This window comes from Felis catus, chromosome B2, assembly GCF_018350175.1.
Source record: "Felis catus isolate Fca126 chromosome B2, F.catus_Fca126_mat1.0, whole genome shotgun sequence".
Classification (NCBI taxonomy): Eukaryota; Metazoa; Chordata; class Mammalia; order Carnivora; family Felidae; genus Felis; species Felis catus.
In genome coordinates, this window is record NC_058372.1 from 125,620,946 (window position 1) to 125,693,034 (window position 72,089).

At 38.3% G+C, this 72,089-nt stretch overlaps 1 protein-coding gene across 1 annotated transcript; it reads left to right on the plus strand.

The window, feature by feature from the left end:
* The first annotated feature begins 20,861 nt into the window (after nucleotides 1-20,861).
* LOC123385753 lies at nucleotides 20,862-55,558 on the plus strand. Its single transcript, XM_045058664.1, has 4 exons — nucleotides 20,862-20,920; nucleotides 24,555-24,799; nucleotides 27,319-27,753; nucleotides 54,525-55,558. Exons 1-4 carry the CDS (start codon nucleotides 20,862-20,864, stop codon nucleotides 54,752-54,754), a joined length of 969 nt encoding a protein of 322 aa, XP_044914599.1. The 3' UTR covers nucleotides 54,755-55,558.
* The last annotated feature ends 16,531 nt before the right edge of the window (nucleotides 55,559-72,089 follow it).

Sequence of the window (72,089 nt, forward strand, 5' to 3'; positions counted from 1 at the left end):
TATACTGCTGAATAATAGTCCATTCTGAGGATGAATCATGCTTTATTTATCCATTCACCTATGAAGGACATCTGAGTCACTTCCAAATTTTGGCAATTGTGTGCCAAGGAGCACAATTGCTGGACTGTATGATAAGAGTATATTTAGTTTAGGTTTTTTTTTTAAATGTATATTTATTTTTGAGAGAGAGAGGGAGGAGCAGAGAGAGAAGAGAGAATTCCAAGCAGGTTCATCACTGTCACGGCAGAGCTGGATGTAGGGCTCGGACTTATGACCTGTGAGATCATGACCGGAGCTGAAATCAAGAGTTGGATATTTTCCCAACTGAGTCATGCAGGTGCCCCTAGAGTATTTCGTTTTGCGAGAAGCCACAAAACTGTCTTCCCAAGTGGCTGCATCATTTTGCATTCCTACTAATAATGAATGGAAGTTTCAGTTGCTTGGCATTTGGTATTAGTGTTCTGGATTTTGGCTATTCTAATAGGTGTGCAATGGAATCTCGTTGTTTTAATTTGCATTTCCTTGATGACACATGACATAGGGCATTTTTTTCACATGCTTAATTTGTCATCTGTGTATATTTTTTGGTGTGCTGTCTGTTCAGGTTGTAGGTCCATTTTTTAACTGGATTGTTTGTTTTCTTATTTTTGAGTTTTAAGTATTCTTTGTATATTTTGATAGCAGTCCTTCATTAGATACATTTTTCACAAATCTTTTTTTTTTTCCCACAGTGTGGTTTGTCTTTCTACTCTCTTGACAGGGTCTTTCTTTCACAGAACAGAAACTTGCAATTTTAATGAAATGCTTATCAATTCTTCCATGCATTATGTCTTTGGTATATTACCAAAACCAAGGTCATCTAGTTTTTCTCCAATGTTATCTTCTAAGACTTTCATAGTTTTGCATTTAAATTTAGGTCTGTGATCAATTTTTAGCTACTTTTTGTGAAAGATGTAAGGTCTATAGATAGATTCATTTTCTTTTTTCATGTAAATGTCTGGCTGTTCTAGAACCATTTGTTGTTGTTGTTGCTGTTTTAAATGTTTATTTATTCATTTTTGAGAGAGAGAGAGAGAGAGAGAGCACATGGGGAAGGGGACAAAGAGGGAGAGAGAGAATCCCAAGCAGGCTCCGCACTGTCAGCAGAGAGCCCAACGTGGGGCTCAAACTCACGAACTGTGAGATCATGACCTGAGCTGAAATTAAGTCAGAAGCTTAACCAACTGAGCCACCCAGGTATCCTTCTAGCACCAGTTGTTGAAAAGACTATCTTTTGTTTATTATGTTGCCTTTGCTCCTTTGTCAAAGATCAATTACTCTACTTAATGTGGATCTTTCTGGGTTCTCTATTTGGTTCCATCGACCTGTTCTTTCACCATTACCACACTGTTTTGATTACTGTAGCTTTATAGTAAGTCTTGAAGTTGGGTAGTGCTAGTCTTCCAACTTTGTTCTTCTCCTTTAGTACTGTGTCAGATATTCTGGATCTTTTTTTTCTCTATATGAACTTTGGAACCAGTTTGTTAATATCCACAAAATAACTTACTAGAAGTTTTACTGAAATTAAATGACTCTATAGATCAAGTTGGGAAGTAGTGACATCTTGAAGTTTTTTCCTACCTACTAATATGGAATATCTCTTCATTTATTTAGTTCTTTAATTTCTTTCATCAGAGTTCTGTAGTTTTCCTCATGTATATCTTATACATATTTTGCTAGATTTATACTCAAATAATTCATTTTGGGGGTGATAATATAAATGGAATTGTGTTTTAAATGTCAAGTTCCATTTGTTTGTTGCTAGTATAAAGAGAAGCAATTGCCTTTTGTATATTAATTGTGTATCCTCCACCTTGCTATAATTATTAGTTCAAGGAGTTGTTAATTTGTTTTTTGTCACTTCTTTTGGATTTTCTGCATAAATAATCATGTCACCTTTGGAAAAAAAAACATTTTTATTTCCTCTTCTTTTTGTCTTGCATTAGCTAAGGCTTCTAGTACAATATTGAAAATCAGTGACGAGGAGAAGCATCCTTGCCTTGTTTTCCTGCTCTTAGTGGAGAAGTTTCTCATTATTAAGTGTGATGCTAGTTGTAGGTTTTTGCTATACATTCTTTATCAAATTGAGGAGGTTCTTTCTTAATTCCTAGTTAATGAGAGTTTTTATCATGAGTGGGTGCTGGATTTTGTTAAATGCTTTTTCTGCATCTATTAATATGACTATGTGATTTTTATTCTTTAGTTGTTGATATGATAAATTATATTAGTTGATTTTCAAATGTTGAACTAGCCTAGTATATCTAGGATAAATTCTATGTAGTGATGACATATAATTCTTTATTTTTTAATATTATTTGATTTGATTTGCTAATATTTTCTTGAAGGTTTCACATCTATTTTTATCAGACATATTTGTCTGTGGTTTCCTTTTCTTGTAATGTCTTTGTCTGATTTTGGTATTAGGGTAATTCTGGCCTTATAGAATGAGTTGCCAAGTATCCCATCTGCTTCTATTTTCTGAAAGAGATTATAGACAATTGGTATAATTTCTTAAGTTTTTAGTAGAATTTACCAGTAAACTCATCCAAACCTGGTGTCTTTTGAAAGATTATTAACTACTGATTCAATTACTTTAATGGATATAATCCTATTTGGATAGTCTATTTCTTCTTGTGTGAATTTTAGCAGATTATGTCTTTCAAAGAATCAGTCCTTTTCATCTAGGTTATAAAATTTGTAAGCATAGAGTTGTTTATAGTATTTGTTTTTTATACTTTTAATATCCATGGGATCTGTGGTGATATCCCCTTTTAAATTTTTGGTATTGGTAATTTGTGTCCTCTCTCTTTCTTAGCCTGCCTAGAGCTTATCAATTTTATTAATCTTTTCAAAGAAACACCTATTGGCTTCATTGATTTTCTCTATTGATTTCCTCTTTTAGCATCAATGATCTCTGCTCTAATTTTTATTATTTCCTTTATTTTCCTTACTTTGGATTTGATATGTTCTTTCTTTTTCTAGTTTCCTAAGGTGGAAGCTTAGATGATTAATTTTAGATCTGTCTTCATTTCTAATATGTGCATTCAATGTTATAAATTTCCTTCTATGCACTGTTCTCACTGCACCCCCCTCCCCCAAATTTTGTTTTGGTTTTTATTTAGTTAAAAATATTTTTAAATGTCTCTTGAGATTTTTTCCTTTGACCCATGTGTTATTTAGAAGTGTTTTATTTACCTCCCAAATATTTTGGGGTTTTCTAGCTGTCTTTCTGTTATTGATTTCTAGTTTAATTTAATTATAGTCTGAGAGCATACATGTTATGATTTCTACTCTTTTAAATTTGTTTAGGTATGCTTTATGGTCTAGGATGTGGCCTATCTTAGTGTATATTCCAGATGAACCTGAGAAGAATGTGTATTTTGCTGTTTTAGGAAGTAGTCTATATATGTCCATTATATTTGGTTGATTGATGGTGTTGCTGAGTTCAACTATGTCCTTACTGGTTTTCTACCACCTTGTCCATTTTTGATACAAGTGAGTTAAAATCTCCAACTATAATAGTGGGTTCATCTATTTCTCCTTGCAGTTCTACCAATTTCTGCCTCACATATTGTGACACTCTTCTGTTAGATGCACACATGTTAAGGATTATTCTATCTTCTTGGAGAATTGACCCCTTTATCATTCTGTAATGCCCCTTTTTGTCCCTGGAGACTTTCTTTGCTGTGAAATTTGCTTTGTCTGAAATTAATGTAGCTACTTCTATTTATTTTTGATTAGTGTTAGAATGATATATCTTCCTCCACCCATTTACTTTTAATATGTATGTGTCTTTATATTTAAAATGGGTTGCTTGTAGGCAACAAATGGTTGGCTCTTGTTTTGTGATCCACTGTAACAATTTCTGTCTTTTAATTGGTGCACATAGATTGATGTTCAAAGTAATTATTGATATATTTGTGTTAATATCTACTGTATTTGTTACTGTTTTATATTTGTTGTCCTTGTTTTTTGTTCCTATTTTCTTCTTCCAATCTTTTGCTACTGTTTGTGGTTCTACATGAGCATCTTATATGATTCCATTTTCTCTCCTTTCTTAGCCTATCAGCTTTACTTGTTTTTTCTTATTTTTAGTGGTTGCCCTAGATTTTGCAAAACACATTTATAACTAATCCAAGTCCACTTTTAGATAACACTATACCACTTCCTGGGTAGGGCAAGTACCTTTGAATGACAATATAATCCTAATTCCTCTCTCCTGTTTCTTATATCTTTGCTGTAATTAATTTCACTTGTATATAAGCATATATATGCATTTATACATAAGCATACATAATTGAATACATTTCCTGGATCTGCAATTTGGTGTCTGACATTAATCTGGGGACATTATCAGTCATTATTATTTTGAATATATCTTCTGTTTCTTTATCTCTTTTTTCTTCTTTTGGTATTCCCAAAAGGTATTTTGTACAAAACATCTATCAAAAGGTATTTTGATTTTCTCCTGTTGGTATGCCTATGTCATGCCTTTAATAATTGTACCACAGTCCTTAGACATTCTATTCCGTCAGACTTTTTCCATTTTCTTTTCAGTTTTAGAAATTTCTATTGAGATATCTTCAAACTATGAGATTCTTTCCTCAGCCATGCCCAGTCTACTAATAAGCCCATCAAAGGCATTCTTCATTTCTGTTACAGTATTTTTAATCTCTAGAATTTTTGTCTTGCTTTGTTCTTAGAATCTCCATCTCTGTGTTTACATTGCCCATCTGTTCTTGCATGCTGCTTACTGTATCCATTAGAGCCCTTAACATATTAATCATAGTTGTTTTGAATTCCTGGTGTGATAAGTACAAAATCTCTGTCATATCTGAGTTCTGGTTTTGATGTTTCTGTACCTCTTCAAATTGTGCTTTTTGCCTTTTGTTATGCATTGTAGCTTTTTCTTGATAGCTAGGCATGGTATACTGGGTAAAAAGAATTGTTCTAAAGAAATATTCAGTAATATGGTGGTAAGGTGTTGCGGGGAAGGGAGGTGTTCCATAGTTTTCTGATTAGATTTTAGTCTTTTAGTGAGTCTATGCCTCTTGAGTATGAACTTCACAAGTGTTTCTCAGCAGGATGGCTGGAGTGGGCTGGAGTAGGGTTATTTCCCTTTCTTCATGTGGAAGACTAGAGACAGCTGAAGTTGGGTATTTGCCTTCTGCCAGAACATTACGCTCTGATAAAGCCTTAGTAGGTTAGGCTCTGGTTAAACAGTTTTTCCTGAGTATAGACCTTGTCAAGAACAGAATACTCTGGCATAATTCAAAATGTTTTCTTTTCTCCTCCCCCTAACGGAAGCTTGAGGGGATTTTCCTTCGATATTCCCTATGAGAATGTAGTAGAGCTCCAGGCAGTAAGAACTTGCAAGTGTGTCCCCCTTCTCTTCGATGACTGGGTTCTCCCTTACCCCCAATGACCAGTTCCCCCCCTAGAGCTTTTATCTGTCAGACTTGCTCACATTGACTTTCTAGCAATTTGTCAATTATAGTTTAGGTTTTCCTACTTGGGTACTGGTTTCCACAGAGATTGCACTTCCTTGGTTTCTGCTCAAGTAAGTTGTGATTCTATCTTCCTGTCAGTCTTTCCAATTTAGGGGGCAACAGCTTGCCCTGCAATGTCACTCCTCTAATGGAACTGAGACGACTTGTTGAGTTTTGTTTGTTCAACTTTCTTTTTACTTGTTGGTAAGATAGAGTGGTGACTTTTCAAGCTTCTTATATGTAGGACCAGAAACTGGAAGTCATCTTGGTATTTAAATTGATTAAAATTAAATAATATTTAAAATGCAATTCTACAGTAATATTAACTACATTTAAAGGACTCAAAATCCACATGTGACTAGTGGCTACTGTGTTGACAGTGTGAGTATAAAACATTTCCATCATCACTGAAATTCCTATTGTATTACCCTGCTCTCTAATATCCCATAACTTCTCTGTTTGGCATGGAAACAAGTGATGAGAATTGGGAGAAATAAAGGAAATACTAAAGCCAAAGTATTGCCTATATTCAGAGTATTATCCTGGCTTTTTGGAAGGCTAGGACTCTGGCAGCCAGACGCTGAACCATTAATCTGGCTTCCACTGTCATTATTTTATTAATAATGGAGATATTCATTTTTGTTCCCCATTTCACTTCCTGAGTTCTTTCCTGAAAATACTTTGCTTGTGGGCTCTGACTTATTTAATGGATGATTGTTAACATTCTTTGGCTTTTCGTTATGTTTTCCATCTGTGATATATTGTGGCTTATCAGCACACCAGGATATTCAGTCACAATTTTAGAGTGCTTTTCAACTACCATTCTGTTGCAATTTCTTTTCCCTTTTTCAAAATTGAGAAGAGGGTGCCTTTTTAGCTCAGTTGATTGTCAGTCTCCAGTTCAACTTGAGAAACACAATTGGGCAAGTACTTGAAACTTCAGCTTGAAAGGACCATGATTCCTGAGAATAGTGATTCCTTTGCAACTTTGTCAGGAGGTGGCTCTTTTCTTTACCACACCCCTGCATCAGGAGGACTCTGGAAGGTAGGATTGGTGCTTTTCTTGCTCCTCACTTCAACTTCCAAGCCATTATTTCTCCTTCTCCTCCCTAAAATGACACCTTTGAATCTTCAGTTGTTTGACTATACTCTCTGCTGCCCTTCTTAGTTGCCTCAGCCATAGAACCTGTTTACTTTCACATTTTCTCTGATGCTCCTCAATACGAGAGGTTTTAGCTCACTCCTATATTCTCTCGAGTGCTGCTGTCATCATAACTCCTTATGGCTTCTATACCACACAGATGATCCTTCAATTCCTGGTCTATCAGCTCCTTGTCCACTTCCAAATTGAGTAGTTGACTGCCATGGTCAGATTCTAGACCTTGTCATATTAATACCTTTAAGCCTTCCACAACTACCACTTCAAGCATCCTCTTCTCCAACGACTACCTCTTACCTTTCTTCTCATTTTCTCTAATGGTCATACTTCAACAGTACTGTAGGAACTATAATCCACCTTTTCCCACTGTCCATTTCTCCCTCATATTCTCACTTCTTACCTTTCATCAACTCCCTTTGCCTCCGTCTCTGTTCCTTATACTCTTATACCATGCTGCCATCCAACTCTCTTTTCAACTCTGTGAGGGTTCTAATACAGGTTTGAAAAAAGTACCCCATCTTCTCATTTTAAATTCAAGTCTAATAACTTAAGATGATCCTTCAGTTTTGCCAGGGAGTCAAGCTACATTTCCTTTATACAGCCATTGTCTCTCTCCTGGTGACTGTTTCATGCATTTCTTTTATCCTCAAGCTTTCACACTCATTTGTTGATTTTGCTGACTTTACCAAGACAAGAGCAGCAATCAGAAGAAAACTTCCATAAGCGCTGCCATTCCATTCTACCCATTTAGTATATTTGTGCCTTTTTCCTCATCCTTTTCTTCTGTTGCTATGGATGATCCATCTGTGCTCCAAAGGTCACTCCTTTTCTTTCTGTTCTCAATCAATCCCATCCCTCGTGCCCAGCCAAAGGCATTGCTCCAGCATCTCTCCTTTCTCCGTATCACATTGTCACTATTAAACAATCTATTGGATTATTCTAATGAGGATAAAAACATGCTATTGTTTCTTCCATCCTTAGAAAAAAAGATTTTTCTTCCCTTCCTATTTTTCCTCCTAGGCCAGCACGCTACTCCATTTCTTCCCTCCTTTTCATAGCCCAGTTACTCAAAATTATTCTCTACATTCACAATGCTATTTCCTCTCCTTTCATTCACTCTCGAATTCAGTTCAGTCAGGACTTTGACCCCACCATTGCAAAGAAATGGTGAAAGTCATTACTGATTGTCATGTTATGAAATCAAATGGTCAATTTTCAGTACCCATCTCATTTGACCTAGCGGCAATGTTTGACCCACCTGATCACTCACTCCTTGCAAAACTTGCTTCACTCAGTTACCAGTAGAATTCAGTGTTCTAAATTCACTTGGCTTCATGGGTCTCTCCTGAGTTTTGCTTGTTGGTTCCACCTCATCTCTCTGATATTTACATGTTGAACTGCTGCAAGCTTAAGATCTTGGATATTCCATTTTTCTTACCTATACTAACTTCTGTGGAGGTCTCATCAAGTCTAATGTTTTAAATACTTTTACATGCTAACCATTCCTCAATTTCTATTGAAATTATCTGGCATGGCCAGATAATTTTTTGTGGAACTAAAGACTTATATATCCATTATGCCTTCTCAGTGACAAACAATAAGCTCACATTTACATGTGCAAAATTCATGTCCTGATCATTTGACTCTCTTTACCCCCATTAGACCCCAGTTTCATCTTCACTTCTTTGAAGGAGCGTTTCTCCACATGAAGGAGATAAAAAAGAAATAACTGAGGAAATAATAAGTAGGTCTAGAGATCTTAAGGGACAGATATGATAGATTATATACAGGGCAAATCCTATTAAAGTAAACCAGGAATATTTACCTGAAATAGTCTATGTCCAGTTTTGAAGATGCCACTAATCTTTTCTAGTTGTGAAAATATCAAGCTTAAGAGTATAAGATTTAAGAGTCTATAGCACTGTGGTTAAACGTATGGGATTTGGAATCAGAATATTCAAACTTTCTTTGAGGGTCAGTTCTTTATCTTTTATTTATTTGTTTATTTATTTATTTATTTTAATTTTTTTTTCAACGTTTATTTATTTTTGGGACAGAGAGAGAGCATGAACGGGGGAGGGGCAGAGAGAGAGGGAGACACAGAATCGGAAACAGTCTCCAGGCTCCGAACCATCAGCCCAGAGCCCGACGGGGCTCCAACTCACGGACCGCGAGATCGTGACCTGGCTGAAGTCGGACGCTTAACCGACTGCGCCACCCAGGCGCCCCCAGTTCTTTATCTTTTAAATGGGAGACAATGACAGTATCTGACTCACAGGGCTTCTGTGAGGATTTGATAATATGGTATACATATTAGAGAGTAAAACCTTAATAAATGTTTAATATGTGATGAAAATGATGATGATGCCCTGCATTAGCTGTACATCAAGAAGAATATTCTGGAACACAGTGGCAGAAGGACCTAATGCTGCTTAGGGAAATTAAAAATTGCTTCACAGAGAAGGTAATGTTTCAGCTGGCCTTTAAGGATGAGCAGGGGTTGTCATGGAGAGAATGGAAGGAAGGTACAGAAGACTAAATGAGCATATTCAGAAAATATTCTAAGGAAAATGTGATTAGAGAGGGATGGGAAATTATCTGAAGTTAGGAATTAAAAAATATATGTTCCCTATGCTAATTTTAAAGTCCAAAATGTTGAATGAACACATTTCTTTAAATGCTTATAGCATCTGTTTAATCTTATTATAAAATATATTAATACATTTTAGGGAAAACCTGAAAAAATATGGAAAGCATATATATATATACACACACACACACACACAATACATATGCACATATAAACCCACATATGTGTATTTGTGTATATGTATAGTGTATATATGTATGATATATATGTATATACACACATACACATGTATATAATTTATAGGTGTCCTTTCTGGAGATCATCTCTATTTGATATTTTAATATTTCTTTCTAGTCTTTTTCTTATATCCACATGCATTTTTATATATACAGATTGTAATATGTAAATGGTTTTGAATTTCCTTTCCCTTTTAATATTTTGTAGTAATTGCTGAGTGTTTGCAATGTGTCCAGCTTTGTACTACTTGTTACGTGTATTATTTCAAAATGACTATGTCTTTGCAAGTTTCATGACAAATTAGAAAGTTGAGATTTTTCATAGAACCAAATAAAGTTTTAGAATCAGGATTCAAACTCCAATCTGTCTGACTTCAAAGTACATCCTTACAAGTTTAAAACCTTCATAATGGTATTTAATTGCTACATTATAATATTTCATTGTTATGAATATACTGTAATTTACTTTAATATTTCTCTATTATTGAATAATTTGGTTCTTTGTAACTTGTCACTATTTTATAAATAATGCCAGTAATGAACATCTTTGGAGTCTATGTTATTTCTTGTATTTAGAGCTAATGTATTACAACAGATTCCTAGAATTCATTATGGGGTCAAAAGGAATGAACTCTCAGCATTTGACATTTTGCTTTCCAGAAAAATCCATGGCATTTCCGGAATTCCATAAACAGTTTACTTTAATGAAAATATTTCCTGCTTTGATTAATGGGCTACAGATACAGTGCTTTATTGATCACCTTATAATGAATTCACTACCATAAATGACTCAAATGCAGTATATTCTTTATTCAACCTGAAATTCACAAAACAGTTACTGATCATAGTAAATAGAATTTTAAAAAATTGATCTGATTGCAAGTATAGGTAAAACCCCAGGTAAACAATATGGATTTGAAAAAAACCACAAAAACTCCAAATAACAAAAACTGTAATAATGACAATAATATCAACCCCAAGTCCCTCTTTCCAACCATCTGAATGTGTTTGGTTTCTGAATAAAGACTGTTATTTTCTAACAAAGCAGTTTGCCTTGTGCGTTTTGTGAGGGGTGAATGTTACTCGGAGGTGAGACTTTGATCACCCTTTCTATTTCTAGGACGTGCTTATTCATTGGCAGTAACTGAAATTTATCCAAATAGACTTTCAAAGCTCCCAAGTGTTCTAAATTTATCTCACTCAGTTTCTTTGGTTTAGAAACTAGTTTGGAAAGCTTACAAGGCCAACTTGTCTTCAGTAATTTCTAGTGCTTCTTGTTTGGGACAGGCTAGAAAAAGCTCTGAAAAGCTGCTAAATTTGGTGCTTGGCAGAAACCATAATACACGGGGAGAAATACATGAAGTGTAAAACCTAAAATATCAAAACTCTTTGACATTTCAAACCAATTTCAAATGTACAGAAATTATAAAATCATAACATCCGTATAAATCAGCTGTGTGCACGACCCATACTAGTGAAAAGAAAAAAAAGGAAGTATTAATTGGTATACACACTAATCATTTTATAAATCTAATGTTTGCATATGAATGGGATGACTTAGCCCAAGGGAAAAAGTCTATATATTTTTTCCTACTGATTAAAAACAGTGTTAGAATGTGCTAAAAATGAACATTTATTGCGTGGACCTACAAGAAAGACTCAGACTGGGATATGAGATAGAATTGCTTACAGAAGACCTGGGTTTGAGTCCTGGCTTTGCACATGCTTACTGTACAATTTAGGGACCATTTACTCGAATAGTCTATATCTTAATTGCTTCATCTGTAAAATGGAAATAAAGTAACTACCAACCTGAGAATGCTTAGGAAAGCACTGCAAAAACTCTAAAACCCTATATAAATATGAGGTGCTATTTTTATCACTGTTAATTGTAAATTAAGCTAAGAGTTCCTGAGATTAATGGAATGTGAAGTTCTCATGAAGTTGAAAAATTTTTTTATCCTTTGAATTTGGCAAAGAGTAATTGTTAATTAGATTGGGTTGTTGTATATGATTATGTCTTAGGTATAGAAGCTTAGGCAGCTGTTAATAAATTGTAATTCCCCCCGCCCCCCACTCCCCGCACACACACTATTCCCCCTTCTTCCAGTTAATCACAGAGGAAATGCAGTTTTATTATCCAACTGCTCTTTTCAAGTGGCAGGGAAGGGGGCAGTGACAAATGAATTTTCCTCAATAGCATGGACCTGTCCGTGGCTTTAAAAGATACATGAACAGATAAGAAAATGGCCGAATTCTAGGGATATATTTAGACATTCTACTCCCTCCCCCATCCTAACAAAGTAATGTCACTATGAATAGAGAGAGTTTGGCAGAGATGATACAGTAGGAAAATGACTGTTCAGTGTTTGGGGAAATTCCAGGCCAATTGGATATTAAGGGAAAACCCATAGATAGGTATTTGAATCCAGGCCCATTACTGGTCCTTAGGCTCCCAAGCCAAGTTCCTTGGAAGGATAAGTCAACAGCGTCCTCTGATACTCAGATGTCTTTTCAAAGGCAGTATGTGGATGGCCAAGAGGAGATTTTGACTATGGTTCTGCTGCCTTTGGCTGGAGAGCTCATGTTACTACTAGTAATAGGCTTTTATTCAAATATCTGTCTGTGAGTACTTGCAGTCAATGGAAATTGCTAGTGAGTAACAGGAGGATGGGTTTGGCATTGCATTCTGAAGACTGGAACAACTGCTCAGTATTTATTCTGCCTATAAACTGGTAGTTCAAATATTTGTTAGTCATCCAGACAACTTTTCCTTGGTAAATATATTTTCAAAACCAACTTTTTTTTTTAATTTGTTAATTTGTGGTCTTCCAAGATTTTTGACTGGTCTTGTTATTTCAGGATTGAATCTCCTTTGCAAATATGAATTAAATGTTATCTTCTCTCACCTTGTGAATGCAAGATTTCCCTTTCATATCTTTGGTGATAAAAATGTATTCTGAGTCCTAAAAATTTGAACTGTCCAAAAGCTAGTGGAAAAATTGTTTAGGTGTGGAGTTTCAGTTTTCCAAGAGGAAAACAGTTCTGGAGCTGGGTTGCATGCCAATATGAATGTCCTCAGCACTACTCAACTGTATTGTTAAGAACGGTTAAGATGGTAAATTTTTTTGTCATATGTATTTTGCCAAAATAAAAATTGTTTAAACTTTGTTTTGAAGTTGATGGAATAAAAATGAAAATCTCCCCTGTATCTATGTCTCAGTCCTACTTTCCTTCCGAACCCTGGTTGGTCATTCGTGTGGTCTTTAGGTGCCCTGTAACCTTGAATGCAGTTACAGCCTTTGGGAGAAAGGCAGCCCCATTTTAATCAAAAGAAAACTCCTTTACAAAGAATCCCATTAGTGATAGTGGCTAAGAGCCCCATTTTTAATGACATCATCTCTCAAGTTATTGCAAAATGAAAACATTTTTCTCTGTTTTTATTACTTTGTGACTGATTCATTTTTATTCAGTGGAGACATTTTAAGATCATATGAAACACAGAGTCGCAGAAACCATCACTGGGGTTTTCCCCTTCTATGACAGCCCTTCAGGGACCCCGGGCCAGCAGTAGAAGAAAAGAAAAACATATTTAAGCTTGTCATCTAATTAGTGCATATTTTCTTTTACATAGTGTCCTCATCCCCATATACCTGTCTGTTCCACGTTATTGACGAAATACTAGCAACTTGGGTGCTCGTCTGCCTGCCTGGGGTGGATCTGCGTGAATAACTGTTGTGTGTTCTGTTCCTTGTTCTCTGAGTCATCCCTTCCCCAACTGCGTGTTTTTGCCAAGACGGTGCACAAACAAGTTGCTCATTGTTTAATCTGTCACTGGGGCCAGGACTTGAAGCTTCCACAAGCTTCAGGTATTCAATTTTACTCTTTCTCATCTTTTCTTTTTAAATGTCTTGGCTTCAGAGAGAATGCCTTTCACCTAATTTTCTAAAAGGAGAAATCCTTGTGCAAATTTCCTATTAAAAGAAACTATGCACCTTCAGTGTTGTTTATTTTTTGCTAGAACAAATGAATATTGGGAGCTGTGGTTCATACCTGCTTTGCAGCAGTGTGGTTACTAGATGCTTGGTGTGAGAAGTGTGATGTGGCTGCTAGGGATGTCACTGGAATGTAGATGGCTTATTGGAGAACTGCAGGGGAGACGAGGAAAGGGGAGGGGCATGCAGGCCCATATAGCCAAACCATACCTGGAGCATGATGGTCTTACCTGGGCATCACCTTGATTTCGGAGTTGGAGGTTTAGAATTCAGGTAGCTGGGTGAGGAAACCTGAAACCTCATCCTGCATTAATTTAATCGTATATATTGAATTCTTACGTCTTCTCTAGGCAGTGGAGATTCTAGCAGTGAGAAAATTCCTGGTCTTTATGGAACTTACATGCTGGTTGGGGTGACAGACCACAATCAGACAAATCAATAAGAAGCTATTACACAGTGATACACGCTAGGAAGAGAAATAGGTAGAATAAGGGAGCTGAGAGTCATAGGGTGCTATACAGTGTTCAGGGAAGGCCATTCTGTTGAAGTGACACTGAATGGACACCTGAATGGAGTGGGCGAAGGAGCCATGGAATACCCGAAGACAGGGTGTTCCAGGCAAAAGCAATAGCACTTGAAAATGGCCTGATATGATGCTATAGATTGAATGGCTGTGTCTCCCAAAATTCATGTGTTGAGCCCTAATTTCCAATGTGATGGCATTTGGAGGTGGTCTTTGAGAGGTGATTAGTTCACGAGGAGGTACCCTTATGGATAATATTAGAGCCTTTATAAAAGAGGCCCCATGTGAAGATACAGTGAGAAGATGGCTGTCTCTGAACCAGAAAGTTGACTCTTACCGGACACAGAATCTGTTGGTGATTTGATCTTGGACTTCCCAGTCTCTATAACTGTGAGAAATAAGTTTCTGTTGTTGGCAAATCACTCAGCCTGTGCTATTTTGTGATAGCAGCCTGAATGGGCTAGGACAGGTGGAAACATAGGAGCAAGAAAACTTTGAGACTAAAGCAGAATAGAAAACTAATGGTGATAGGAAGTGAGATTGGAGAGATGGCCTTATGGGCCCTGAGATGAACATTGCTTTTGTTCTGAGCGTGATAGGAAGGTGTTGGAAGGTTTTGAGCAGGGAAATGGTTAATCTGTTTCATAGGACCAATCTAGGTGCTGTGCAGAGAAGGTGTGGTAGGTGGGTCCGACTTGACGACACCACAGATGTTCAACTGGTGAACGAAGGTGAGAGGTAGGGAGAGGAACGTGGCAGCTGCTTCGAATGTTTAAAGTACTTTTATGAAAAGGAAGGAGTTTGTTCTTTTCTATATCCTCAAATAAAATATGCTTAAGTTATTTTAAAAAAGAGAAATTTTAGTTCAATTCAAGGAAGGACCTACTCTAAATTTACTTTTTCTCTGAATACAGAAGTCACAATTTTTTTTTAGAAAGTGTGTAAGAAAAGAGTAAAGTATAACTAAAATATACTACTCATAATCCCACTGCTCAGAAATAACTATTAACATTTTCTGTAAGTTTCCGGACTTTTTTCTGTGCATGCAAATATGAATTAAAAAAATATTTTGTGCTGTGCAGATATTGTTATACTGTTCGGTAACTTAACTTTTTACTTGCCAATATAGCATGAAATATTATATAAAGCACAATTTTTAAAAGATACGTAATCCTCTTATACACATGCACCGTCATTTGTTATAACCCTTTTATATAGTTGAGCCATCAAGTGTTTTTCAGTTTTCTTTCTTTTTTGTTATTGTAAACAAGATTGCAAAGGACAACCTAGAATATACATCGTGGTCTATATCTCTGGTAATTTCTTTTAGGTAAATTTTTAGGATTACCTGCTTAAAAGCTCATGATTTATTTTGTGAATGTTTATACCAATTTCACACTTCTAGCAACTAACATGTTCCATTGCTTCTCAGTTTCTAATCTGAGAAAACTAAATATGGGACAAGCTCCATTAGGAGGAAATGAGTTCCAGGTTACTGGAGGCATTTTAGTAGGTGCTGGAAAGTTAGGGGGGATGGGATATTAGCCAGGGAAATCTAGTTGAGTATTTGAACTGTCAGTGAAGTTTTCGAATTCCGCAGGATGGAGGTAGAGGAAAAGAAAGAGGGAAGGATGTTGAATAATTCTGTTGCCTGTACTCTGTTTTATATTTACATGAATCAGTTGATTTTGGTGACAGTTTATATGAAACAGTAAAAAAAAAAAAGGTAAAAACAACAGTGGGGTGCTTGTAAGCAATTCTCTACAACTTGGAGGTTGGAGTCAACAAAGGCCCCGAGTAGGATAACTGAGGTTGGAGATGTGCTTTAATTAATAAACACTCGATGTAAAATAAATGCTATATAGATGAAGAAAAGGGAACTATTAATTGTTTTAGACTTTCCTATGTGCAAAACACAGCAGCGCATGGCCCAGATACTGCCATCAAACACACGAATCTTAGGTAGTCTGCTGGGCTCTGGGAATACAATATCAAATAGAACATGATTTCTGCCTTAATGGACTTGTAACCTACAGGGGGAGACAGGCAAGTAATTCAGTAATTTTGGAAGGCTACAATCGATGTGCTAAGACATACACAGCATGTTACGGCAGGGGAGAGGTATCGTCATACAAATGTTCATGGGGACAAATCATGCTAGTTTCAGAGAAATTAATGGAAGAAGGATTGGGAGATCAAAGTTTGCATTCTCTCTTGGATACTACCTGGTTGGATGAGGTTGGGTAGGTCATTTAGCCAAACCTAAATTAAATGGGAAAAATAATATTTACTGAAGATGATTTATTTGTTTTTTTAACTGAACAGCATGTGAGAGCAACTAGCACAGTGAAAGGCATGCACAAAAGCTTAGTAAATGTTAGTTGAATCATCGAGACATATGAATAGTTTGATAGAATAGATCTTCCCAAGAAGTAATTTCATGCACAGCCCACCAGAAAATCACAGAGGGAGACAGTATTTATTGAAACTGGAAATAGATTTTTTTTTTTGCTCTAAACCAGTGCATTTTTGCCAAATAGTGTATCCCACATGAAGCTGAGGTTAAAATCATGAATTGTGTGTGAATTTTCATGATGTTAGGATTACAGAGTGAGATGGATCACAACTGGACAGCACTCAGGAAGTCAAATAAAAGTTTTCTATTCATAGCACACACTGGCAGGAGGAATTTCTCTTCGCTAATTATCTCATGTCCTGAGCAGCAGCACAGAGATGATTGCTCTGTGCCTAATGATTAGGAAGGTCAAGTTAAATTTACAGATAAATAGAGGGAGCATTCAGTCTACCAAACTACCTCTTCACGGAAAGACAAAAGTGCTCCCAAGTGGTGAACACTTAATGGAAGTTATTGTAGGGTATGTCTGTGGGGGAGGTGAAATTCAGGATGTTAGCCTCTTTGGAGATGTTCCTCTGTCCTATTCCAGACTGACTTCTCCCACGTGACACCAAGTCTGACGAACAGAGGAAGTTGGTGCTGTCTCCCAGGCTGTGCATTGTGCACCGGGGACACGGCACCGAACAAGACTGCCAAGTTCTGGGCGTCGTGAAGCATAGAGTCTTGCAGGAAATACATCTGTTTAAAAATAAGCACCAAGAGATGACGCAAGTGGAAGTCTAGGAAACTATGACAGGTTCTGTTGCAAATGGTACCTGGCCCAGGGCGCTTCTGAAACCTGGAGTGAGTTGAGAAGTGTATGACTGTCAATTTGTGGGCAACGAGATGATTTTAGTGTTCACATGGGGTGGAAATACAGCAAGGGGCAGAAACCTTCATGCTGTTCCGCAGGCAGATGACCTGAGCTGTTGATTTTGACCTAATGTGAGTTCAGCCTTAGATCCCCCCCGAATGAATACAACCAAGTGACAAAGGGGAAAATGCTCAATGTCACTAGTAATCAAATAGATGCGAATTTGAACGATCCATCTTTTAAATGATCAAATTAAAGATTTAAGTGATAATTTCCAGTGCTGTCAGCAGTCAACAAAACACTCATGGCTGGCAGGAGTGAAAATTAGTATCATCTCTTTTAAAGGCAATTTGGCATAAGTGTATCAAGAACCTTAAAAACTCCATAGCCTTTGATCCATTCATTCTAATTCTAAGACTGATCCTTAAAAAGAATCCAAAATATAGGGGAAAAGATCAGTTTATACAAATATGATCATCGCAGAATTATTTGGAACACTGACATTGTGGAAATAACCTAAATGTCTAACAAGAGAACTACTGATTAAATTATGTACATCTAATGAAATCTCCATGGGATGTGGAGCCAATAAATCTAATGGTTAGAATGCTTTGTTGTAATGTTAATAGAAAAGCTTAGTTTTGGTTTCCCATGAAAGAAGGAACTTCTAATGGGTTTATAACGTGCTAGCGTTTATTTAACAATGCAGTACCTTGTGCCGTGTGACATCTAATACTGTTGATTTTAGTTTTTAAATATGCACTGTTAATTAATACGATCGTAACTATGTCAAATAAAATAATAAACCCCAAGGTTGGCTCTTAGTGGTGGGATGTGTGATTCTTTTCTTCCCTTCGTTTTTCTTCATTTTGCAAATACCAAAATTAGTGTATATTACTTTTAGAACGGACATATGGACATCAAGCCCGACGAGTTTTTTTTTTTTTTTTTTTTCTTTTCTGAAAAAGCTGTCCTGTTTTCTGGGCTGTTGTCCTGGGTGAAAAGAAAGCCTGAAGCGCCAGCTTAATAAACAGGCCTCTCATAGTTTAAGAAAGTCAGAGACCCATTGAATCTTAGGGTTGAGAGGTCACTAATGTCAAGTCAGTACCACTTTTTCCAGAACAAGAAGACAATTATTGAGTGCCTACTATGCGTAGAACCCCCTTTACAACAATTGCCTACCTGCTTTCCACAGGCAAAGTACTACTCACTGATCCCAGAGAAGAGTCAGGCACCCCCTACCTTCCATTGAAGTCCTCAGTTTTCTTCAGTATCCCCCCTCCCCTGCTCCAGATGATCTGGACTATGGCCCTTTCTGTTTCAGAGGAGATTATTTATTTACTGTTTAAATTTTTTTTAGTATTTATTTTTGAGAGAGACAGAGCCAGAGCATGAGCAGGGGAGGGGCGGAGAGAGAGGGAGACACAGAATCCGAAGCAGGCTCCAGGCTCTGAGCTGTCAGCACAGAACCTGACGTGGGGCTCGAACCCACGAGACGTGAGATCATGACCTGAACTGAAGTCAGATGCTTAACCGACTGAGCCACCCAGGCACCCCTCAGAGGAGATTATTTAATGAGAGCTTTCTGAGGGCAGGGGTGGGATCCCCAGCTGCTGGCACACAGCGAACACGTAGACCGTTGAATGAATAGGTGAATGAATAATTATTGAAGGCACTATTTTAGGTGCTCTGGAAAGACGGAAAGCAGTATGAGAAATGGTATTTTCACTTAAAGATTTTATGAATAATTGTAATGTAAAAAGCTAATTAACAGTGCATATTTAAAAACTAAAAAAGACAGCAAGTGATGTCAGATGGTTCAATGTACTTGTTAAATAAAGGGCAGCATGCAATTAATGCTTTAGGAGTTGCTGCTTTCATTGGAAATCAAAAGATACTCAGAAAAGAAGGTACCAAATGGCTCAAGTGTACCTCTTGATATGATTAAATTATGTGGTTTTATTTTATGAGTTTTAAGTCAGTCAAACAATAAACTATTAATAATTCCATCTTCTGCATACACAGATTTAAGAAATCATCAGGAAACCTTTCATGGTTTTTTGTCAGGACTAGTTTCCCAGTTAATTTATAGCTGAACAAGTGTCAGGAAATGTAATGTCTTCCTTAAAATATATGGATCCTCTCGGAGGAGTTGTGTGGCTGTTAGCCTTTATTAGTTATTGAGTTACCTACCACGTAAGTTAATACGGTCAGCTCTTCAGAAGGCTCATGACTGGTGGGAAAAAGCTTTACTCACGTTAGTAAGTGTGGGTCTCCTTTTTCAAATCCAGAAACTGCACGTACTCCTGGATGGGCAGAAATGGGCTTCCCGCTGTTGTCGCCTCTGGAGGCGGTTTACACATTACCACAGCAATGAACAAAGGAGATCCTCTCATGCAACTGTTCCCTTCACTGCGTGGATGACTTGGCAAGTTTTCTCGAAAATGTCAATTGACTTCTCTTTCTCCTTCAACACACAAGCGGGGGTGCTACAGGGAGACTTTCCAAACTTTCTATTGCACTCAATGTAAATGATGTCAAAAATTCTAATTATGTTAACATTTTATTTAATGATAGAAACACGAATTTCATTGATGCCTATTCTTTCGTCTATAAGCCACGGCCTCTTGCAGAACTATCATCTGTAGAGTTTAGCTATGTGGAATCTATACCATGGGCTTCATACTAGGATGCATAGGGTATGATGCGGGCTGGACCACGTCTGTCCATAAATATCCCCAAGTAGCGTACATGTAGGCATTTTTCACCATGCAAAAATGAAAATTATAACAAATACCATCTACCAGAAATTTAGATGCTAACTCTAAGAAGAATGTAAACATTTCAATCTGCCTAGGAAAAGGTGTCTAGCAGTCAGAGAGAGAGATTAACAAACAGAAGTTGTTTCTAGTAGAAAGTTGTAAATAATGAATTTGATGCAAAGAAGACACTGAATTACTATAAAGTAATCATCAATTATACATAAAGGTTAATATTTTATCACAGCATTTACATTAAGATGGCAGGAAGCTGGGCCCCAGGAATCCAGTGGGCTATGGGGTTCTTTGTCCACCACCTCAGTGGCTCTTGACGGTGATGCTGAGATGGTATCTCATGTCAGACTTTGGGAAAATGGGGAACTCTGGCAGCATGCAGAAGTCCTGAGAACTCAGGGGAGCACCATGGTATAGTGGGAAAATTGGTTTTAGTGGAAATCAGAGAACATCTGGAGTCCTGGGGACACTGACAAACTAGACATTCCTTCCCGGTGGAGGAAGACAAGGTTGATGAGGAGATTGGACAATGGACTACCTGAGGTCAAGATGAACATGATTCGGGGTGCCTGGGTGGCTCAGTCGGTTAAGTGTCTGACTTTGGCTCAGGTCACGACCCCGTGGTTCATGGGTTTGAGCCCTGTGTTGGGCTCTGTGCTGATAGCTTAGAGGCTGGATCCTGCTTTGGATTCTATGTCTGTCTCTCTCTGCCCCTCCCTCACTTGTGTTCTCTCTCTCTCAAAAATAAATAAACAAACATTAAAAAAATAAAAAATAAATAAAAGAAGATGAGCATGATTCAGTGCCGTCCTTGATAGGCATTTTTCCTTCGCTGAGTAGCCGCCATATGGTAGAAGGAGTAGCCCACGAACAACAGTATTTTTTCAACAGACAGAACTCAGATCAGTGAGTGGAAAATTTAAGGAGGCAGATTTTGATTTAATATTTATGTAACCTGTGTGTTGCATGTTATTTCAGGACATAGCATGATATAGTGAAGGGTCAGACCAATTTTCAAATCCTGTCTAGTTCTGATTCATGATCACAATATCTACTATTGGGGCCAGTGGTTGGCCAGACACATAGAGCAACTTGATGATTTTATGTCCTTTTTCATCCTTGCTGTAGTCTGGCCTTGTTCTCTCTCAGGAAAGAACCTCAGCCGTGGTATGCTGCCCATAGTCAACATTGTGTCTTACCCTCAGTGCAAGCTGAATTCAGTCAATGTTACCCTGTGAACTTAATGTCTCATACAGAGATTTGTTTTCTTTTCTTTTTCTTTTTCTTTCTCTCATTCTTTTTTTCTTTTCTTCAGTGTGTTACTGCTTCAAAGGACTCAGTCTATCGAGTATATCAGAGCCCACTGGGCTAGAGGGAAACATGGAAGACTGACAATGTGGTCTATTCAAAATGGCCTTACTGACACCGGGGTCAAATTTATGTTTCTTGAATCACTCTTTGATTGGTTAGCCCGACCCCACCACCTCCACTGGTTTGACAAGCACATCTGAACGAGAGGGTCGCTACAGCTCAGTTCTCAATTTTAGATTCCTGCTACATAAAGAAAATGTTTTAATAATTAGAGCTGGCCTCAAGTGGAATGACGTAGCTCAAGAAAAAATAACCTTCTTCCAAAGGAAATATGCACACAGAGGCTCAACACCCATGTGAAGGATGTGAGGGAAATAGTTCCCTGTGAAGGAAGGGCAGGAGTGGAGGCTAAGTCTCCAATAAGGTTCTTCTCATCTATAATGTTTTATGGGTCTCTGGACAATTCTGCCACTACGCTAGTACCCCTGACAGGGTAAGTAAGATGTCTACCAGCAGCAAGCGTGAGACGATCGAACAAATGTACACAGGTGCACACACAGGCTCATGGAACCCCTGTATAATGCCCTTTTGTCAAGAACCGGTTTGGTTATTTCTTTAGTTTCCTCTTAGGGATTATTTAACGCTGTTAAAAGATGTTCAGCAGCCTTTAGTACACCCAGTAACTTAAATATGGAAGGTACTAAATATGTGAATAAGTGAACCTGGAAGATTGCCACTTTCCATTCATTTACTACCATACACTACAAGGTATCTTGTTAAGAGTTCATTTGCCTTGCCTTTTCAAGTGGAAGGACGGGCTCATGGCTAACCTTCTTACTTAAGACTCTCAGGGATTCTGGCTTTTTTAGCCCAGCCTCAGAAGATGCTCGGTTAATGATTGAAGTCCACCGTTTCATCCATGACAGGTTGTAATACTCACTGTGCTAGATCTAAAATGGCTCTGCTATGATCTCTGAGACCTGGGAAGGTCATTTTTTTAATGTGAAAGAATAAGAATTTTGAGTTGTGCAGAATTTTGAAATTTTTTTCTGTACCATGCAACTCAGAAGTAAAATGGTTTAGATGAAAGTAAATGGAACAAGAAGAAAAAGGACCTTGAATTCTAGTTCTAATTCTACCAATTTCGAGCCATATGGTCTTGAACCAATTAATTAGCTTCTTTTGAATCTCTGTTTCTTCATCTGTAAATACCATTCAAATTGAGCTATAGTGGTATTATTTGCTTACTGAAGGACAAAGAGATGTTTATGTACCACACTCAAAAGGTCAAACAGATGGGATTATTTTAGATTGAAAGTGCATGTGTAGGAGTCATGCCTTTTGTGAGCCACATAAATCCCATGGGGTCTGGTAACTGGCTCTGTACGCAGCAAGAACCCAACAAGTCTTATGATGGTGATAAATATGATCCCATTAAATAAAGCCACGTTTAACACGAAGAGAAACCTGGGGCAGAAAACAAAAGAAAAATCTAGACTTCATCTCTAGGTACTTTGTGTGACTTTGGATAGGTCACTTGACCACTGTCAGATCTTTAATCAGTTCATGAAAAGAAACAAATGCTAACAAAGGGAACGAAGGTACATAACAGGAAGAGTAGAGATTATTGAGCCAGTGGGTGGGAAGCACAAAACTCTGAAATGCATGGCATCCTGGAATTCCTGGCTTCCCACATCTGTTCCCCTCAAAGGGTTAGAATTCCCATAAAAACTAGTGCCGGACAATGCTAGCGTTTATGGGAGTTGTTGAGGATACATGGTATGTTTGAATCGGGAGGAAGCTTAGAGATATTTCAGGCTAACCTCTTAATTTTATCGATGGGAAAGTAAGTCTCACAGAACTTATGTGAGTTCTTCAAAATTATGCAATTCATGAGAGGGCCAGAACCAGACATGCAAGGCTGTGAGCCACTGGGGAGTTCAACTCTCTGTTCTGACCTATTTTGCTTATTTTTCAGTTTACGTGACAGAAGGTAATTTCATTTTCTTAATATCTTAGTTTTAGATGGGCTTCTTAATGCCCTTTCATTTCTTGTCAGTAGAAACAGAATGAATCTAGAGAGGAGTTAATTTCATAAACATACTGCCAGCCAGGTGCTGGCATTGGTATCGCATTGTTGGGCACTGCTGGGCATTGGTATTGCAATCTTGCTGCAAGGTACTTGCTGCCTTTGAATGGATTGCTTCAATGGAAAGCAATGGATTGCTTGAATGGAAAATGAATCGTTCCTTCACTTTTTTGGTGTTTGGCAAGCTGCTTAGGAAAAGACAACACACTGTAAAGATACAGGCATATATAAGAAAGAGGAGTTTAATTCATGACTCCTACCTACAGTGGCCTACATGTCGCACAGGCCAAAGAACAGTTTTCTCCATCAGACATTAACTGCTGTCAATTTCTTCTTTTATGAAATAAGCAGGTTCTGTCTTAGAAGAAGACATTTTCTCTGTTAATGAGGTTTTTACTTCTTGAAATTCTTCTGCTTAAATTCGAGACTGAAGGATAGAAGGAGTGGCTTCATCGAGGGGAGGGAATGGAAATGACAGCAGGCCCTCCCTCTCTCTCCATCAGTGAATGGATGTGGAAAAGGGTTTAGAGAAAAGCGGTACTTGGGGTGCCTCAGGTGGCTCAGTCGGTTGAGCACCCAACTCTTGATTTTGGCGTAGGTCCTGATCTCACAGTTCGTGAGTTCGAGCCCCGCATCAGGCTCTGCACTGATGGTGTGGAGCCTGCTTGGGATTCTCTCTCTCTCCCTCTTTCTCTGCCCTTCTGCCTACCCCGTCTCTTAAAATAAATAAACATTTAAAAAGAAGAAGCAGAAAGCAGCACTTAGAATAGCACAGTCCAGGAAACTGGGTGTCAAAGTCACTGCCTGTGTGAGGAGAGCTGCCCATGCTTCTTATAATGTCTTTTTTGCAAATGCTTGCTTGGTTGTAAGATAAGTCAAAGAAGAGCCGGTGGTATCTCAGCTGAGAAAGAACTTGTAGTCACTTGTATAAAGTACAGCAAAGAGAACTGTCTCTTAATAATAATAAAAGATATTTTTATTTAGGTTTGGTCTAGGAAACATGCCCCCTTGAAACTCTTTTTTTTTTTCCCCAAAAAGCAAAGTGACCTGAAAAAAATCAAATGAGCAAAGTGATGGCTTTCTCTATTTAAAGCTACTGAGTTCTTACTAATCTCCATTTATATTGAACATTCCACATAGATTCCGCACAAGAGAGGAAAGATTGACTGAGTCCCATCTGACACAGGAAGATGCAGGACAGGCAAATGAAAAGTGTCCCAGGGGAGTGAATAATCTCTCCAGCCCTGGCAATGATTTGCATCTGTCCTATAGTTTGACTCTCCCAGAATCTGATTTCCAAAACAAACTAGTCTACCTCCCCAAAAAGAATACCAACTTTCCAATTGGCAATTACAAAAATGCCCCCGTCTGCGTACATCCGATGAGTGAGTGCCTAGGTTACGGAAACAGAGATACCCTCTTCCCACTGTGATGTTTGTGTTGATAGGCTCTGTTTGGAAGATTAATTCTCAATGTCATCATTCATGAATTACAGGGAATGAAAAACAAGAGGAAGGAAAGCAGTGAAGGATGTGCTAATGTTATGATGTTTTGATAATATTTTCAAACCCTAAATTCTTCTACCGATCAGACCATGTCATTTAAATTTAAGACTGTAATAACATTGGCTTACAGAAATATTTTCACTTGTGTGACTTCACCTATCCTTGATGCCAGAGTTCAAAAGTGTGTGTAAATAAGGAGGGGGCGGGGGACACTATATCACTGATCACCACTACCACCAGCAAAAGTGGCTCAAAACTGTTACCGCGGCTAAGTTGAGAATGAGCCGAGGCTTGTGAAAAATACTAATTAGTACAAAAGGGACTTTAAAAGCAGTACCTAATGAAAGAAGAGTAATGGGGCCCAGTCGTGACACAAATAGGTAACCTTAACAAATGTCACAGAGGAAGCAGAACCACTAATTGGTTCTATTGACATTTTCTCTATCAAGGATCTTCATATCGGAAAGGCATGAACATATATCACCATTATGATTGAACGAAAGCCTTAAATTGGTAATGTGATGGTAAGGACATATCTGTCTTTTAAAAATCATGTTAAGTATCTAAGTTCAGAAAAATACATTTTTAGAACACAAACATTTTTAATATTTGCTTACCCATTGTGTTTAACATGGAAAACTGTGGAAAATGGGAAGTGCCTGGCAACTCCAGAAAATTAATAGAAGATGGTGACCTTAATATAATTTTCTAAAAACTTTCTAGAAAATTATACTAGGCTTATCAGTGTGTTTTCATGCCTCGGAAGTATTGAGAGTAGAAAACAGCGATAATTAGACATCAGCCCTGACTTATTAAAATAATTCACGACAAAGTAAACTCATTGCATTTTTATAGTCTTCAGTCCTCAGTGTGGAATTTAATGCGAGATTAGGTGATACATGTAGAAATATGTGGAACTCAAGTCAGGGGAGAGCATGTTTATGTGAATTCATGAGTGGTTGAAGAACTAAGTGCATGCTAGAAGTGCCGTAAAATAATCTATGCCCGGTGGAGAGGGTCTGTCTGGGTATGCAGCCAGAGTCTGTAGTTGGATGTCTTTATTAACAAGTTCAATGAAGAAGTAGGAGTAAGTCATGCTTCGCAAGTCACTGTCATTCACCAAACTGGGCAATATACAGAGTCCACACTGTGACTGCAAGGGTGCAGGACTTGAGACTCAGAAGCGAATTTGAATTCCAGCTCCATTTCTGCCTCCAGTTGTCTGGCCCTTGACCTGCAGTTTCCTCCTTTGCAACGTAATGACCTAGTAAGGCTGTAAAGATCATATGAGTTAGTATACATAAAGTGCTGAACTTGGTGCCTGGCACAAGTGAAGGTCTTTTTCCCTTCTCTTACTCCTCCTCTCTTGCTTGGAATATAGGTTTCTAGAATAAATTTAACGGAGTCAGCCAGTGATTTGGTTTATACAGAAGTAGAGTCTTTTTTCTTTTCTTTCTTTTTTTTTTTTTGTTTAATATTTATTTTTGAGAGAGAGAGTCAGAGCTTGAGCAGAGGAGGGGCAGAGAGAGAGGAAGACACAGAATCTGAAGCAGGCTTCAGGTTCTGAGCTGTCAGCACAGAGCCCGACGCGAGACTCGAACTCACCAGTGGTGAGATCATGACTTGGGCCGAAGTTGGACGCTCAACCAACCATGCCACCAGGTGTCTCTACAGAAGTAGGGTCTTAAACAATAATCAATGTCGGTGCATAAATATCTGTATCACCCACGTGCAGAGTCAGAGATGACTTTATTGTTTGTGAAGGCTCAATTCAAATATCACTGCTAGTAGTTTCTGGCTTATTTTTTTAGTGTGTCTACTTAGCAAAAATTCATATAAAATACTTGTTATGTGCTATTTGCCCTTCTTTCTACACAAAAGTTAACATAACTTTCTTTTACAAACAGTGTCATGTACACTGTTAAGCACTTTGCTTTTCTCACCTAACAATACATTCTGGCTATTGAAGCAGATACAGTGAGAGGTTACTTTCTCTGTAATAACCCCAGTCACTCAGTCTAGGTTTTGCAGGGTCAGTAGGAGTTTGCCACACAGATGGCAGAGGGAGTGGCTTTCCAATACGAGGAAACTGGATGTGTCAGGACCCAGTTATTCAATTTGTTTGACAAGCATCAATTAGTACTTTATATGTGCCAGACCGTAGGCTGAATATTTTTTGTTCATCATGTCATGAAATTCTCATCATGACTTTATGAGGTAAATAATACCATTATGCTCATTTTACGGATGAGGAAGTTGAGGTTAGGACATCTAAATACGTCATCCGAGGTCATAAAGTTAGTAGGGAAAGTCAGCTTCAGAGTCAACGTGTTTTATTTCAGAGTCATGTTCTTAATCATACGTTTTTGGCTTCCAGACACAGGGCAGGAAATGATCAGAGAGGGTTCTAGATGTGGGGGCAGCACTGTCATTTTCTCTGGTGGTGAAGGAGCATGACGTGTTGAAGAACAGAAGCTCCCCTTCTGTTGAAGGAACTCTGAGTTGTTCCTTGCCCTGCAGGAGCAAAGTAGGAAAAGTGGCAGAAGATGGGCTGAAGGTGTTGTCAACAGCAGGGGATGGAGAACCCAGCAGTGTGCGAGCATCTTTAGCCCTCAGTGCGAAGCTCCTGGAGAAACCTGCTTTGTCGGGTCCTGAGGCTGGAACTGAGAAAGACCACGAAGCCTGCAAGGCTGCAGGCTGCACGAAGTCATTTGCCACAGGAAAACAATTCCCCCGGGAGAGTTTGGGGGTGACTGGTGTTCCTGAAGTTCACCTGGATCTGGCTCCTGCTGGCTTGGGGCAGCATACCTTTCAGCTGAATACCAGTTGTGATGGTAATGTAATCACCAAGGATCTTTATTTTCATCCCTCACTGTTCCCTTTAAATTGATTCCGGGCAGGGGTGGGGGGTTGGGGGGGTGGAGGGAGGGTGGGTGAGGAAGCTCTACCCTTTAGAGTGATTGGCAACCTCCACGAATTCCTGTGGTCATGTTTATCTGTACTTTAAGTCACTGAACATTGCCTCTTTGGAACCATTAAGATGTCCCATATCAAATTTGCTATTAGGTAAGGGGAAGTAAGGTTGGCTTCTTCGTTCTTCAGTCATGTGGTGATTTCCACTTCTCTTCCCTCTTTGGCCAACTGCAGATTCTGAATCCCTCCTAAACTGGGGGTGAGGGAAAGTAGAGAGAAAAAGGCAACGAGGAAGTCCTCACTCACCTGATACTCTCCTGATGATCATGCATCATCTTCTCTCTGAACTTGGCAGGTCGGTGAAACCATCTCATTCTATCATGGACACTTTTGTGCATTTGTAGAAGACCTTCTTCCTCACCTTGCTCCCAAATCAGTGAGGGTGTCTCACATGCACTTCTGCTTGAAAAGGCAAGTGCTGTTTGACTGAGCCTGATTCCTTACTCATCTGTATTTCCTGTGTATCCAGCATAAGCTCCAGCTCTTGCCAGCATGACAGCTTCTGGACACTCCTTCTGCAGGGATGTAGGATAGCCCTTTGCTGGCTCAGCTCTGTGCCGGCTTCCTGTGCATGGCTCCCCGCCCCCCACCCCATCCTCCCCGCATTCCTGGCCAGGATAGCAAGCCTGCTGCCCCATCTCAGTACAGTAGGCTCCTTCACGTGCCTGCAGATGACCAGCCCATCTTTGTCCTTTAGGATTTTGGATGGGAGTCAGCACCTAAACTGCCAAGGCCAAGCATTAAGTTCTTGGAGTAATCTTAATAAAGTTGCTTTTCTTCAGTGTGAGTTAGGGGCCAGCGTCTCCTATTGCTTTCTCCAGAACATTCTTCCTTCAACTATCACCTTGAAACTGTCTGACTAGATTTGAAGCTAGGGCTATCTCCTTCTCTCCTGGACCAGAGATGGGGTCGGTGTGACTCAGAACAAAGACTTCTTCAAATACATCTTCTCCTCTCCAAAAATTCTCTTCTAATCTCCAGCTCTAGACCCTTTTATACTTTAACGTGGTTGAGACATCTAAGAGTCTTCTGGAGTAGATCTTAGACTCTTACTTTGAAATATTTTTACTTCTTGGTCTATCTCCCTGTTTTGAATTGTGCCTGGGCTGAAACTCTACTTTAATATCAGATACATCATAGACATTATTACCAAAATGACATCTTTTCCCTCAGCTTCAATCAGAGTGCTCTTTTGTAGAGTACAAATATGACCACATGACTCTTCTGCTTGGAACCCCTCAGTGAGAACCCCTGCAATGAGGAAGATGGACAGCACACAAGTAGACAGCAAGTCATTACAAAATCGGATGCTCAGGCAAAGACCAAAGGTGGAAGAGGCGAGTGGGGAGGAGCCAGCCTCTCTGCCTCCCAGCCTTAGAGCAACAGCAATTAATCAACAGGGTTAAAAGCATAAACTCTGACCCCACAGTGCCTGGGTTCAAATCTCTGCTCTGCCACTTACTAGCTATTTGACCTTGTGAAGTTACTTATCCTTTTGGTAGTGCCCTGGTTTCTTCATTTGTAATGGGTCTGGTAAGAGTTTCTGCATATAATTGTTGTATTAAAGGAGTTAACTGTTTTCAAAGTGATTGGAAAAATGCCTGCTATACAGTAAGTGCTACCTAAAGTTTCCTAACTAAATATAAAATGTGCCCCACTCTCCTTTGTCTACAAGTCTTAGATCTTTGCCCTGACTGACTCAGAATTACTCTTCATTATTCAGCTTAGCTATCCATAGCCTCTTTTGAGAAGCTAAATCATCCTCAACATTCATTCAGGCATCCCTTTTATGTGCTATAAATGTATTATATACATATCAATATCACCACAATTACCCCACTGTATTGTAATTGACCTTCTCTCTCCATAAACTAGAAACACTCTGTTGAAAGCAGGGGCCATATCTTAATCATAGTTGTACAACCGGACTATTGGATACCCATTACATATGTGATGAATGGATAAATAAATGAGCGAGCCACGGAGAAATTCTGATAAGGGAAAAATTACATACTTACATTTTGATATTTTTCTTTCTATGCACGTAAGAAGAGTCTTCTCCAGTTGGTTAGAGATTTCACAGATTCTACTTGTCATCATTGTCTCACAAGTCCTTTGTAAAAGAAGGAAGTTTGGAGATTCATCTAAAATTTAGATTTACAAGTCAAGTTTGATTAATTATTCCATCTAAGTATTTCCCACTTTCATCCAATATATTGAACGTAGGATTCAATTCAACAAACATTTATTGAGGGTCTTTCTGGGCAAATCAGCATGAAATATAGAAACACAAATAAAATACCACCCCTGACATCTAAGAGCTTATAGGTTAGCAGAGAAGACGGACACACAGGGACTCAATGCCAGGTGGAATATAACAAAAGTGGAAAACTGGGGGTTCTCAAGAAGAGAGGTTTCATTTATTACAATTTCGTTTTTTAAAATGTGTTTTTTTTTAAATAGTGAAGTCTCATTTCCAATTACTTTGTTGCTTTTTGATTTGTTATTAACGTTTTTCACTTCTCAAAGTGACTATACTAACTGCACCTGAAGAACAATTTCTTAATGATATAATTCACACAGAAAGCAAAAGCCTATTTTTTTGTTTTTTCAACGTTTATTTATTTTTGGGACAGAGAGAGACAGAGCATGAACAGGGGAGGGGCAGAGAGAGAGGGAGACACAGAATCGGAAACAGGCTCCAGGCTCCGAGCCATCAGCCCAGAGCCTGACGCCGGGCTCGAACTCACGGACAGCGAGATCGTGACCTGGCTGAAGTCGGACGCTTAACCGACTGCGCCACCCAGGCGCCCCAGCAAAAGCCTATTTTACAACATGCTTTCATTTTCCTTTTTCTAAATGCAGTTTTCTCATCTTCTAAATGGGCCTAGACTAATTTGTATAGCATTTGGGGTTCCTGTACAGGATATTAATGGTGTCGTTGTAGAATTTTAGAGCTCGAAAGAAATTCAGAGGTCACTTCCCTCTCTTCTTCCTTCCTTTCTTATTTTTCTTTCTTTCTTTCTTTCTTTCTTTCTTTCTTTCTTTCTTTCTTTCTTTCCTCTTTCTCTTTTTCTCCTTTTTATTTTATTATTATATATGTGTATATATAATATATATGTATATTATATATACATATATATTATACATACATATTTATATATATATATTTTTATCCCCACAGAAATCTGAAATTGGCCCAATGTGATTAGCAAAGCTAGTTACTAGAACAGGCAAAAGAAACTCTGACATCCTGATGCCCAGTACAATTATTTTTTCCATGAATACCATGCTGCTTTTAGAATAATTTTAGACTATAGGAAATGCAGTCCTGGGGAAGATATTTATAACAAGTCTCTGGCTCATTTAGCATGCCGTTGTTTGGGATATCCAGCTGCATACTTTGTTCTTGTCGGTAATAAATTATTTCCTGGCAATTTGGTTGACAAACGGGATCCCAGCCCCAGTGATTTGCACACGTCTTTTAAAAAATGATCAGGTTAACTGTTCTAAATGGACTTTTTGTCCTTCACTTATCTTCTAGCATGAAGAGAAGGAAGATTCAAGATCTTCAATAAGAGTATAAATCACACACACAGACAGAACTCTGTTTATATAACATTTAGGGTGAAGGTACCCTTTTATGAGCTTTTGTAATCCAATGGAGATTCTCTGAAAGCCACAAAATCTCTCCTCTGCCCTGAAACTAGCTAAGTTTGCTTTTCTAACTTCCCAGTGGGCTAGGATACAAAGTATGTGGACATTTCAAATGTTTGGAAAGCAAAACAGAATCAGGAGGTGGGGGTGGGGAGGGGAATGTAGGGTGGCCAATAAGGATTCTTTTACAACTCATATTTCTCTATTGAAAACTGAGATTTCTGGTCACATCAGGGCAGAATAATTGATAGCAGCTGCAGATGGGAAGGTTTGAGCATGCATCTCCCCAGGCAATATTTTCTTTGGTATTCTCTATGGTATGCTGTAAAGTATAGCAGTTCAATATTGAACCACAGTTTCTCTAGTTCTCTTAGTAGACTAAAACCATGTATTCGTTTTTCTTCACAAAGCTTGTCTTGTTCTGTGTTCTTCTTTAGCCCATCTCTGGTGGCCATGATAGTTGTCTGTCATCAAGGTTAGTGATGTTGGGAATACCTCTGGCAACATGCAGTGAAGAAGCAGAAAGTGAATGAACACAGAATGAAGACAGGTTGGCACAATCTTGACCGCAAACTGGCCTCTTGAAGTTAAGAACCCCCTTGGCCTGATCAGTGGGAAGAAATCAGATGTAAATGAATGGTTTCTCTTTCAGCTGCCATTGTTAATAATAGCAAGAGAATGGAGAGTAGGTTGATCTTTGAGATGTTTGAAGATAATAAGCAATAAGCAAATTGGAATTTAAGAGATAATAATGACTTAAAATGGTGAAAAAGGGGCCAGTATATTTCTAAACTGATGGGTTGAAAGGAGGAAGAGGGGGATTTTTCCAGTATGGACCCTCTTAAAAGGGCACGTCTCTGATTTCTTCAGTAAAATGTTTCTTTAATACCTACCCATCTCTTTCCTTTAGTGAGGAGTTCTCATTTCAAATGCTCTTATTATGATAAATAGAATGGAAAGGGTATGAAAAGGCTATTAAAATAATTACAGAAGTTCAGGTCATAAATTATCTGTTGATTCAGGCTGTCAGCAGGTAAGTCAATTGCTTCAATGTTAAGACTAATTGGCTGGACTAGAGAATTGGCTATGAATGACTACAGACATCTGGATCAGTTGTAAGCCATCAGCTTGGCCAGTGGGATCCAACCTGCACTGAATGAATATTTGCCTCATTTGAGCAATAGACACTAAGCATTATTGAGTTACTGAAAGTTTGTGATATCAGTTTGCCACTCTGCTGCAAAGCATGATGGGATAAAATACAAGCCCTGTAACAGCATGGGATAATGGGATAAAGCTGCCAAGATCTCTCAGCTGAGAGAATATGGCCAAATCAAAAAGGTAGCTAGTGAGTTTACCATGAACTGGGTTCATCAGCTAAGTACATTATTTTCTGATTGCTATGCTCAAGAAAACTATTTAATCAGCTTTGCATGCTTTCTAAAACACCTAACCTAAAAACTATCATCCTGTCCAAACTTTTCCTTCTCTGCCCCTTGCCATAACATAAGACCAAGAATGGTTTATACTTCCATTTTGGCATGCATGTATTTATCTATCAGTGGATTGTGTGAAAAGAACCAGCAGGTTTTTAAAATGAAGAAACTTCAGAGACTAGAAAAATGTAGGGTTTAGCCAAACCTGGAAATGAAGTCAGCAGCAAGCCACCCCTCCCGTATCTTAACCCTCATATCTATTGTCCTCTTTCTGTAAACATTGCTAATTGGTTAAAAAAAACAATGAGACGAGGACAGTCAACAACATTCTGCCTTACTTATTGCGTTTGTCTCGTCACCGGTAAAACATTTTCAATGTGACAACAGGATTATTCTCTTCTAGGTAAAACTTCTAGTCCTTTACTTGAACTTCCTATAGCTTTTTACTTCAACAGAGTAATCATGTGAACTTTAAAGTTATATCAAGCCAAATATCTTACATAGTTCTGTGGTTGCCCGAAAAGGAGGTGTTCTGCAAAAATAAATTTCCTCAATATCTAAAAGTTACACTTTTTAACCTTAAAACTTAAAAAAATCTGATTATTTTCCATTTGAAAATTTCCACTTTCTTAAATATACTAAATAGCATATTAAATATAACATTTTATGACTCAGGTATAACTATAAATATACATGTACCAATGCACTTATGGCCCATTAAAAGTATGGAGAAGTTTTGCCTTTCAATAAATCTCTCTATCATCTCAAATTACTATATTTTATTTGTCTGCTTTTAGTAGTTTTTCTGTAGCTATTTATCCTTGTCATTGTTGGAGTGCTTTTTTTTTTTTTCTATCCCTTTTCCATTTACAGCTACTAATCTGCCATGGGTCTAGGAAGTACATAGCTAACATTCTTAAAATTGAAAACAGGAGAATAATGCCTTATGATGTGAATGGACTTTACCACCTGGATGTCAGGAAAATTATTTTGGTTCCCCAGAGACCTTATTTGCCTATGTAATTGAGGGACAAAAATTATTTGTTTTCAGATGACATTAGATTCCTTTTGTGGGAAAATTCTTTCATATCTGCATAACTCTACCACTAATGTTCCAAGTGCTTTGATACTCTGGTAAGTGTAGAATGAATCTGCTTATTATACTAAGGGCTCTTAAAGGCACAGAAAATGCACATCCTGGCTTATATTCGCATTTAGATATAATGGAAAGAAAACGTGTCAGAAAATAAATGCTGAAAAGGTTGAGACATAAATTTTGTGGTATATATGTTTTGTTTTAATATTAACTTAGCCATTTTAGTTAGAATAGGCCCAGTAACAATCATCTGCTTATTTGTTTCTGTTTACACATTCTAAAAGAGAACATTAAGCCAAAATTCATAGGCAGAGATAACAATAAATTAAATAAATGAAAAGTGGAGATGGACAACTTATTGACATATAGAAGGATATAAAAATCTCAAAATATTTCTGTTTTGGAGGATTCCATGAAATCTCTTACTGAGTTATTAAAAAAGTGTTTACTGACTTGATTAAACGTTTTTCCCCTTTGCAGAATAAATGAAACATTTCATGTGCATTTTTGACTTGTTCACACTTAATACAACAGTCTTTTCGTTATAACAGAACACTTTATCCAAAAATCTTAGGATGTTCCGTCAGATGTCTAAAGCATATTACAGACTTTTAACAAGCATTTGTATTCTTTTATTTCTGATCCAGGAAGCTTCTTTAAGTAGGCTACAGGTAAACTTGAACTTTAATTGCATTTTGAAATTAAGGGCACGTTCAAATGATTGGTTACTAAAGTTGAAAAACAATGTGTGAAGTACATTGCTTCCCTTTTCAAATGAAAATTTTGCAAAATCATTACTTAGAAAATTGCCCTAGAAAAATATATGTGAATTTGTATTCCTTTAACAAATTATTTTGTCAAATTGATTCCTCTTTAAGTTTACTTTATTTTTGAGTGAAAGAGAGACAGGCATGAGCAGAGGAGGGGCAGAGAGAGAAGGAGACACAGAATTAGAAGCAGGCTCCAGGTTCTGAGCTGTCAGCACAGAGCCTGACGAGGGCTCAACTCATAAACTGTGAGATCACGACCTGAGCCAAAGTCAAACGTTTAACCCACTGGGCTCCCCAGGCCCCCCAAACTGATTCTTCTTTAACATTTTCTACATTTTTCCTAAGTTGTTAAATTTTATCGATGCTGTTGACCTTGTCATATAGTTCCATTTGCCTCTGTGGGACGTGTATATGTGCCTGTGCATGTGCATGTGTGTTGTGGGTGGAATGGCTGGAATATGGAAAGTGGGTCTTGAAGGAGAAAATTGAGGTTTGGAGGTGTGTATGTACTGATGTGTTCAGGTAGCTGATGTCAACCTTGGGAGGTGATTGCCTTTGGTTTGACTGACAACCACTATTTCCCCTCCCTTCCCTTCCCTTCCCTTCCCTTCCCTTCCCTTCCCTTCCCTTCCCTTCCCTTTATTTCTTTTCTTTTTATCTAAAAAAAAAATTCCCTTACAAGTCAAGAGGTCACAGGATCAAATTAAGTACACTTGTTGGGAATTGCATTCATGTTGCAATGAACTGTGAGAATAGTGGATTTAACCAGCTGTGGAGTTAGGTCCCAATTCCTGCTTTGTCATCACATACAGTAGTTTCTTTACCTCTTTCCTGTGGCTAAAAATGAACAACAGTAAATGCAGAAACCATTGGCTCTGCATTCTGCCATCTTTCTGTGTATTATGCAACGGTTTGGCTAATTTGGCAGAAAGTTACTGAGCCTGACTCCCAGGAGAGAAGCCAATTATGTGTGTCTTATTATAATGTTCAACAAGATCAACTGCGCCTTAAATATTACAGAAGTGCTCCTTTAAGGCACTTTTTCTGACCTTTAATGCAATTCATTTTACAGAACATGAAAAACAAATCATCAGAACAAACTTCCTGAATTGTATTTGTGGGCTAATTCTCAATCTACTTATAAATATTATTAGGAGTACTGGCTAAATGCTACCACATGTTAGGGCAAATTTTTACAATCACAATGCCATATGCATTACTAAATAAATGGAGTTAGCTACATCTATCATCCTTAGTTATTTCAACTTTATATTTGTTGTGTGTTATGAAAACTATTCCCCTCTAAAGGGACACGTGCTGTGTGTAAATTATTAACTCATTAATTTCTGAGGTCCTTATGCCCCAAGGACACAACAGTTTATTTTTCTCTGGCTTGCTGGCCTCATAAATGTGGAAACCAAAAGACTTATAGCAGGAAATCAGTGCTGGAGTGAAAAATAGAATTCAGGTCTTTTAGCATTTAGTGTAGAGTTGAAGAGCTTTTGCGTAGAAGTAAATTATTGCTATTTGTGGGCATGACATCAATTAAGTTTAGGAAAATTGTTTTTGACCTACCATTATTTTTAATTATTTTAAATTGCTTTAAAGCATAAATATGACATTTTGGTTTGGGTAAAACATACTGCCCTTCAAGCAGTATCATTCAATTGTAATTCATCCTGTGAGCTTACTAGTAGACTGGGGGCAGGATAGAGTTTGATGGAGTGAACATAAGCAAGTTTGCCCCTCCAGTCATGTGCGTACCACAAGTCCAGTGGGAACCCACTGTGTGATGCTTGGTGTAAGAGGGGTCAGGCAGTGAGTAGAACCAAGAGGAACAAGCCCTGAAAGGAAAAGAGAAAGCTTATGAAGGCTTTTGGATTATAACTTTAAGAATTCTCTGGAAGCCTCTCAAGCTATTTGACATTTTCTGAAAATAAATTTCCTAGTGTATATGCTATAATGATATGCTTAATAACAGCTTGTTTTAGGATCATCTGTGAAGAATTCTTTACAAATACACTTTGAGGATATGACTATAATAATAACAAAACATAAGGTAACTGAATATAACAATAATTTGACAAACACTCATGGAGAGTTTACCAAAGCAGTCTTGACTTAAAGGGTGCCAATAAAGCCTAGGAAATAATAAGAGAAAGAAAACCCAAATGGGTGCAGTTTGTGTCTACAATAGAATACTTTAGGCAATATTTTACGTTTAAGCATTTTCGAAAGACTGACTAATTCTTTAACGTGTTTCTAAGCATTGCTGTTACTTAATTTCTGTGAGAATCAGCACCGTTGCAATCCTACTATATAAATATATTCCCAGTCACATGACTTCACAAATTAAAGGAACAAGGCAGATGACCAATGGGTAGGGCATAAAGAGAACTGAGTAGTTTTACACTGGGGAGATCGAGGTAGAGAAAAAAAAATAGGAAATATATTTTTCTTTTCTTTTTTTTAAATTTATTTTTGAGACAGAGAGAGACAGAGCATGAGCAGGGGAGGGGCAGAAAGAGAGGGAGACACAGAATCTGAAGCAGGCTCTAGGCTCTGAGCTGTCAGCACAGAGCCTGACACTGGGCTCGAACTCATGGACCGCGAGATCATGACCCGAGCCAAAGTCGGGTGCCCAACCGACTGAGCCACCCAGGTGCCCCTAAACCATATTTTTCTTAAAGTTGTTTTTTCCTTTATATCTATAGATTTGGCATCTCAATTGTGAAAATTAATAGACATTCATAATTATGAGAACATTTAATCCATAAGCGGTCCTATCCATAGTAGAATGCAGCTATTGATTGTTTTCTAGAGAAGCTAGGTTTAGTCAGTTAAAGCCTATTTGGGGATGGGTGACAGGATTAGGGGTAGATGAGCGGTGAGGGGTATATAGAGGGATTAATGAGTGATGTTCTTGGTTCCAGTGGTTCTCCATACTGGCTATTCATGAAAATCACCTGAGAAGCTTTAAAAAAGTACTGATGTCTGCCATACCTTTTTCCCCATTTCCTCCCCTTCCCCCAGCCCCACAACAGCCTCACCCAATTATACTCTGATTCAGTTGAGATTGGAAGGCAAAATACCATCGTTGCGCAAGAATGAAGGAGCAACCTCTGGTCTGGTGACTAGCACTGGAGATTACCTAGGAATAGTGATGGAAGGAAGAACCATGGAGAAAATTAGAATATGGAGGGGACCAAGATAGAAAAGATAATGGATTGACAGAAACAATGAAAAAGAAGTATGCCATTCATGGACAAATATGGCCAAGGAATTCAATTAAAGTGAATAGAACGTGAGGTACCTGCGTGGCCCAGTTAAGCATCAGACTCTTGATTTCTGCTCAGGGCTTGATCTCAAGGTTGTGAGATCGATCCCCACCTCTGGCTCCGAGCTGGGTGTGGAGCCTGTTTGAGATTTTCTCTCTCCCTTTCCCTCTGCCCCTCACTTGCTCTCGCTTTCTCGCTCTCCCTCTCAAAAAAGAAAAAAAAAAGAAAGAAAGAAAAGAAAAAAAGATGAATAGAACGTAAGTGAATATTTCTAAGAGACATATTCTTTTCTGTGTATGGATGTAAAATAGATAATTGGTATTTCTAGATTAGTCTCCCCCAAGCCAACTTTTTCACACTAATTGCCAGCAACTGCTAACAACTTCTGCTACGCATTCAGTTAGAAGTCTCTGAAATTGGTACCAGACAAAGCAAGCCCTCAGGCATTCTCAGCGGGCCACAGTATTCTGGATCAATTAAGTAAGGAAGGAACAAAAGGACTAAATTGGTAAACCATTGGTAAGACTGAGCCTATCTATGAGGTTTCTATCCCGAAACAGAAATAGCTCAAGAGTTATGCAATTTGTGTGAGGTTTCTGAGGAATCTTTATTTTGCAAGATTTGTAACACTATGTTATTTTGGCTGAGGCTACCATAAAAACAAAGTCATTTCAAACAGTGCAGTGAAAATCTTTGTCCTTTTTCTGTGTCGAGCATAGGGAACTACCCATCATTCTACAAATATCTGAGGCCAAACTACCTTTGCTGTTGTTTTTTTTTCCTCTTTTTGGATTGTCTTTGCCCCTTCAATATCATCTTTAAAATCGTACCCCAAAAAGCACAGTCTCTGTAAATCTTCCTGTAGTTGATGGAAACAATATTCAGGTATGCTCTCATCCAGAACACACACACATCTTTAATACGAGTTTTGTGTTTTTCTGTTTACTCATCTGTCCCTCCTTCTGGATGGACTGAGAGTAATTCAGGGAGGATTTATAGCCAGTGTCTTGCAGAGTGTCTGTTTTTAATTGCGTTGGAAAGCTAACCCTTCTGTTGGGAAACTAGAACCCCTAATGAGAGCTCAACAAATACTTGTTGCATTAAATCGACACCCTTCGCCTACTTGGAAATTTTCCCTTTGGCCAGTCCCGTTGAAGCAACTTTAGTTATGTCAGTGGAGCCTGTCTTGTGCTGTGTTTTTTGTGAGTGTATTCATCAGCCTCCAGGGGTGTATGAATCAACTCAAGATATATGAAAAATTTTCTTGTTTGTACAGCACATACATTTGAAGGAAGGGGAAAAAGGGTCTATAACTTTATTAGATTCCTAAAGTGGTCTAAGGCCCCAAACAGATGATAAAACGCCATCATAAACAATGAAAAACTAAAGGCTTTCTCAGTGAATTCTGAAATAAGGAGAGAATAACCATTGTTATGACTGCATCCTTATTGGAAAATAACAGGCAAACTGTATTACCTGTGGCATTATGGTAGTTTACCTAAGAGCAAAATCAAAATACAAAAACTGAAACCAAATGAAACTTTACTAAAGCTCATAGAGTTTAGGAAAGCAGCTAGAAATAAAACAGGAATCCAAACATGAATAGGTTTATATGAATAGGTTTATATGAATAGGTATATTAGGAAAATCACTTGAAAATATAATGAAAGAAAAATCCCAGTTCATCAACAATAAAATATATATGATACATAGAAATTTAATAAGAAATTTGCAAGGTCTCTATCAGGAAAATAATATGGCTTTGCTGAAAGACATAAAGAAGACCTAATAAAGCTGTCCCATATTCCTTGGTAAGATGACACAAATACTGTAAAGATTCCGAGTAAATATGTGGAAACAACCTCAGCATAGCTAAAAATGCAAATTTACACAATAATGAGATATATTTTATCTTTCAGATTAGCAAAACTTAAAAATAAAGTGGAGTGGCATTTTTTCTCATACGTTGTAGATAGGAATGTACATTGTTGCAACATTTTTGGAGGTAACTTGGAAATAGGTAGCAATATTTTAACTTTAGCTCCTTAGTTCCGTTTTTAGAAATCTATCCTCTGGAAATATCCAACCAGATGACTGTAACATTGATATATCAGAAACTTTGAAAACATTTGTCCATAAGAATTGGTTAAAAAATTACTTTCCATCAATGTATTGGATTTCAGCAAAATACTGGACAGACATCAAAAGAATGTGGCAGTTCTATACATCAAACAAAAACATTGTCCTTTATATATTGACAAGTGTACAAAGCAAGTTGAAACACACTGTTTGACATGGCTCTATTTTTGTTTTTCAATAAAAAAAACCGTGTGTGTGTGTGTGTGTGTGTGTGTGTGTGTGTGTGTTTGCGTGTTAAAAATGCATGGAAAGAGTCCAGTAGGGAATAGACCAAACGGCGGCCATCTCTGCAAGTAAAATTTAAGGGATTTTTCTCTTTTGACCTTGCCCATTGCCACAACTCTTCAAGATTTTCATAATGATAATTTATTATTTTTTTTTAAATCAGAAACAAACATGACTCTATATATGTGTGTGAATATAAATTCTTTAGGCTTTCATCTTAGGATTGTTGTGGCTTTATCTTTATTTTCCCCACGCTTAAACTTCAGGACACAGCCCTTTTTGGGGGACACGGAGAACATTCATTTTTTCAGAGTTGAGCAAAATTGATGATAGAAAGGACAGTAATAATGACAAGACAGGGCCTGAGTTTTTTGGGCCAACTTTTACTGTGTTCCCTTCCCCTCCCTTTTATCTTCTGCTCTGAGTGGGAGTCTTAGAATATATGTCATTAAAGTTCATTGAATTTGAAGTGCATATATGAAAAGGGGAGAAAAGAGTCACAAAGAGTTCTGCGTCGCCAAAAGAGAGACACATTCCCAGAGCGTCACTGCTTGGGAGGGCTTCCTTTAGACCGAAATTTGAAATTTCAGATTGAGAGTTTTTCTTGATAAGGGGAGAAAACCTTCCAAACTGAGCCAAAAAATTAAATTGGAACCATCAGAAATATTTAGAGAGACTTCGTTGTTGGTTTCCAAAGTAGGTACGACCTCCCCGGGCCCCTGAAGTTTTTATTAAAATGCTTTTTCAGAACTACCTTTTCAATGCATAACCTGTTGGGCATAAAGAAAATGTTCTCATTGTTATCAAATACTGAAGCACCTTGAACAAACCCCATCGTTTCTTTAATTTTATTGCCGTTTTGATTGCATGATTATTTATTTCAGCATTAAAGAATATTTCTGCTTTTAAATTCTCAACCGATCAAGCTCACAATGAGTTATTTTAAAACACATTCCAAATATTTTATTTCGCCCAGCTTCATGTTGACAGGTACAATAGTCCCATCTTAGCTTCTGTTCACACAGGAACACATTTTGAAACCCAATTAATAAAAGGTAGAGCTCTGCGAGTCCCGCAGAGCCCAGCACCTGCTGAGCAAACTGTCAAATGTTTGCCACGGTACTTAGAGCTGTATTATGGCAAAATGAAAAAAAAAAAATAAGCATGGGAATGAAATTAAAAACTCACAATGAAATAGTTGATTAAGAAAATTAAGCCATTTAACACAGACCCATGCCTCTGCCTCCTGGAGGAAGCCTTGGGAGGTAGCTGTGAAGCCGAGCCAGTTAAAATGTTTGTCCTCAATGGCGCTGACTGCTTAATTTTATTCACAAAGGACTCCTCTGGCATTCATCTAAATTTTCAGACCCCCTTTCAAATTTATTCATAAGTTTCCTCTTTCCCAGTGACCCCAACATACTTGGTGCTGGGAAAGAGTCTGTCAACAAATGGCAGATCTGCACCTAAACCAGAATGAGGCCTTAGGGGTCCTGAGGCCCAATTTTAGGTATGGACTGGGGCTGGGCTCTCTGTCTCCCTGGGCCAGACATTTTAATTGCTGGATTTTTTTTTTTTTTCTCATGTTTAAGGGAGGAGGGGGAGGAGAGTGTGATAAGGGAAGCTTGGAAGGAATAGTGATGAATAGACCTGGGTCAACATTTTCCTCCTCTGGCTGGGCTTTGCGTTAAGGATTCTTAACGTTCTCCTGAGCAAAATCAGTGCCTATTTCTGTCTTTTAAATGCTTCATATTATAAACTTGGTCAAATTCATCTTTTTCAGGTTGATTTCCGGGAAGCTGAGAGCCTCTTTTGAGGTTGTTCAGCAAGTTACATCAGCAGAACGCTCCTAAACCATGACGATATTCTTAGGTGTGGACCAGGATGAGTTTTATGAGGCATGTTTATAGTGTCTTTCAATCTGGATGAGCTTCACATCAACTGCTATTCAGTAAAAGCAGTTCTACCGATATCTGTACAACGAGTTCCACAAATGTAATTTCTCCTGGTCTGGCTACGTTTGGGTATAGTTTTGAGAGTATCTGCCCAAATGGAAGGACCGCTCTACCAATTAAGTTGGGCTAGTTGGTGTTGTGATGACAAATAATCAACCGGGAAGTCTTAGCGGCCTAAAATTCCAGTGTTTATTTCTTGTCCATGCTATATACTCATCATAGTTTGACAAAAGAGTAATGCGCACGGTAGTCACTCAGGAACCCAAGTGATTATTGGCTCCATGCTTTCGTGATCACAGAGACTGGGGAAAAAAACACAGCAAACCACACACTGACTCTTAAAACTGCCCAAAAGCCGTGTTACGTCTACTGACATTTTACTAGCTGAAGCAAGTCGGCTGTGGAGCCAGGCCAGTCTTCTATAGGATGGGGAAGTATAACCTTCCCGTAGGGATGTGCATGGAATATTGTGAACAACAGTACAAGTCATGACAACCGTGCATCCTTAACAAAAAACTCTAAGGAATGATTTTCTCAGCTGACACTTCCCGAGATCTTGGGTGACAAAAGCCTCTAAATTGTCTTATTTCCCACTGACTCCTTGAAATGCAGTATTCTCTCCTGGCAGTTAAAAAGGAGAACTGTCTGCTTTCAAGAGCAGACCAGCTGGAGGTAGAATCGATATTGTACCCTGAAAACACAGCAACCTCTCAAGACCCCATGCCAGAATACTCTCCATAACTAATATTTGTATTGTTTTGACAACATGTACCTTGCTTTTTTTCCTTTTCTAGTTACAACATATAGGCAACTGACATATATACAAGCACATGCAGATTTAATGATGGTGTCTTTTATGATCACCTTGACCATTCTTTTGTGACTCCTCCCATCAAAAACATTCAGTAATTCCCAGTGGCATTCCTAACATATTTGACACCCTGACTGGGTCATTTTTATAACCCCCTTTCCCCAGCTCCACCGTGTGATGAAATGATTTTCATGCAGTAAATAATAATCAACATAGTTTTTTAATCTTTTCAAACAACAAATAAGATGGATGGTTTTAATTTTGAAGATTTCTCAGCTTCATAGAATATTTTATGTATGAACTAAAATTCGCACTTTTTCAGGCAAAAATATTACACTTGTATTTTGCATTTATTATAAAAAAATAGAAAACTCCAAGTGATCCCATACAATGACATCAGTGAGGTTGCTCAAGTTCTGATTTTTTTGACTCAACAAGCCCAGCTGTGTCTGCCCAAGGCAAACTCAAAAATTCCCAATTTACTCTTGGATTCATGCAGCTGAGCGTGGGTGTGTTGGGGGCTAACCGTATAACTGGGAGTTTGCCGAAATAACTTCCATGTAGAACACAGTGCTTAGTAAAGGATAAATAATTAGAATGTGATCATTGAAACTTTACAGTGTATTTTTATTATTTATTTATTTAAAAAAAAATTTTAACGTTTATTTATTATTGAGAGAGAGAGACAGAGCGTGCGCAAGGGAGGGGCAGAGAGAGAGGGGGAGACATAGAATCCGAAGCAGGCTCCAGGCTCTGAGCTGTCAACACAGAGCCCGACGCGGAGCTCGAACTCACAGACCGTGAGATCATGACCTGAGTTGAAGTCGGACGCTCAACCAACTGAGCCACCCAGGCGCCCCTACGATGTATTTTTAAAACTCAACATTAATGACAGCAATTGTTTAAGAGTAAAATTTACAAATTGTTTTTTTTTTTTTTTTTTTTTTTAAGAGGAGGGGTATTTGATCACTTCCCTGTTTAGAATTTTAGGCACAAGGTGATGATTACAATCAGAATGACTGGATTTTATTGTTTTTCAAAATAATCTTTACAAGGGATCCCCACCCCACACACCTACTGCCCTTACCTGGAGCTACTCTTAACACCTCCATATTTAGTCAGCCACTGGTAACTCCCCATTGTTGACATAATTGGATGCAAAGTGATGACCGGTAACAAAGTTCTCCACCAATGGCCTCAACGTCTTTTTAGCCTACCCCTCTACATCTCCTCTCTTATGAAAGGAAGGAATCACCATCATCTAGAATAGTGGAAATATTCTGTTTCCTGATCCCTCCTCCTTTTTTATTTTATTTCTTTAATACGTCTCTGTATTTGTTCATAATTCTCCCTCTGACAACCTAAGTATAAAAAGCCCAGGCTTTAGAGCTAGAATTTTCTGGGTTTAAATTTGCTCTCTGTAGTTTATAAATTGTGGGATCTTGGGCAAATTATGGAACCTATCCAGGCCTTAGCCTCCTCACCTGGAAAAATAGTGACAAAAGCCCTGTTTACACATAGCAAGATGTGATGAGATGAAAGCCTAAAATATAATGAGATTGTCTGTCACAATAACTATCATTCTATCTTTTATCTCCGTTGCTAAATTCCACATATCTGATACTTACAGAGCTTTGTTCAAAATAGGCTCTCATGGGGGCAACTGGGTGGCTTGGGAGGTTGAGCATCTGACTCCTGATTTCAGCTCATGTCTGATCCAGGGTTTCATGAGATCGAGCCCTGTGTTGGGCTCCTTGCTGACAGCACAGAGCCTCCTTGGGATTCTCTCTCTCTCTGCCCCTTCCCTGTTTGCATGCACATGCTGTCTCTGTCTCTCTTTCAAAATAAATAAATAAACTAAAAAAAAAAAAAATAGGCCCTCCTATCAATTGAAATGAATTGATTAAACCTTTTTAAAGAAAATTTTTCCCCTTGTATTCGTATTTTCTGAGGTTGCCACAACAAAATATATTGTTTAAGTGATTAAAAAAAACAGTTAAGAGTATTTCTTAGACTGAATAGAAGACAAAATTCCAAAATAAACTTCAGAGAGCTGAAGCAGGGAGAATGGGCAGGAAAACGGAGCCCTGAAGAGGTCTACCCATGTAATAGGGGCCGGCCACCTGGGTGGGAGCAGGCACCTTAGCTGACACTGAGCCTCAAAGCTCTACCTTTCCCCGGCTCCATCAGAAGGTATGCTCCTGGGGAAGGAAGAACAAGTGACATTTCAAGAATTGTCCCCACGTTACTTGAGGAATATAAAAGGCAATGATATTTAAATGGGATTTAATTATATAGCCATGTACCTAGATCGTTTCCAGGGGGGGAGAAGGGACACCGAACCACGGGATGATAGATACACCGTAGAGGCTCGTGCTCTAATCCTTTCTATAATTACCTCAGCTATGAGCCTTAAGCATTAACATGAGAAGACAATCTCGGATATTTCTCGGTTGGCCTTAGTTCCTCTTCTTCAGCTGTCAAGACCTCTCTGGTTTGGAACAAACACCACGACAAAACGGGGAGGCAGCGCATAGCTGGGAACCATAACCACCCGGGAATCTGCGTGAGGTGTCCATTTCACCTTCAGAAACATCTTAGCATTTTGAGCGGCTCAGAGGTCAGGAATGCTGTTGTCATCAGGGTGAGGGCTGCGTCCTGAATAAATACCAAGTTAGAAGGAAGATGACTCAGCCCTCAGAGCTGCCTAAACCTCATACTCCTCTGATATTTTAAGCAACAGAGAGTGGTAAGCAGCTGTTAGATATCTTTGCTTCTTTGTTCAGGCAAAGCTTAGCCTGTTCCATTTGGGAAGAAAATATTCATAATTTCCAGCCCATTTTAAGTTCTCTTTTCTTAGAATTGTTATTGCACACATAGCCTGGACCATACAACTTAGTTTTCTGTAGTTCCGTCTCATTTTCTAATTACTTCCTGGTCCCAAGTGGGTACTGGGATTGTTGCAGGAAGAGAATCTACCTTGCATTCTTCTTATAGTCTCTCTAAACTTAAAGATTTAGGGCTGGGTGCATAGGAGGTCGTGCATACAATACTCAAATGAGCAAGTTACTTCTACATTCATTCTTTCCTTTGAACTTTACCACACCCCCATAGAGTAATTGTTATTATCTCTATTTCCTAGGCCAGGAAACTAAGGTTTGGAGAGATTAAGTACTCTGCCAGAGATCATATAACTAGTAATTTGCAGTACCTGAGTGTACATATTTTTTCTGAAAATATATTTACATAATATAAATTCTGCAAATTTATTATAAATTCCATCTTAAATTTTATGTAATGAGACCTTAATTAAATATATGTTAAACATATATTTAACTTCCTCAAGGTAATGGCTTCCCGTCGCTCACCTTTTTTCCTCTGGCTCTGGGACCAGAACACCTTTTGAAATGTGTAAAGCTGTAGGTCTAGAACGTAATTATTTACACACACACACACAAGTTTATGTGTGCATATGTAAAAAGAAATGGCACAGGAAAATTCCCAACTAATAAGCAAACACAAATTCATTTGTATTTTTGGTTAATATGTTTGTAGTAGATGCTCAGAGAATTCACAGTGTTCTGGGGGCATTATTATTTATCTTAAAGGTAAGGAAGAATCAACAATTGTCTGTGGTTAAAGCAGGCAAAAATGATATAAATAGTTGAAAGAGACTCATTTCAGTCAAAAGGTATTTATGAGCACCTGTATTTTCTGTCACGGCCAGAGAGTGGTTTTGAACACAAAATTGGGGAAGGTCAGACACCCTGGACGTTCAATCCAGATAACCCAGTTTTATACACCAAAATGACTCAGGAGGACCTGGAGAGCTACCTAGCTTTTTCATTCTGGTCTCGTGCTGCGAATGGACAGCAACTCTGAGATTGACGGAAGACGCTTGCCTCAATGATTGTGTTATGATTCATAGATTCCTGGTACATAACGTACTTGAGTATTTTGCCTTTAGAGGCTTCCTCTTTCAGTTCTTGCTAGGCTAGAGTAAATAAACATCCTATTTATATCAACAAAGTAATAATTTAAGCAAATTAAATGTTAAAGCCTATTAAAATTGTTAAAGAACTTGAGTTTCAGTATGGGTAAGTGCAAGCACAGCAATTTAGTCTTTATTTGAGAGATTATTGAGTATGATGTGCAAACATTTTACGCTACTCGTGTAATTAATGTCCTCGGCAATTTACCACACCTTTTGCTTTATTTGTGAAAATTGTAAAGGATTAACTGTACAGAGATGCTTGAAGAAGTTGACTTAATGGATCACCAAAGTCAGGGAAGAGTGGTCCAGGGAGGGGTGGGGGATAAGAGAACACGCAGAAGATCGTTAATGTAGCTACAGAGAAATCTCTATTTCTGTCTCCTGGTTTGATCTCTCCAGCCTACGCCCTATGCACTAACCTAGAATAGATCACTGTGCTGCTCTGTTAAGGATAATGTACGGACATTTAGATTGATGATTACTGCTGCATTCAAGGTTCTGTAAATAATGATAACATTACTGTCTGGCACATTATATAAGATCACCTAAATTATAAGTAGAAGATGTATCATGTCATGATCACGTCTAATATATGTAATTTACAGGCTTAATTTTCACTGTCATAAGTGTCTGTTGAAGAGGGCAAGAGAAATCACTCTTACCCAGAAAAATATGGGAAGGAAGCCTCTGTCTTTTTCTAAATCTGGAGTTTAAGAATTGTGCAATCGAAAGGAAAATCCCTCTCAAGGGGAAAAACAAAATCATTTACAATCACCCCCTCCCACTAGATTTCATCAAGCACATTTGGTGAACTTAGCATGTATTGGACATGATGCTGAGCACGGCGGCCTGGTGGAAGGAGGTGGAAAAAAAGTGTTGGACATCTGCCTTGCTTTCGCTAATACCACTAACTCATTGAGGAAAGTGTGACAGTCTGCCTTTTAGTTTTGGTTAGGGAGTATCCTGAAGTGTTATTAAAAATTCTCGTATTCAGTTTTCCTTTTGTCCTCTGAGTTTTAGGCATTTTGTTGTTGTTTTTCACTGAGAGCCTATTTAGCTAATTGTACCCTTTCTCTCAGTGATGATTATTCATTTTTCAAATATTTCTTCCTCTCCCCAAATAGCTTTATCATTTCTTATCTCATCTGTCTTCTCTTTTTTATAGTTTTGCTGTTTTTCTTTACATAACAACTTTGAATTCCATCTACCAAGGTTTTTTCCATCTGTTATAATTTTGTAAGTTGGTCCACAAACCTACCACCGTCATTACCTCCTGGTGCGTGGAGTTATTTCCAGTTCATAGCTTTTCACACATCCAGAAACGGCCGTCCTTTTGTTTTGTTCTTTAGTCCATTCCTCTATAGCTGTTCTTTCACAAGTGACCATTAAGCATCCAGTGTATTAGATTGAACTTTATGAAATTGATATTTATGTAGGTCAAAAACTGCCAAATATCAGCAATTGCAAGTGGTTCAACCAAATTTGTCTTTTCAATACACATTTGTCATTAATTATATGCATATAATTGAAAAATATACAACGTTTTGTGTCTATGTGCGTATCTATTCCTTGATTAAATGAGTAGTACCAACCTGTATCAAATACAGAGTCCATATAAACAGGGGACTCTTCCTGGCCTCTGTATTCTCTTCCACTGGTGTTTGCTGCTACCCAGTTGTCATGAGAGACCATGACTTTGCTTCTTCCCCTTGTATTGTTTGGGTCTTTATAGTATTTTCAATCAGTAGATTTTAGCTAATATTAGTAGATCTGCTAATATTTTAATAATATTTTAATATTAATTTATTATTTATATTTAATATTATTAATCTAATTAATTAATTTAATATTTTAATAATTATTCTCCTGTTCGCCTTCTCTTAGTCTACTCTATTGGCCTTTGGATTTCCCCAACATTAATTTCAGATCGTACGTTGCGTTTTTATGTTGACTAATATCATTTTCATAGCCCAGATCTCTGTCATGTTTTCTCATTGTTCCTTGCTGACCGAAATCTCGTTCTTGATTCATGGATGCAATATCTTCTCTTACCTCTTTAAAAGTGATAATAGCTTTATTTCTTTGTTTAGTTTTCTTCTCCTTTAAAGTCTCTTTTTCCTCCCACTTCCTTCTCATCTCACTCATCCTCAATGCCTGGTCGTATTTAAGAGTGATGTTTTGCCAAGATGACTGGAGGCTCTGTGTTCATGGTTGGAACTTGTCAGCTGTGGGCTTTATTGTCACCTAAACTGGCTGTCTTATGAGGCAAACTGCAACATCAGTATCTTAATGCCGCTCCTCTTTATCAGTTTTCCCAGAGACAAATCTTCCAATTTCCAGCTGCAAGGTTCTAAGGCTGGGCTATTAACATCCCTCATTAAGTGGAGAGAGGGATGGAGATCTCAAATTCAGTACGTAAACCTTTCGTTAATTCCACAATATGCAGCATGCCATTTCTTTTCTCCACTGGACTTGGTGCTCCCAAAGACAGGGAATTTTTGTTCTACTGTCTCTAGAGAGTCAGCTTCCGATTCCGCTGTTGGGTGGGGTAAGGATTTTTACACAGAATGGAGGGGGGCATATAGACATCTGTTTCACAAACAGTCTTAATCAGTCATCTTTTGTTTTTGTTCGGTTCCACTTTCACCCTCACTTTTAGGGATGCAGGTGCTGAAAATATCTGAGTGTAAGGGAGGTTTTGCGAGACAAATGAAAGTTTCTCAGATTTCTCTGCTACCAGTTTAGGATTCTCTTTTTTAGTTTGCTAAGCCATTTAATACTTATTCTTCTGTTTTTCATCATCTGAAGTTTTATTGCTATTCTTTCATCCTCTGTGCTCTTTGTCTTTATAGATTTATGCCTCAAAAGATCCCTTCACCATTGTTTTATGGGGTTTATGGAAGGGCTGGATAAAAGGCACACATCCAATCCCCCATCTTTAACTGGCATTCCCTGCTGTTATCTTTTATTATTTCCTTCTTGCTTCCTTGGTTTACTTGGTCACTCTTTTACCAGCGCTTTGAGTAATCACTTACCTCGTGTATTTAAATCTTTCTTGGTTTCCAATAAATGTATTTAAAATGAAAACTCTTCTCTCAGTACTCCTTTACTTCCAGAATTTGACCTGTAAACATTCATTGTTATTTCACTGTAAATGTTCACAATTTTTTTCTTGTCTTTTTCTTCACATTACATTTACATTGCATTTTTGGGTGGAATGCTCTATAGTTTACAGTTACATGGGATTTTGACAGTTGTCACTTGCTAATTTTTTTTTTATTTTATTTTACTGCATCATGATTAGATCAAAAGGTCCATATGATATTGATTTTTTTTTTTTGGAATTTATTACAGCCATTTGGTGGTCTGTTTCATGACAGGTTTTTTGGGTCGTCCATGAATATCTGGGGGAAAAATGTGTCCTCTCTGTGGAGTGAAAAGATTTCCAGAAAGCTATACATCAAATGTATTGATCCTCATCTTTTTTACTCTGTACAGCTCCTTGGTCCTCCTTCATGGTTCTTCTATCCTCCTGCAAATTTAAAAATCCCCCTTTCTTGTCTACCATCTGCAGGATTACAGAAAGAGCCAGCAACTGCTGGAAATTATAATAGTTCTCCATGCTGTGAGTTTTCTTGACCTTTCTTCCATTTTATTAATACAATGCGATTTTGGCTATTTGTATTTTTCCGTTTAGCTGTTTGTACAGGAGGCCTCTGTTCTTTGTTTATTCCTTATATTGTCTATTCTTATGTTTTCAGAGTGCCCTCAGTTTCATGAAGAAGTAGTACCTGAGAGTTGATCCTACCAGTATTTTAGAATTAAATTAGATTTAGAGTTCATCTTGTCCAGATGAGTCTTACATTCTAAGATCAAATAAATAATTACAGAGAGGTAGGGGTTTTAAAGAGACTCACATCAAATATTTTAATTTTATTTTAAAAAATTTTTTTCAACGTTTTTTTATTTATTATTTTTGGGACAGAGAGAGACAGAGCATGAACGGGGGAGGGGCAGAGAGAGAGGGAGACACAGAATCGGAAACAGGCTCCAGGCTCTGAGCCATCAGCCCAGAGCCCGACGCAGGGCTCGAACCCACGGACCACGAGATCGTGACCTGGCTGAAGTCGGACGCTTAACCGACTGCGCCACCCAGGCGCCCCCAAATATTTTAATTTTACAAGTAGAAAAACTGAGGCCTAGAGAAGTTCAGTAACTTTTACACTGGTTAATCTACAACTGGTTAATCTAAGTTCTTCTGGTTAGTTTAATTGGACTAGTAACACTTGGCTCAACTTAAAATTGAAGATAAAAAAATGTCTTCATGGACCTAATGATGAAATATGATTATATTTGACAATATTTTAAGCAGTGAGAGGGTTTTAAAAAATGTTTATTTATTTACTTTCAGAGAGAGACAGAGAGCACAAGCAGGGTGGGGGGCAAAGAGAGAAGGAGAGAGAATCCCAAGCAGGCTCCGCACCGTCAGTGCACGGCTCTGTCATACCAACCGTGAGCTCACGACTGGAGCCAAAGTCAAGAGTTGACCGGTGAACCCACTGAGCCACCCAGGTGCCCAACAATGAAAGGATTTTTTATCATAGTTGTGCTAAGTTTCCCAAAAGCAGAATTCTTCTGAATGCCTGATGCATATATCAACCAGTATTGCTGTTAATATGTATCAGGCATATTGTGAGGGTTTCCGATTTGGGGAATGATTAAATATTCTAGCTCTCTCAGAACTTCTGGTTCAGTAGAGAAGGCACAAACATAAGAGAGAAACCCAATAGAGCGGGGCAAGTACTTTAGGAGAAGAAGGCTACAGGTCAGAGATTTTTTTGTAAGGGAGTGTCCACAGCACCGAGGAGGTCAAGGGAGGCTTCACAGAGGAGAGATTATATTCTCCAGCAACTCTGAGTCAACATTGAATCCCTCACTTAAAATGACTATCTCTCCTTTATTATCTGATGAACACCCCCAGGAAATTGAGAGGCTTTTAGTACTTCTAGAGAGCATTGTGAGAGTGGAGGTGTAGCAGAAACTGAGGTTTCAGTGTTGAACTGTGCTTGGTTTTTAGAGAGCCTATGGATCATAGATCTTGTAGAAAATGGGAAACCATTGGAAGGAAATATTTATGTGTGGTACTAGTGATGTCTTAAGTACATTGGGCTATTCAAGAATAGACTGGGTACCATTGTCTGTTGGACATTCACAGGAAGACATTTTATTATAATTAGGCTTAGGGTTGCCATTTCTTTTTATCCATGGCCATTCCTCATCCATGTGCTCTCATTTTGCTAGTAAAGCTATAATTAGAGTGAGCTGACAAGAACCCAAGTCAGGACGAAAATTGAGGCAGCTGATGAAGAACCTGACAGAAATTTAGGGAGTCACTTAAATGTTCTCCGGATTTGTCAGCCTCTCAAATTTCATTCAGATTTTCCTTTATATATCATTTCTTCTCTTGTCTCCCCACTTCCTACCTCCCTCTTTCTTTTCCCTTACTCTCTGTCTTTCTCTCTGCACCATTATTTCCATCCTTCCTTCCTTTCTCTCTGCACCATTATTTCCTTCCTTCCTTCCTTCCTTCTTTCCTTCCTTCCTTCCTTCCTTCCCTGCCTCTTTTTTAATTTCTTTCCTTCTTTTCTTCAACACAGAAACTGCTTCTATATTTTTGTTCCCTTATAGAAGACCTCTTGGGATGACAACGACATATTCTATATCATTACCATTGCTTGATGGTAAACCCTGAACCATCTGGGGCTCATTTCAGGCTGTGACAGAGTCAGTATTCTAAGCATCTAGACTCAGAATTTTTCTTTTTCTTTTTCTTTTTCTTTTTCTTTTTCTTTTTTTTTTTGTATTTCAGTAGGTTATACCTCATGTATCCAACAGGAGGAGAAGTCAGTTTTCAAACAATAAAATCATTATCAACCCGAATAATTGCTTTTCTTAATCACTAAACAAAGTAAATTCTATAAGGAGTAAAACCTTAAAGAGCCCATGGTTTCTCATGTGGGTTCCAAATCACTTGGAGTTGCATTACACGTGTGCATCCAGAATGGCAGTCTTTGGTTTATTCAGTTATCACTCTGTATTCTTCGGTAGTTACATACAAGCGGTAGTGGTGACACGACATGATAATTCATCTGAGTTTCTATCACATTTATATTGCTTTTTGTTTTGGGTTGTTCCAAGTTTGTGTCATAGTTATTTTTTTTTTAATTATAGTTTGCCTCTCTTCTTTGAATTAGTCATATATGTGTAACATTAAAGGGGCAGCAAAAATAGACAGATGCTTAGTTAAGCTCTTACCGAGATCAGAAGAGATGGTCTCTGAATTCTCAGAGTTTAAAATCTCAAGACATGATATGATCAATACTTACTACAGGCAGATTATGATAATGGTCATAAAATACATATTTAAAAAATGGTCTAGAAAATCAGAGTGATAAGGACACCTGTAGCTGAGGCACATCAAGAAAGGCTTCCCGGTGGAGGCATTTAGATGACCATTGAACAATGTGTGGGAGTTCAAGGATGTAAGGTGAGGGCGATTAGGGGCAAAGCACACATATAGGGCAAAGGCCTGAGTGTCTGAAGCATGTGACCCAATCAGGGAGGGGACATAGGTCACAGGTAAGGAAGTCCTGAGAGGTAAATCTTGCTCCTGAGAGCACAGGGGACAGAGTCAGAATGGAGACAAACTTAAGGGCAAACTGAGAGCTTATAATTTATTCTACAGGATAATGCTGGGCAATCAACGCATGCTCTGAGCCAAAGAGTAATCAGATGAGAATAATACTTCAGAAAGATAATCTGGTGAGTTGTGTAACAGGGACTGGAAGGGGAATGTGACTGGAAATTGGGGAGGGGCAGGGAGAAAACAAATGTGATGAGGGTGGTGATAGAAAGGAGTTGGAGGGAGGTGGTCGGGTGATGGCAAGAGACTCCCTGGATTTGGCCATTGATTTGAGGAAGGAGCAAAGGAGCAGAAGTTAAAAAACAAAACAAAACAAAACAAAACAAAACAAAACAACAACGAAAAGGAAAGACAGACCCCTCCCTCAGTGTTTCTGCTGGGGCGTGACTGGTAGCAATGGTGGCTCCCCAGGAAGAACAAAAAAGTTTGGGGAGGAGCTTTTGGGGCAGGGGTGAGGGTTGTGGATGGCAGTTACGAGGTTGTTTTACATCTAAACTAAATGCCGCATATGTCAGCTTAAACCACTGGACAAATAAGGGATTTAACACCTGACCTTTTGTTCTTCATGCAGCCTATGGGATGGTGCTGCCTTTTGCTCACAGCCTCGATTTTATGAGCGTGTCCTCATTGAAAAGTCCCCGGGGCCCCTCTGGCAGTTGTCGCGATATTAGAATCTCCCGAGCTGGAAAACAACAGCGACAGCACCGCGGCAGTAACGTGGACAGCAATCAGGACAACGGTGACCAGCAAAGCCAGCAAGGGCAGAGATTTTGCAGGCTTACGGTGCTCACCATCGCATGAAACGCTACTCATTATATTGCTTCCCGCTCGGTGACTCCGCGCCAAACTCCAGCCTGCCCAGGGTCAGGGCTTGCTGGGGTTGCCGCTGCTCCATTGTGTGTGCTGCACTGGGATCAAAGCATTCTTTCCCCTTCCTCATCTACCTCTTCTCCCTACTGCTTGTCTGCCTTCTCCTGCAGGGGGTCAGGCTGGCCACATTTGCACGTCTCAGTGCATAGCCCTTTTATACAAAGTTTTCTTTGTTAATCAGGAGAAGTAAATGCAAATCCTCTCGATGGACAATGAACTGCTTTGAGAAGAAGGTGTGACAGTGATATAATGACCTGGTGAATTTTCAGGCAAGGGAAATCAAAATATCTTGGTTTTATTTTCCAGAGATTAGTATGTGAGGTGTGTGTGTGTGTGTGTGCGCGTGTGTGCGTGTGCGTGTGTTTGTGGGTGGGGAGATGTGTGTCTTTTTGCCCACATTCTTGCTCTGGCAAACAATGTCCCCATGTAATAGAGTTCTTGAAATCTCTCCTTTTCCACGGTCATCTTTGAATTCTCCTTCGGATTTGAGTGTCAGAGCCAGAAGATTTTGTTTTTGTTGCAACTGCGGGATATGTCATCTGTGTGCCTTCAGTCTGCTCGATGAGCCTTAATACCTCACCTCCGTGTGTCCCTCTGGAAGTCCTTGGCCAGGGTTGGGAGGGGTACACGGGCCACCTTCCTGTCATTAGTCATGAAACCAGATTGAACTGAGACATAAGCACTGCCCTCCATCATGTTTCTCTGCAAGATATTAATAAAAACACAGTGGCCGTACATTCTATTTTTCACTTTTACCTGTCACTGCCTCTTGCACCAATCAAGCAAACAGTTGGTAATCATTTACTTGAAGTACGGGTAAGTTTGAAAGTGGTGTTTTGAAGAGCCCGGCAATCTTTGGGTCTAGCTTACCCTTGAAGATCTTCTTGGGGGACATACCAGGTAGTTATTAAGCATCTAAGAAAAAAGTTGGAAGATGAAGAGGTCCGTGTTATGTTTTATTTAATATTCTTTTTCTTTTGTTAGGATAGTAGAATCAAGATGAGGGTTGCTTTATTTGACCTCCTCTCCATGGGAATAATAACTATAATGGGTTTAATTAACTATGTGGTATTGACGTAATTAGTTATCCTGGTGATTATACTTCTTTAATAAAAGCACTGCGTTTGAGATGCATTGGGGTTCTGGAGTCGCACAACCCCGCACCTATACTTCATAACTGTCTAGACACTGGAACCATGTGCATATTTTACCAACAGCCCTTGAGAGAGGTTATCGTACATGGCTTAAGGTAATTGGGAACTAATGATTTTGCCCCCTGGTTTCAGACTCACTCTGGGCAGAGAGCAGAGAAGCCGTCGGGGGAGGGGCAGCGGCTTATTTTGTGTAGACTGAAAAGGAGGGGGAAGGGCTGGGTTTTGGAAACCATATGCTCTTAGGAACTGTTTCTCTTTAAGCCAGCAATCAGAAAGACAGTAACACCAGAGGGAATTGGGGTGTTTCATCTATGGGTGGACTGTATAAATACATTGAAATAAATGTACAGAGTGTATAGGGACATATGCTCCTATTAACAGGAATCCTGGCTACCCACATGTCTGGTAAGCAACACGCGGTCCAATTCGGTATTAAAAGTAGATCGCTGCTTGCATTTGGTCAGCAGGTGACTGGCAATGTCCCTTTCACACGGCGCAGTGGACAATGAAGTCAGACCGTATGGAGAAAAAAATAGGACAAGTATAAAAGAAGAAACATATAATGCCAAAATTTCCATATGAACATGTCAATAATAATATCACAAGAAACCCCAGAGAAGAAGAGAACAAAGGCAAAAAGATTATCTAGCTGTGTCTGGGACCGTTCACAATAAAAAAATCGTGTCCGAACCCTCTTAGCCTCCTCACTATTCAAAGTTGGGAAAAGGAGGAGGAGGGGGAGGGGGAGAGGTGGGGGTGGGGACCTTGCCACCGGTGCGGACGCAGACGGGTTTAGAAACCTAGCTGAAATAGACTCTGCCGAGAAATAATAGGTTTTGAGCACCGTCTCTTTTGCAGCTAGAAGTGCTATTTCTCTTCCAGTCCGGTTTATTTGACTTTTCTTTTTTCAAAGATGTGCATTCCCCCCCGTCACCTCTTCCCGCAGCTCTTTCTCCTGCGGTACCGTGTCGCCTCCCCTGCGCGGCTCCCTGTCTAGAGAGCCACACGGAAATCACTGCAGGCATTTGACCGCTTCACGCCGCACGGGAAGGAACACGGGGGGTCATCATAACAGCCAAACCCATAAACAAGCACCATCGCGAAGCCAAACAAATGGGAGAGAAGTGCCTCAGTGGAGGTACCTGCCAACAAGGCTTGTTCCTCTGCCACAAGGGATGCTCCAGCAAAAGCCTCCGTCCCTCATTAAATCAATAAAATCAAGTGTCCTTTATTTTAAGCCTCTGCACTGTAATCCAAGGAGAGGGGCCCAGGCTTTTCATCTCATTGTTTCAAAACAGATCGTTTGGTTGGAATTGACAAAAGGTTCATTCCTTTACCTTTGTGGAAATGTCAGTAAAAAGGCAGGTGCTGGGCATTTGGACTCTTTTGCTCAGCAGAAGAAAAAAAGGAGAGAGTGTGTGTGTGGGGAGGGAAAGGGGGGGATCCGTGACAGGCTAACTACATGTACTGAAGCTTTCTAAGACATTTTGTTTAGCTTGATATTGTGCAGCAGTGAGGAGAGAGGTGGAATCTATTGTGTGCCAGCTGCATGAATCACCGGATTGAAGTCTAACAGCCTCAGATCCTCTTTTATACAGTAGAGGGGAGATTAAAGCAGGGAGCTCATATGTCACAAAATAGAGGTACAATGCAGTTCTGGCTTGCTTAGTGCACTCAGCCAGCATTTGATCCAAATTTAGCCAAAGGGAACGAAGGAACGCGTGAGGCTATCAGCCGGGGAGGTGACAAATGTTGGGCTGTAATATCCAAAATTCCTTTTCTGTTTCCAAAATGTCATCTCTCCTCTGTCAGCTTCATTATGATTGAATCTATGTATAGTCACAGACCAACTGGAAACAAACAAAAACACCAAACCCGAGCTAAATTATTCTACACCTGCCTCTTCCTAAGCTGTGTAATTGATAGGGAGCACGGAGAAGTTTTCTCTCTAGGACTTACAAACTCATTTGTTTAACAAGTATTTGCTGAATGCTATAGTATATTCTAGAAACTGAAAGGGATGCACAAGGGATCTAACACATATCTTCCTACTCTCTAAAAGCTTGTAGTCTGGATAAGAAGACAAGGCAGACAGACAGACAGACGGATAAACACACACACACACACACATACTCTCAGGAACAAAGGCAACAGAGCATTTTGTTTAATGACTAAATATGGGAGCATGAACAAGAAGTGTTATAGGAATTTGGAAAAAGTGAATTCTGAGCTAAATGTTTTTTGAAAACAGAGTAGAGAAAAGGAACAATTTGTGTTTGGAGTATCAACTCTTGTGGATATCTTACAGGTGCTATGCCACGTAAAACAGTGTGTGGATAGAGTTGTATTATTATCACCCCCATTTAATAGAGAAAGAAACTGAAGCCCAGAGAGATAAGTAACCCGTCCAGAGTGATGTCGGAAAAGAAGAGGCAGGGCAGGATTTTAAACTTTCAGACTATTAACTCTTCACCACATTCTCAACCTGCTTGGAAAAAGAATGGAAGGGAGATGGTCTGAAGGAGCAATCAGCCTGGCCTCCCTTCCCTTTCCCCTTGCTGAGTAATTTCTCTACGTGTCTTCACTGAAACTTCCAGGCCCTCATCCCCTTATCTGTGTCAGTTTCAAATGAATTATCACTCACTTTCTCTGTATTTAGATTTCCTTCCCTGAACAGACTTCATCATCAAATCAGTAATAAAATTTTATTTCAGAAGACATTTTAGTGGTGGCTTGCCTAAGGCCAAATAAGTTCTTATTTGCAGACATGAGATCACAATTTGTCTTTTGAAGCCCGGTCCAATGTTCCTTCTGTTGGGTTTGCCGCATCTATCACACCCCTGCTATTTGCTTTTCTTTTTGCTTTATAGAGGAAACCTCAAATGAGATGGAGGCCCATGCAGCCCTGGCCATCTGCAACGTCAAGGTCCCCAGTTACCATTGAGTGGTCACATCTGCTCACTGACAGGGCTAGTCATCTCCTTCTGAGACTCCCAGGAGCCATTGGAGGGATTCTCTCTTTCCAGGTCCTCGATGCAGTTGGTAAATGATCTCATTTTACAGTTTAGTGCAAACATTGACATCATCTGACATACCACCTTTCACCTGAATAAATTCCACGTCTGCACTCCCAACTCCCCTACTGTCCTGCCCAAAGCCAGAAGAGCTGCCCCTCACTGGACTTTCCTACACTAACTGGTAGGACCATTGAGGGTTGTTTTGGGGGCTGGTGTCCTTCTTAGCTTTCAAGGTTCCCCCTGTTCTGTCTCAGAAGTCTGGGACCCGTGAGCCACCCTACCTCCCTCAGTGAAAATCTGAACTCAGAGAAGAGCCTGAGACATGGAATTGTAAAAATCTTTAAGGCTCAATAGTATTTTTCTCAGTACATGAGTTTTTAAATTTTTATTTAATAGGATAAAGCAGCCACATATAAAGAAACACATTGATAACTCTGGGGTATCAGGCACCATGAAAAACGACTAAGGCACTTGGGGAGCAACGGTCCTAAAATCACCTCACCTCACGGGTGGGTCATCTCTTCCATTTATACATGGACAGATTGCCCTGCTTATCAGCTCAAAGCCAAATCTTCAAACTAGGGAAACTCTCCCATTCCATTTACCTCAGGATGGACCTTGTTCTTATGATTTTTCTGGCACTTTCTATGGCCTTTTTTCATCTGTACTTCTTTACTTTCTATGGCTAAGGACGTATAAGTTCATTCAACTTGATAATTCTTCCTTTGATCCTGTTGCATACTTTCACAATTTTGTTTATCTCCCCCTTTTCACTGCCCTGGCTTTCAAGTGTATCTTCTATATATCCCCTGCCACTGTTTCTCAGTGACTACTCATGTTTTAGAAGATTGATTAACCTCAAATCGACAGTTTCTTGTGGCAATTACTAAGTCCTGATTCTTCTCCATGTCTTTTGAAATTCAACCCTTCTAACAATCTTGTCTTCTAGAATAATCACTCTCAACCCCTCAGACCCTCAATTTCTTTTAGAACAAATGCTTGTAATGCTGCTGTAAGTCGTGAAGTAAAATGCCTTGACAATATAACTTTCCTACTCTTGTAATTTTAATAATTCAACATAATCCTTAACTGTATATAAATAAGAATTAAAGGAAAGTAATTTATAATAAAATAATATACATCAATATAGCAATCCCCGTCAAAATAACACCAGCATTCTTCACAGAGCTAGAACAAACAATCCTAAAATTTGTATGGAATCAGAAAAGACCCTGATTAGCCAAAGCAATCTTGAAAAAAAAAAAACAAAACAAAACAAAGTGGGAGGCATCACAATCCCAGACTTCAAGATGTATTACAAAGCTCTAATCATCAAGACAGTATGGTACTGGCACAAAAACAGACACCCAGATCAATGGAATAGAGTAGAAAACTCAGAAATGGACCCATGAATGTTTGGCCAACTAATCTTTGACAAAGCAGGAAAGAATATCCAAAGGAATAAAGACAGTCTCTTCAGCAAGTGGTGCTGGGAAAACTGGACCACTTTCTTACACCATACACAAAAATAAGCTCAAAATGGATGAAAGACCTAAATGTAAGACAGGAAGCCACCAGAATCCTAGAGGAGAAAGCAGGAAAAGCCCCTTTGACCTCGGCCGCAGCAACTTCTTACTCAACACGTCTCCAGAAGCAAGTGAAACAAAAGCAAAAATGAACTATCGGGACCTCATCAAAATAAAAAAGCTTCTGCACAGCGAAAAAAACAATCAGCAAAACCAAAAGGTAACCAATGGAATGGAAGAAGATATTTGCAAATGACATATCAGATAAAGGGTTAGTATCCGAAACCTATAAAGAACTTATCAGACTCAACACCAAGAAAAACAAATAATCCAGCAAAGAAATGGGCAAAAGACATGAATAGACACTTCTCCAAAGAAGACATCCAGATGGCCAACCGACACATGAAAAAATGCTCAACATCACTTATCATCAGGGAAATACAAATCAAAACCACAATGGGATACCACCTCACACCTGTCAGAATGGCAAACATGAACAACTCAGGCAACAACAGATGTTGGCAAGGATGCAGAGAAAGAGGATCTCTTTCTCACCCCTGTTGGGAATGCAAGCTGGTGTAGCCACTCTGGAAAACAGTATGGAGGTTCCTCAAAAAATTAAAAATAGAATGACTCTACGACCCAGCAATTGCACTACTAGGTATTTATCTAAGGGATACAGGTGTGCTGTTTTGAAAGGGCACATGCACCCCAATGTTTATAGCAGCACTATTGACAATAGCCAAAGTATGGAAAAAGCCGAAATGTCCATTGATGGATGAATGGATAAAGAAGGTGTGGTATATATATATATAAATGGATAAAGAAGGTGTGGTGTATATATATATATATAATGGAGTATTACTCGGGAATCAAAAAGAATGAAATCTTGCCATTTGCAACTATGTGGATGGAACTAGGGGGTATTATGCTAAGTGAAATTTGTCAGTTAGAGAAAGAAAAATATCATATGACTTCACTTACAGGAGGACCTGAAGATACAAAACAGATGAACATAAGGGAAGGGAAGCAAAAATAATATAAATACAGGGAGGGGGTCAAAACATAAGAGACTCTTAAATATAGAGAACAAACAGAAGGTTGCTGGAGGGATTGTGGGAGGGGAGATGGGCTAAATGGGTAAGGGGCATTAAGGAATCTACTCCTGAAATCATGGTTGCACTATATGCTAACTAACTTGGATGCAAATTAAAAGATAAATGAATAAATTAATTAAAAATATGCATCAATATATAGAAACACCATTAATACAATAGATACAAATTCAGATTGATATAAATGTGAATCAAATATCATTAGCAGCACTACCATGAAAACTACGATTCCTGGGGCACCTTTGTGGCTCAGTAGGTTAAGCAAACAACTCTTGATTTTGACTCACGTCATGGTCTCAGATTTTGTGAGACTGAGCCCCACATCAGGCTCTGCGATGATGGCACAGAGCCTGCTTGGGATTGATTCTCTGTTTCCTTCTCTCTCTGCCCCTCTCCTGCTCATGCTCTTTCTCTCTCTCTTCCTATCTCAAATATAAATAAACATTTAAAAATATGATTAATGAACTGATGAGCAAAGTTTGATAAAGATTTCAATAAAGAAAATATAGTAGTTATGTATTTAACAACAGGCAAAAACCTTTGTGTTTTTATGAAATAAATTTAGATCCTATCCTGAAATAATTGTAAACATTATTTTACATGTATGAATGTCCATGAATCATTCAAAAGGTTATTTGATGCAAGACCATTCTTCATTATGTGTGACTGTCTCAATCATTGAAAGATGTCTAGCATTCCTCCCCCAACACCCATCATTGCACACAATGTAAACATATTCTCCACTATTGTTGGCAACCTAAAATTTCCAAAATACCCCTTACTGGTGGTGTGGTGCCTCTTAAGAACCGTATTCTAGATGATCTCATCTTTGGCTCAAGTGGCATTTCTCTTTTCCTTCCTGCTTCTCTGATCCCTCTTTTTCCTTTGGTGGGCAATTGCCCCTTTCTCCTATGCACTTTTAACTGTGGCCATTCTTCAAGGCATGGTCCTTGGTTACTTCTTACTCCCTCTGTCCCCTCTTCACCTCTTTCTCTATCTCTCACTTTGCTTTATGGAAACATTATATTCATTTATACCCAGTATGATTTTCTGATTTTAAGTGTACAACGTACACTTAAATGTATACAGCCATGCAAGTGTCCCCACAATCATGGTAGAGAATATTTTCATCACTCCAAGAAGTTTCTTCTGCCTCTTTACACTTAATCTCCTTTCCACAAGCCTAGTCCCTGCCTATCACTAATCGGTCTTCTCTGCCTAGAGTTTCACCTGCTATAGAATTTCTTATAAATGTAATCATACAGCATTTAGTGTTTTAGGTCTAACTCCTTTAACTTAACATCATGTTTTAGATATCCATCCATGTTGTGGATGTTTTAGTGATTTGTTTGTGAATAATAATTTGTTGATAAGTAGTATTCAGTTTTATTATAAACCAAATTTGTTTATTTATTCACTTGTTGATGGAAACTGGAATATCTATATTTGATCCTTTTTATTTTTTATTATTTTTTTAATGTTTATTTATTTTTGAAGGGGAGAGAGAGAGAGAGAGAGAGAGAGAGAGAGAGAGAATCTGAAGCGGGCTCCAGGCTCTGAGCTATCAGCACAGAGCCTGATGCATGACTCAAACTCATGAACAGTGAGATCAGACCTGAGCCGAAGTCGGATGCTTAACCGACTGAGCCATGCAGGTGCCCCTATTTGATCCTTTTTAAATAAAGCTATTCTGAACAGCTAAGAAATACATTTTTATTTATCTTGGGTAAATACCTACGAGAGGTACTGTTGGTATATATCGTAAGTATATATTTTAATCGTAAGAAACTGCCCAAATCTTTTTCAAAGTGGATGTACCATTTTGCCCTCACACAAGCAGAGTATGAGTTCTAATTATTCTACATCCTAGGTATTGTCAATCTTCTTGAATTTGAACCATGCTAGTGGGCTTATAGTGATATCTCATGGTGCCTTTAATTTGCATTTTTTTTGCATGGTAACTAATGTTGAGTATCAGTTCATGTTTTTATTTTCATTTTTTCTTTTTCTGGAGAAGTATCCATTTAAATCTTTTATCCACTCTGTAACTGGATTGCTTATCTTATTAGTGAGTTGTACGAGTTCTTTACATATACTCGATGTAAGTCTTTTATGACTACATGTTTTGAAAATATTTATAAATTGTAGATGTGTAGCTAGGATCTAGCTTTTTTATCCTCTCTGGCATATTTGCTTTTCAGTTGGAGCATTTAGATCATTTTCATTTAATATACTTATCGATGTGATTGGATTTAAAACATCTTGCTATTTATTTTCTTTTTGTTGCAATTTTTCTTTATCCCTGTTCCCCCGCCTCTTTATGCTGTCTTCTATCGGATTATTATGATTTTTTTATTTCTACCGTTGGCTTTTTAGTTATAATTCTGCCTCAATAATTTTTATAAATATATATTTACTGCAGGTCTTTGACAATCAATTTTCTCTACCTTTGTCTGAAAAAAAATCTCATTTCATTTTTACATTTGATTAATATTTTTGCTGCATGTAGAATTCTAGGTTTACAGTTTTTTTTTTTCTTTCCCCCTTAGAATATTTTAGCGTTATCACTTCATTGTCTTCTGGCTAATGTTGCCTTTGGTGAGACATTAGCAGTCTTCACTGTGTTTGTTTCTCTGCACGTAATGTGTCTTTTCTTCTCCGCTGCTTTTAGGGTTTTTTCTTTATTACTGGTTATCAGCAATTTGGTTATAAATCGTGTGGTTTAGTTTTCTTTATAATTCTTCTTGGTAATCATTGACCTTGGATTTGTGGATCTTTGTAGCTTATAATTTTCATCAATTTTGGAAATTTTGAGGCCAATAGTTGTTAAAATATTTTTTAGTATCTCTTCTTCTCTTTCAGGTACTCTCATTATATGTATGTTCATTTGCTTGGTAATGTCCCACAAATTGCTGAAGCTCTATTCTTTGTGGGTTTTTTAAAGGCTTATTTTCTTTTTTTAATTCATTTTAGGTAGTTTCTATTGCTACATCTTTAAGTTAGTAATAATTTCTTCTACAATATTTAATCTACTATTAATCTCATCCTGTGCCTTTTTAATTTCAGATATTACATTTTTCACTTCTGGAAGTTTGAGGTTTATTTTAATTTTTATTGTTTTGTTCTTAATAGACTACTTTTAAAGCAATTTTAGGTTTATAGCTACATTGAACCAAAGGTACAGAGATTTCTCATATACCTTCTACCTCTGCACATGTATGAGGGTTTGTGTTATAAATCACTTACTTTTTTTCATTAATTTTTTTTAATGTTTATTTTTGAGAGAGAGAGAGAGAGAGAGCGTACGTGAGTTGGGGAGGGGCAGCGAGAAGGAGACAAAGAATCTGAAGCAGACTCTGTTCTGTCAGCACAAAATCTGACATGGAGCTCGAACCCATAAATTATGAGATCATGACCTGAGCTGATGACAGGTGCTCAACCGCCTCAGCCACCCAGGTACCCCAAATCACTTCCATTTTTACCCTTATCACTTTCATGCTTTACTTTCTTTAATATAGATAATGTACACATATATTTAAAATATTTGAATATATATTATAAAATTACACTTATAATTATATTTTATTTTTATATTATATATCTTATTTTATATATTATTACAAATTCTTGGCCTGTTAATTTTACTACCTGTGTCAAATGTGTGTCTTTTCTATTGATTTATTTTTTCTGGTGGTTGTGGGTTATTATTTCCTTGCTTTTTTTTAGATGTGGCAATTTTCAATTAGATAACATACATTGTGAATATTATATTAATAAATATTGGGTGTTTAGTACTTTTCTCTTTTTTGAGTTTATTTACTTATTTTGAGAAAGAGAGAGCATGTGCCCACTGCAAGTGGGTGGAGTAGGGGGTAGAGAGAGAGAGAGAGAGAGAGAGAATCCCAAGCAGGCTCTGCACCATCAATATGAAGCCCGACTCAGGGCTCGAACTCACGAACTCTGAGGTCATGACTTGATTTGAAGTCGGACGCTTAACTGACTGAGCCACCCAGGAGTCTTGTACTTTTCTTAATGCACATTTACTGGAATCAAATAGGTCATTTTAGGCTTCATTTGAAACTTTCTTGGATTGGTGGGGTGAAATCCAGGCAACCTTTAGTCTAAGACCAACATTCTAAGGGTCTAAGGCTACTCTTAAGTTCTAAGAACTCTACCCAGTGTTCTGTGCCTATTTACATTGGCTGATGGGAATACGAATCATTCCCAGTTTTGTGTGAGCTCTGGGAATTATTTAACGTATTTATTTCCAGCAGATTTTTCTTCAGCCTTTGGTAGTTTCTGTTCCATATGTGTGCAGAGCAGTACTCACACAAGTACTTGAGGGGCCCTCTCTGCAATCCTTGAAGTAATCTCTTTGTGCCCTTCCTCTCTGATATTCTGAACTGTAGATTTTAACCACTTTGGCCTGTCTGAACTGTGGCAGAAATGTGAGTGCAATTTTAGGGTTCACCTCATTTGTTTCCTTTTTTTAGGGATTATCGTCCTGAAATGTCAAATGTATAGTCCTATGTCAAATGTTTCAGAACTCTTGTTTCATATTTTTTAGTTAAGATAGGAGTATAAATCTGAGCCCTGTTTATTCATCATGGTCAGAAGAAAATTTCTCAACTGTTCTTGAAGGACCTATCATTCGTAGAAATATAATATTTACCTTTATACGTCTATCTCCCAAAGATGAACCTCAACCTGTGACCTCCCACTCGGCCATATTAGTAGATTGCCAAGTGCACATTCCACATGAGTTTCTTTCTTTCCTGTAAAAATTGACAACCTCTTTCCATTTTCCTAGAGTCCACCAAAGGCACTCATATATTTTTTACCAGATATTGAGGGTCTTAGTTTTAAAGTTATTTTTTGAATCCTTACACTTCTCTTCCCAAGGATCATCTGTCGCTAAGTCCTACAGATTCTTTTAAAATTTCACATCTGTCTTGCTGCTCCTATGCCCTTTGCCACCACTGTAGTCAAGAACTTTGTCATCTCCTGTCTTCAACGTACAAGCATTTTGTAATGCTCTCTCTACTCTACTTTCTCCTCACATCAGTTCAACTTGCATAAAATGTCATTCATTGCCCGGACATGCTTACAAATAAAAGTGTAAAGACTTATACCAGATCATTCGGCATTAAATAATTCAGCTCTAAGTAGCTTTTTATAACTATCTTCCAGTCCTCACTTTATTTTCTACTTTCAACAAAATGCTCACAGCATTCTAGTACATGGTTTCTCCTCGGTGTCTTGTAAACATATCCCGCTAAGTCAGGCTGCAGGCGTGGCTCATAGTATCCTTCTGCTAGGAATTCCCGCCTTCATTTTCTCTGCTGTTTTGAATATACCCCGTTCCTCTAAAATCCAGTTTAATTTCCACTTACAATAAAGATTCTAACATTGATCTTTTTCCATTCTCCTAACTGATTTTGTTTTCTTTCTATGCATTCGACATTTAATCGCATAGTGTTGTAGAATATTAGTCCTTGGCTTAGTGTGGTCTCTCAAATATTCCCATTTGTTATCCTCAGCCTGTCACATCCGCGCTTTCAGAGCATGTACAGCAGGGAGAGACTAACCTCTGACCTTCCGACTTCCAACCTTGAGTTGATTCCACAACTTCTTTATGTTGTATTACCTTTCCCGCCTACATTTTTTTAAATTAAGCTCTGTATTATGTAGGTAAGTGAATGAAACTGAGAAATCTAAGAAAGAAAGGAGGAGAAAAAGGGAACTCTCACTTCTTTGTAACAAGGAAGTAATTAAAGTTTCTTTTTTATATTTATATATAACTATATATAGATAGAGATGATATAGATAGATGTAGATATAGATGATATAGAAAAATAGACATAGAGATAAATAAATCTGGTAAAGTACTATGGATATAATTCCAAAAAGTGTTCCAAATCTTTTTCAGATAATTGCAATGGCATGAATATGTATCTATCTTCCAAGGACCCCATTGTTAAGCACTTTATTCTTGGAAGAAGTATAGATATAGTGATTAAAAGCACAAGTGTGATCATGAACTTCTCCGGATTCAGATCTCAGCTCTGAAGCTTGTGAGATATGTGATGATACACAATTTGCTCTCTGTTCTTTGGCTTTTTCATGAATAAGATGGAGATAATATTAATCCCTACTTCACAGAGTTGTGGTAAGGTTTAAATGAGATAATCTCTGTCAAGTGGACTGATGGTAGGAAAATTATGTTTTGGCAACGTTTTCAATCTGATGTTATTGGACAAAATGAAAGAGTTTTGACTGAGATGGTTAAAGTTTTATGCTTTTGATTCAGAAAAAGATCTAATTCTGGCTGCCATTCAAAGGTTTTGAATGTTGAAAGCAACAGCTGGGTTAGGCATCAGAAATTCACCATAGGTAAGAGTTAGTACCTATAACAGACAAGTTTTTGACTCAACTTTGTGCTCTGTTCTTTTTTTCCCCATATACTCTCCTCCAACTTCACTTGTCCAGTCCCACAAACTCCAGCAATATTTCAAATCCCCAATCCAATGTGATAAACATAGATTGATCTATTTTGCTATGTATCTATAGAGAGATTAATTGCTTTGAATTTCAGTCAACACACGATTGATTTAACAAAATTGATTTGGCAATTGATTTGAAAAAAGAAAGAAAAATTTAATCAAAGTAGTTATTTAGGTATATAGTAAACTTCTATAACAGTTCCCTTGAGTTTCCTCTCACTTCTAACTGCATTCAAACAAGCATGCTTGTGCAGCTGTAGTAACATATAGCTAACCTTACCATCATCTGTGGCATCTTCAAGACTGGCTTCTGCTCCTCTTGTATCTATCATAATCTCTTATAATCTCTTATCATGAAAATGAATGTTCATCGAAAAAAGCATCTGTCCGCTGATCCATTAGCAGCACCTTGACAACATAATCATAATTCTAACCAGAAGGAGTTTTAGTGGCGGCTGTTTCAATCAAGAATTCAACATTTAGAGAAGCATAATGCTTACTTACCAGAAAAGACATCTAGGTCAGAATTCATCACCTCTAATTTCAGGTTCCTAATTTCGTTCTCACCTCGCATTGTTCCATCAAACCATCATCAAGAAAAACTGATTAACTATTCCCCGAGCCTACAGTAGTGTTAGAATTTTGATGATGTAAATTAATTGGTTATGGTTTCAGTCATTTGGAAATTTTCTGAAAGGTATTGCTTCCAAGCCTCTTCATATTTTAATTCTTAACCATGTTAAATGTTAAAATACTTGGTGAACTCCAACTTAAGAATAGTTTTATTTTTTGTAGTTGGTTTACAGATAAAACTTAGGGCGTGTTTCAATAATTCCTGAGCTCTTTTATCAGTCAGGGATGTACAACTTGGGGAGAAAGTTGTATAAAATCGGTGTATAAAAGTTGATCAAGAGGTGTGTCAGAAATAAAATTTTTGCTTTTTAAAGTTTATTTATTTATTTTGAGAGAGAGACAGAGAGAACAAACTGGGAGGGACAGAGAGAGAGGGAGAGAGAATCCCAAGCAGGATCCATGCTGTCAGCGCAGAGCCCAATGTGGGGCTCAAATCCATGAAACAGGAGATCATGACCTGAACTGAAACCGAGGCAGATGCTTAGCCAACTGAGCCACCCAGGTGCCCCGAAATAATAGTTTTAAAAGAATAGTTAAAGTGTCGAATTTGAGACTGATCCAATAAAGACTAAATCAGGTGCATTCAATGGTATATCAGAAAATCATTACTTCCACTTTTATGGTGGTATTTTTCTGTGCATAGGAGAGAATGGATAGAGTTAAAGGCAGTTAAAGTAGTAGTTAAACATCTGTTAGTCACTATTATGTGCCAATCACTATGTTTTATATGCATTGTCACTTATTAATTATTATTATTACTCTCTCCATGCTTTAGATAGGAAAGGAAAACTTAGAGATGTTCAATTAATGGCAGAGCAAGGATTCTAATGTAGTTCTGCCCAATCCTGAACCTTAAGCACGGCTGTGCATTGTGTATATGCACATCACCCATTTCTAGTGGTATAGCAGAAATAAGGTCAAGAATGACTGTGTGGTGTTATGGGATAGATACCCATAAGATGCTTTATAGTTTACATGGCATGCTCACAATTTTTTCTTTCAAATCTCATAATATTACTGTCAGGTAGTGTTATTATTGCTATACCCACTATATAAGGGAGGAAATTGAAATCAGAAGTGCTGAATAAATTACCTAAGTTTATATGGCTGGTAATACATAGACTCAAGGTAAAACTCAGGCCTCTGACTTAAGGTCCCCTTAGTGTATCCATTACATTTAACTGCTTCCAAATGTAAACATGGCAGTTATCAAAATCAAGCATGTGCATGCCCATGTGGTAGAAAAGGACAATTCAACAGTAATATTTGAAGGTTTTAGTCGCTCACTTTCAATAATGGATAAACAACTAGATAGAAGATCAACAAGTAAGGCTTCAGCATTATTAACCAGCTAGTCCTAATAGACATCTATAAAAGACTCCATCTAAAAATAGCAGGATACATATTCTTTCTCAGTGCACATGGAACATTCCCCATTGGTTAAGACATAAAATAAGACAATTGTTGTATAAGTATTGGAATCGGACGAATATCATTGAATTAGAAATTAATAACAGAAGAAAACTGGGTAAATTTACAAGTATGTAATTTAACCAATATGCCAGAATAACCATTTGGTCAAAGAAGAAATCACAAGAGATATTAGAAAATACTTTGAGAGGGGTGACTGGATGGCTTAGTCAGTTGAGCATCCTACTTCGGCTCAGGTCATGATCTCACAGTTTGTGAGTTCAAATCCCGTATAGGGCTCTGTGCTGACAGTTTAGAGCCTGGAGCCTGCTTGGGATTCTGTGTCTCCCTCTCTCTCTGCTCCTCCCCTGCTCACTCTCTGTCGCTTACTCTGTGTCTCTCACTCTCTCAAAAATAAAATAGAAACAGTAAATTAAAAAAAAGAAAATACTTTGAGATGAATGAAAATGAAGACGAAACAAAACAAAATGTATGGTATGTGGACTAAGTATAGATTTAAGTCACTGTTATTCATTTTTGTTTGTAAATAAATAGACCAAAAGATGATCTTGGTAGACTTTGGGCTATATGGCATCTAAAATATCCCATGAAGAGATAAAAAAAAATCTCTGAATTGTGAAAAGTTATTTGTATACACCTGGCATAGAGAAGATCAGCATCTGACTCTTGGACTGGGAAGGATATCCTAACTGTTAATTTAAAATGGGTAGAGATAATATTAAAGAAAAAAGTCACTGCAGGGCCCTTGACATGCATTCCACAAAAGAGTTAGGATGAAAATATAACTAAAAAAAATCCGATTTCCCACGAAAGGACTTAGCTGTGACCATTTTATCCAGAGGTGGACCAGATATTTTTTCTCTTTTGTGGTTTATGAGGTACAAGAAATAACTTCCCTGTCCAGACTATTTTTGCTATTTGTAATGACTTTCTTCATCACTAGACTTTATTTTCATAGACTAAAGGTATTATTTCCATGAAAATTTACAAAAGTACCCTCTTGCCTCTATTGAAATCTATATTGTATATGAATCATTATGAGATTGTTTTTAATCACAAAGAGTAAGGGAGAAGAGTACGTTCACCAATGTGAGGAAAGGGAGAGAGAAGTGCCAGAAAGCTATACTATTTATTTGAAATGATGGCCCCATTTTGGTGCTGGGAGACCATCATTCATTCTCTTAGTCATTCAACAAACAAGTTGATGAGGTCCTACCATGTGTAAGATGCTGTCCTAGGTACTGAGACACAGCATCGCTAGGTAACAGCACATGCTAGCCTCTCTTCCCCCACCTCCCTAGCTTTCTGAAAAGATGTCAAATCGTCCAACCTAAAGTATTTTAGATCAAACATAGTTTACCTGAAAAAATAATCAACAAGCAAGGTGATCCCGGAGAGAGTATTTGAAAGAAGCCATTGCCTTTTTTTTTTCTTCTGGGCAGAGTGGAACATTCCAGGATGGTGAGCAACACATTGTGGTAGAGTCGATTCAAAACATTAGAGTAGATTCAAAACATTTCATTGAGAAACATATCCCACAGTCTAGCATATTGTCCCCGAAGCTGGTGAGGGCTTAAACACTGTGAAAAGATACCTTTTTCCCTTAGGATATTCCCCATGTTAACTCAGGCTCCTGTTATGCCAGGATTATTTTTTACAGAGCAGCTGCCCAGGTGGCAAATGTCTTCTGCTAACGGGATTGATCGAACAGTACGGATTTCACTCTTAGAGCCTATTTCTCTTGCTTCTGTGATGTGTCCAAGAAGATAGGCAGAACATGAGATGGGGAATCAGAGGGGAGACACAGACTCCCTGAATTTTGAGAATGGACTTTTATAGGCTTGGAAAGAAGTGTATAGTATAATACGTATAGTTTGGAACAGTAGT

Bases quoted from the DNA above. Each gene is read 5' to 3' on its own strand.
- LOC123385753 (XM_045058664.1), top strand. From the start codon at position 20,862: ATGGTAGAAGGAGTAGCCCACGAACAACAGTATTTTTTCAACAGACAG. The intron at 20,921-24,554 runs GTGAGTGGAAAA...CATTCCACATAG, and splicing joins AACAGACAGAACTCAGATCA to ATTCCGCACAAGAGAGGAAA. The intron at 24,800-27,318 runs GTGAGTGCCTAG...GGAAATGATCAG, and splicing joins CGTCTGCGTACATCCGATGA to AGAGGGTTCTAGATGTGGGG.